This window comes from Vitis riparia, chromosome 5 (assembly GCF_004353265.1).
Source record: "Vitis riparia cultivar Riparia Gloire de Montpellier isolate 1030 chromosome 5, EGFV_Vit.rip_1.0, whole genome shotgun sequence".
NCBI lineage: Eukaryota > Viridiplantae > Streptophyta > Magnoliopsida > Vitales > Vitaceae > Vitis > Vitis riparia.
The window spans coordinates 14,989,057-15,061,145 of record NC_048435.1 but is presented as its reverse complement, the minus strand read 5'-3'; the positions used below and the strand labels follow the sequence as shown (position 1 = coordinate 15,061,145).

Here is a 72,089-nt window from a genome sequence, read left to right as displayed (position 1 = left end):
AAGTTTCACACACATATTAGTATTTACTAATTACAAACATTCCTTGGTTCTATTCCTTTAGCAATAAAAGGCATTTTGGTCATTTTACCACCTATACATGATTCGTAAACCAGAAGATCCTCTATAATGAAAGTGTCCAAATTTAACTAGTCTTTGGATCTTGTTTAGATTAATATAACCTACACTTTAGAATCTAAATGTTTAACTAGTACTAGGTGTTTTTCTTTAGTAAGATCTGGTTATTCTCATTACTTGGCAAAGTGATAATGGATTCTCACAGCTAATACATCTTATTAACCTACATAACTAACCTTACGACTGAAGCTAAGGTAAATACATTCCTATCAAATAACATTTTCTTTTGTTGAAAACCTTGTAAAATATTATAGATAGTGGGTTTAGAATCTATCCACCATAGTTTGTGAAATACACCACTATTTATTTAACAATGAAAATATGATATGTGTTTTCCTTTTCCCTTAAGTAAATCACACATTCTTTTTTCACTATCCTAAAGGGTTACAAAAGAATCACTACCCTTGAGTTTATTTTCTCATTCATTTTCTTGAACTTTCTTTATTTAGTGTTGTTGTTCATCTAACTTGGAAGTCACAAGAATGTCTAAAAAGGTTTGACTTGTGGCATATAAAGCTTATTTGAGTTATAAAAGGCTTGGTATCATTTTTGGACTTGAAATTTTTTAAAATGATTTTTCAAAAGTAGTAGGGGTCGCGCAAGCGGTTAATCTTGCTTAAGTGGAGCGCTCAAGCGATCATGACAATCCCGTCAAGTTTACAAACGTATTTTGGATGAATTTCACTCAAACTCTAATTTGAAAACTTAAGATACCAAATCCTTATGGATTTTGCCTATAAATACCTCTCTTGTATCCCTTTGAGGGTTAGAGATTAGATATTAGAAAGATCATAGAGATCTTGGAGATTGTTGAGAAACCTCTTATTCTTTAAAGAGTGACTCCTTAATAGAAAACCTTACTGTCACACTATTCCCGATCTCTCATTCAAGGATTTAGATTTTTAAATTGTTGGTTGAAGATCTTAATCCCTTCGGAAGAACCGAAAGATCTACTAAAGAGCAACATGTAGTTTTTGCGTCGTGGACATGGATCAAGTTTTAGGGATTGGAGAGTAAGTCTTTAGGGTAAAACAACCAATTAAAGTTATGTAACTTGATTCCAAATAGTGGATTTTGATTGGTAGGTCTTAGACCTCGTGGTTTTTTATCTCCAAATTTTGTGGGGGTTTTCCACATAGAAATCTTATATCTCATTGCATATCTCTTTTATTATTGCTGATATTCTGGTTGATGATATTAATTATCTTGGATTGATTGGAAAGATTTCCTTTGAGATTATTGGGTTGGTTATCTTAGTGATTGTAGTGGTTATACCTATAACAAATTATTGTTATCTCTAACTTCTCTCAAAATATCTTTTGATTGATTTGTTGGGTTATTGACATAGGATAGTTGATAATTATTATGTCATAAATCCTAACTCTAGAACACCTCTTATGTTCAGTAGAACTAAGCTTGATCTTACTGAGCTCTAGCATAGAAGACTAAGTCACATAAACTATAAGGATCTTGTGCACTTAGTGAATACTGAAAAAGTTAGAGGAACCCTAGACTTAGTGATGAACCTAAACCAATTTATGGTGAGTGCATGAAATGAAAACAAACTAAAAGTTCACATAGAAAGGTTAAGGAGATAAGGACCACTAGGCCTTTAGATTTTCTCCACATGGATCTTATGGGTTCAATGTGAATTGAAAATAGAGGTGGCAAGAGATATGTCCTTGTGGTTGTGGATGATTTTTCGAGATACTTCTTTGTGAATTTTCTTAAGGATAAATCAAAGACCACGGAACATCTGAAGTCTTTATTTAATATAATACAAGTGGAAATTGATCATCCAATTGTAAGGATTAGGAATGATAGGGGATGAGAGTTTGACAATATAGATGTTGACCTCCTTTGTGAATCAAAATGAATTAAACAGGAGATTCAACCCCTAGAACTCTTTAACAGAATGAAGTAGATTAAAAAAAGAATATAGTGTTATAGGAGATGGCTAGGGTGATGATTCACATGCATAATACCCTTGTACAATTTTGGACAGAAGCTATTAATACTGCATGTTATATTGCTAATAGAATTTTTCTTAAACCAGGAACAAAAAAGACATCTTATGAATTATAGATTGGGAAGAAAACCTAATATTAAGTATTTTAGGACTTTTGGCAATGAGTGTTATGTACTCAGGGATTGGGAGAACCTTGGAAAGTTTGATGCTAAATCTAATGAAGGTATCTTCTTAGGCTATTCTACTTTTAGTAAAGCCTATAGGATTTATAATCAAAATTTACAAGTCATCCAAGAATCTTCTAATGTGGTTATAAATGATATTAGGTATGAATAAGATATAATTGATAATCAAATTATAACCTAGGAAACTATTGGGATTAACCCTAAAGACTTGAAGACTACAAAAGATAACCCTAATGATATCCCTTGAAAAGACATTGACCCTAACAAAATTTATGAAGTTGTACCTCTAGATGACACTCTTGAAGAAATAAGGAAAAAGCATAGATCCAGACTACTTAAGAACCACCCAATCTCAAATGTTATAGGTAATGTAAATGAATGTGTGGTTACTAGGACACAAACAAGATTAAGTGAGATGGGTCTTGGATGCTATACTTCCCAATTGGAGCCAAAGAATGTGGAGGAAGTTTTAGGAGATGAATCTTGGACTATTGCACTCCAAGAAGAGTTAAATCAATTAACTAGGAATGATATGTGGTACTTAGTCCCTAAGTCTAACGATAAACATGTCATAGGTACAAAATGGATATTTAAGAACAAGCATGATGAAATGAGTCATTGTGAGAAACAAAGGTATACTAGTTGCCCAAGGTTACTCACAGATAGAGAGGTTTAATTATGAAGAGACATTTGCACATGTAGCCAGATTAGAATCAATAAGGATACTTTTGGCAATAACATGCTCCTTGAGGATTAAGTTTTACCAAATGGATGTCAAAAATGCTTTTCTAAATGGGATCCTAAGTGAAGAAGTTTATGTTGAGCAACGTAAGGGTTTTGAGGATCTTAAATTTCCCAATCATGTTTATAGGTTAAAGAAAGCCCTTTATAGATTAAAGTAAACTCCTAGAGCTTGGTATGAGAGACTCACAACCTATCTTTTAGTGAAAAAGTTTGAAAAAAGAGGAGTTGATAGAACCTTGTTTATGAATAGTTCAAATGAAGAGTTGTAAGAAGCTCAGATTTATATTGATGATATTGTTTTTGGAGCTACTTCTAGTGACCTTGCCCTTAGTTTTGTAAAAGAGATAAAGATTGAATTCGAGATGAGCATGGTAGGTGAATTAACTTTCTTCCTAGGACTGCATATTAGACAATTAAAAGATAAAATCTTTCTTTCTCAATCCAAGTATGCTAAGGAATTAGTTAAGAAATTCGGTCTAGAATCCTCTAAACAATCTAGGACACCTATGAGCACTACTACTAAGCTTTGCAAGGATGCATCTAGAAAAAATGTTGAGAAATTTTTTTATAGAAGTATGATAGGAAACTTATTTTATCACACTACGAGCCATCTTAACATATCTTTTAGTGTTGGAGCTTGTGCTAGGTATCAAGCAAACCCCTAAGAGTCACACTTAATGCATGTTAAAAGAATTATTTGTTATATAAATGGGACTCTTGATTATGGTTTGTGGTATCCTTATGATTTTTTGCTTGTGATTGTTGGATATTCTGATGCTAACTAGGCTAGAAACGTTAAGAATAGAAAAAACATATCTTAAGTTTATTTTTTTATTGGTGATCGTCTTGTGACTTAGCTCAATAAGAAACACAACTTTATATTCTTATCTATTGTCGAAACAGAGTATATTTTGTAGAGCGCTATTATACGCAACTCCTATCGATGAAGCAAATGCTTAAAGACTATAGAATTGAGCAAGAGACCATATGCATACACTATGAAAACTCAAGTGCCATAAATATCTCAAAGAATCCTATTCTTCAATCTCGTACTAAGCATATTGAAATCCATCATCATTTCATTAGGGATCTTGTTAAAGAAAAGGTTATTTATTTAGAGTTTGTCCCCACTGAACAGCAATTGAAAAATATTCTTACCAAACCCCTGTATTATCTTAAGTTTAAGTACATTAGGAAATCCCTTGCATATGCCTAAGTGATTGAACATCATAGGTATAGGCTTTAAAGGTTTTAAACTTAGTGTTTATAATCTTTTTATTTCCTTTGGTCTTATTTTGTTTTGGGCAAATGGTTTTTGTTTATTTACTTCATATATTAGCATGATTCATAATGTTTTGAGTTTGTGATTTAGAGAAATATACTATATTTACAAGATTTGATGTGAAAGGAATCATAGATATTTGTTAATCACTATTGATGTATTTAATTCTTGATAATTAAATGTCTTTGTATGTGAGAAATTTAATATTGGTTACATCTTGTACTTAATCAAGAGCCAGACTTCATAAGTTGAACTCATAAAATAGACTTTCATTGCTTTGAAAGGATCTGTTGTCATGCTCAAATCTTATTATCCAAATACCTTGTTTGACTATGATCATTATAAAGATATGTTACTCACTTGCAACATTTGGAAACACCACCAAGTGGATACAAAAACAACCATGAATGAAAACAAAAAGAAAAACCAATTGATCATGGTGTGCAATGCCTCCACTTCCAAAAGAATATATATCAAATTAAAAAAGAATCAAGTTGTGTTGTTTGTAGATTAATGAGGTTGTGTTAAATAGAAATCCAACAATATTAATTCAAATTGACTGGATGTGCTCTTTAATTTGACCAAAGGCATGATTGGATATTTTTTAAGTGATCAATTTCAAAATATAGAACTAGACAGTAAATCATATTCCCTTGAACATCAATGCTTATGTTTTTATGTTGACTCTCTTATACATTGATGGTTATGCATTAGGTTTCGAAACTAAGATTATGATTAACTCTAACCTGTGATCTTGAAACTTCATTCTTGATGGATTGATGACTTACTTAATCTATTACTGATTGAGCTAATGTTGAAAGTCTATGGACTTGAATATTTACTCATTTTAGTTTATCATTAAAATTTGTTTCAATTGGTGTCAATCCTAGTTTTTAAGCTAGTTAGTTGAGTATTTTATCCATTATTAGAATTGAAATGAGGTTTTGGTTGCTCGAGCGTTGCATCCAGGGATTAAGCCTCATCCAATAGTTCTATCACTTAAGCGTTTTAAGTTGTATCCAATGGCGTACCCATTGAGTGTCCCGTGCCAACCCTAATTTGCATCCAATAGTACGCCTAAGTATAAAATCTCTTCCAACGCATAATTTCTCATTTCAAATGTTTTTCTATTCTCTCAAGCATTCTAGGACTATGTCTCTTTGATTTTTAAGGTCAGTTTTCTTCATTTTTCGAGTTTTCAACTTCATAGTTTTGTTCTAGACATCGTTTATAATATTTACAACGGTTTAGTTTTTCTCCAAAATTTTCTCAGTTTTTGTGTCCTTTGGTATTCTCTTAGATATGTCTAAGATGATCCCATCTGGGACACCCAAACCCCTTCGAGGCTTTTTGCTTCAAGTTCTTTTTGACCTTGTGGCTCTACTAATGGAATGTTTACTCTGTCATAAGCCCCTAGTTCAATATTATTCATCTACCCATTGACATCACATTGAGTTTGTGGGTTTCTTTCCTCTTTTAACCCTACAACCTCATAAAATCATATTCTATAGAGATGGTGTTAGTGAAGGTCCACTTAGTCAAGTTTTGATGCATGAAATAGATTCTATAAGAAAGGGTTGTGTATCACTAGAGGATGAGAGTTGCTAGCTCTTTCTATGCATATACTTTAGCACCGCCCTATCCAGAGTATTTCTCATTTTCACATGTGGAAGATTTCTCTTGATCATATAATGGATACAAGTTTCAAGTTCCACTTTGTTGCCACCGAAAGTTTAGTTATTTTGTAACTTTTTATGTATTTTTGTTGATCTAGAAGTTTATTCATTACTTATCTTATGTACCCAAAGTTAGATTGATGAGATACACATATATTTATGTTGTTCATTTCTCTCTTTATCTCTTGTGTGCTTTCTTGTGTTTATATTTCTACTACTTTGTCATTTTTGTGACAAAAATTGGGGAGAAATTTAAATAGTTAACTTTCTTAAATAAAGAAAAAATGGGAGAAAATTGAATTACTTAAATAAAGATAAAAGAGGAAAACAAAATAAAGAGGAAGAACATTGAATATTTAATTCACCTAAAAATGAGAAGTTAAAAGAGTAAAGATAGAAACTCCTTAATTTAGGGGGAGTTAGTTAATTTTTTTAATACTTTGATTTCTTTAATTAAGGGGCTTTAATTGAAATATTGGAGGAAATTGAACATTAGTTACTAGAGTAAACCAAATCAACCATAGGAAGCTTGGCTTTAGAGTTTAAGAGAAATACTTGACAGGGATGCTTCATGAAAAATATTATTGTTTGAATTGTCTATATCTCTAGAACTAATCCTAGTTGCAGAAGTTTTGTCCTGTGGTTATCACTTCCTATTTTCTGGTTGGAGATAGACAACTAGGCATTATTGTGTCTTAACAAGCTTCTATTATGTTTAATTGATTTGCATACGTTCAAATTCCTCTTGAGCTTTGCTTTGTACCTTGGTGTCTTTACAAGAATATGTTCTTTATTCATGCTTTCACAAGGTATCAAGCATGAAAAAAAAAAAAATAGGTACTACTCTGGATACCACTCGAATAACCAAAAGTCCAATAGGGAACACTCAGAAGAGGGGTGAATGAGTGATTTTAAAAAATTAAATATATATTTGCGAATTATAATCATTTTTCTTATCCCAATATATTATAGGGATAACCTGGATATTCAAATAGGATTTCACTCGAATAAAAATATGATTTTAATGGTTAATTGATATCCAAATATTAACAATATATGTTGAAGTATGTTAGGGATAATAACAACCACTACCAAAATGACCAACCTAACAAACTCAACAATAAGCCTAACAAATTAATAATTGGTTATAGGTATAACCATCATAAGATAACCAATTCAACAAAATCAATAACCAATTAACTAATCAAACCAATATATTCAATATTTTCAATCAGAATATATAAAAGAATAAATATAAACCTCTTAGAATAGTCGTACAAGATATTAAATTAAAATAAAAAAGTAACATCAAATATAAAGAGATAGACAATGAAGTACAAGATTTTTACGTGGAAAACCCCACAAACTATGGAGATAAAAAACCACAAGGTTTAAGACCTATCAATCGAAATCCACTATTCGAAATTAAGTCATATAGATTTACCGACTTACTCTCCATAACCTATAACTTGATTCATATCTACGACACAACTACTACCCGTTGCTCCTTAGTAGATATTTTGGTCCCTCCAAAAGGATTATGGTCTTCAACCAACAATTCAAATGATCAAATCCTTGAATGAGAGAACAGGAATGATGTGGCAATAAGGATTTTCTCACCAATAAGGATTTTCTCACCAAAGAGTACCTCTAAAGAATGAGAGGTCTCTTAACAATTAGATCTTTGTGATCTCTAATCTCTGAGCCTAAATCTCTAACCCTCAAAGGGTTAGAAGGGAGATATAGACAAAATCCATAAGGATTTCAATATTACAAGTTTCCAAATTAGAGTTGGATTGAAATTGATTCAAAATATGTTTTTAAACTTGACAGGACTATCATGACCACTTGAGCAGACTTATGTCGCTTGAGCGCTTTAATCGCTCAAGTAAGATTAACCACTTGAGCATTCTAACCGCTTGAGCGAGATTAACCGCTTGAGCATCCCCTGCTTTTTGAAAAATTATTTTAAAAATATTTTAAACTAAAAAAATGATATTGAACCTCTTATACCTCAAAAGAGTCTTTATATGCTGCAAGTCAAATCTTTATATGTTCAATTTCTAAGAAAATAAAATAGAAATAATGGAAAAAGAAGATAAAAGAAAGAGAACAAGAATCTCCAACTTCTCCCCCATGAACTACTCTTTAAATCCTAACATAAAGCAAATATATGGTTTAACCCTAAAAGATATATATAACACCTTCTAATTGGCCACTTATTCTACAATTACATCGTAAATATCCAAAAAATATGAAAAAAAAAAAAAATCAAAGTTTCAAATGTCTATGATGCATTTCGAATTAGATAAAAGCTTTTGGAACTCATTTTAAAGTGATTTGGATGCCACAAAGTTCAAACCTTGATTTTAAATATGGGTGAGCTCGAAATACATTTCAAACTCCTAAGTGGCAAAAATGTTGAAGTTCATAAGTTTGAAAATTCTATGTTGAGTTCAAAATTGATTGGACATTCAAACTTAGCTTTTTTCCGTTTTGCATAGTTAACTTCATATAGTCTTCCTTGTTTCAGCTATGATTCATGAACCATTTGAAGTTTCGAATTTTTGACTTTTCAAGTTTCAAAACAATATATAGCTTACCTAAAAAATATCATATAAAGAGCTCCATAATTCACCTTAAAGTCAAGGTACATGTTGTTACTAGGTTTAAGTTTCAAATTCCATTTGAACTTTTTAACTCTTGCTCATGATTGCTTGCCCTCTAACGCACTTTATAACATTCATCATATATCTTTCACACCTATGACTTGTTTTGTTCTTGTTTAGACTCTTATCACGCTTCATAAGTCTCAAAGCTCTCTTAAGTCACATTTTACCCTTTACCACAGTTACAAGTATCTCTTACAATTTGCATCATTTTCATCCCTTTAACCTAAAATTAAGTGGAAGGTACGAGTTAGATCCAAAACTAGAGCCTTAGCATCAAGTCGAGTTAAACCAGATGATTCAAGTCTTTTATATTGTATAGACCATATTGTTTGTATCATTGGAACACACATTTGAGTTTCAATTAAGAAACAATGAAAATAAAAATACAAACAAGTCAAATAGTTTTATGTTTGAATGAGTAAAGACATTGTTTTCACATTTCACATCTAAATAAACAATTAGGAGACCAACTCCAACAAGAGATGCTAATATAATACTAGAAAACTCAATGGTGTGTCCATGTAGTTAATTATCAATAACTTTCAAGGGTATTCATGTAATTTCTGTTACAATCTAAATCAGATCCATTGTGCATATCTAGGAGACTACAAGATTTAAAGCACATTCCATTGTCTAAGTTGTCTATACTTGCTTATGTAATATAATGACATTAATTTATTTGGGCATTAACTTGTGTTACAAGTATTCAGAAAGATGGGGGCAAAAAGGTTGAAGTGAGACAAAAGGAAAAAAAAGATAAGTGAATGCCAATCCATTCACAATATTCGTCCAGAGCATTCTAAAATGAGAAAAATGATACCAAGTCATGCAAGAAGCTACTTAGACAATTCACGCCAGGATTTGCGGCCTTAAAGTCAGAATTGATTAGGTAATCACAACCCCATAAAGAATGTGATGTGATGTTATGTTTGAACATGCCTCTTTCTCCTCCACTGTATTTTTATATAAAGAGCGTATGACATTTCTTTTATTTTTCTTATAAAAATAAATTCCGTACAAAAAAAGAAATTAAGTATTTGTTTGGATGCAATTTTTTCGATTCCCTTTCTAAAAATGAAAAGCTTCCTATATAAATATAATTCCCTATAAAAAAAAACGATTATTCATAGAAATGTCAAAATTTAAGGTGATAAAAATTTCTACTTTTATTATTTTTTCAAATGGTTTTAAAATAATTACTTTTTCAATGTAAATCTCTAAAAAAGTGAGAGAAGCGCAAATTTAAAATAAAAATAAAATCTTATAGGTAAATTTTTGTCCCAATTGGGACTTGAACTTGTTAACTTCCTATAAACCATTCCCATACCTTTACCACTTGAGCCCAATCGGGTCACAAATTTAAAATTTATGAGGCACTTGTATATAATAGACAACAATAGTGCCCGAACCTTCCAACTTTGCTTTGTGGTTGTGCTAAATAAATGTATCTTAACAAATTCCTTTGAACTCATTTCACCTATTCTATTTCTCGATATCTCCTCACCTTACACCTTCCCTCTCCTTGGGACCCTCACCCCATAATCCCTTTCCCATGTCGTGGAATAAAAACCTGATCTACGACCACTTCATAATTATGACTAAAAGAAAGGGAAAATAATGGGGGAATTCGGATAAAGGATTTAAAATTGATATATCAAAAGATAGTGGTAGATGGATGAAAGTTATGTTTTAACAATTTTGAAGAATTTTGACCAAAACAAACTAAATAAACTAGAAATGAAGCTTCAAAATTGTTAAATTAAAATGGTAGTTACATTAGTCAAAAATATGTTTAATATAGAAGGTGGGGGCAGAATGGATAATTTTGATGATAGTCTAATGACTCCAAATCAACTTCGCACATCGTGTTGACCATCAGAGTCAGAATAAACAAAGCAGATGGTCATCTTCACGGGCGTGGGGGATCTGATCACAATTCAATTAATTAATAAAAGGGCTTAATCACTGATAAGTGAGAAAAGAAAACCATGAAACCATGTCCATATCTTGAAACCAGGCGTGTCCCAAGGCAACTTGGATCTCAACTACTTTGAATGCCAACTAAGATGAATGATTTTGACTTTGGAATTTCATATTTTCAATTTTTTTAATTCAGTCGTACATAACCCATGTGTTTTTGTATTTCTCTTTTTGTTTCATTTGTTGAGAAGATATGTTAATGTCCACTTGAAATGGGTGGTATCTTAGTTTTCCCTGTGCCAATTGGAGGATTTTGAAGACCAAGTTTTTAAAAAGAAAAGAAAAGAAAAAAAAGCGCAAAATGTGTAGCACATTCAGTAAATTTTTTTATTTGGCTAGAGTTGAACCCAATTTGATAAAATGGGTATTTGTTTTTTTACCTTTTTATCGAAAGCAATTTGCTTTTAAATTTTATGTTTTATTTTTTTTTTTCATGACTCATTATATATTTTTTACTGAATAAAAAAATCAAAATATTTAATTTTTTTAAATAAAAAAAATAATATGTTGATTTTTATTTATTTATTAACATTTAATAGAAATAAAATATTATAAAACAAATATCGTAATATTTAATACTATTAAGTACTATTTAATTTTAAATTTTATTTAGAATTAAGTAAAAAGAAAAACTATCATAATTAATATTAAATTATTTTATTAACATATTTAATATACTTAATAATTTGAATTAAATTATTAAATTATTTTAAATAACTTATCTCATGTGATTATTGCAAAGGTATTGGAAGAAATATAAGTAAATATTTAATCAAATCATCTTCTAACTGCTTATTCACGTATTGATAGTTCTTTTCAATAATTAAGAGCCCAAATAAAATTTAGGGGAATAATAAAATGTAGATGTTTAATTTATATGTAAGAATCTCCATTGTATGTTACATGAAAATGATAAAATTGGGAAAATAAAATTTCAAATTATGTAAGAAATTTGTGATAGAGCTTATTTTTAGACTATCTTTAGTTTATTATATGGGAAATTCCAACTACAAACCAACTAGGTGACCAACATGATGAGCCAAAATAGAAAAAGAAATCAATCTTCGTTCATAATTTTGATAGGTTTTGTTTGATTCTTGCAAATATTAAGAAAAAAATTTATTGAAAAAAAAATAATTGTTTGAAGGTTATAAAAAGAAATGATAAAAATTTTACTAAAGAAAATAATAGAAAAAAAATACTAAAAAACTTTGGGCTTGTTTGGTCATGTTTTCTAAAACTTTTTTTAAAACTTTTTTTATTTTTTAACTTAAAAATAATTTTTAAAAACAAGTTTAAAAAATTATGGTCAAACGGGTTTACGTTTTCTTTTTGTTTTTTAAAAACTAATGAAAACAACTTATATTTGTTTTCTAAAAATTGTTGTCTATTTCACTTTATTTTTAAAAATTATTTCTACATAAAAACAGTCAAACAATGTTAAAAATTTTTAAAAACAATTTTTTATTTTTAAAAACATAAAACTGTTTTTAAATCACACAGTCAACCAAACGGGCTCTTTATTCCCTAATTTTTTAATAATCTTTTTTAGTCAACTAAATATAAGAAAAGATTTTATTTTTTATTTTTTTGTTACAAAATTTTGTGATGTCACTATTTATCATATTAAACTTTCATAATTATAAGAAAAAAATATTTATTATAGTCATTATAATTGTAACTCTATAAATGGGGCTAAGGTTAGTGAAAATTAATAATTCCATAGGTTGCTTTCTCTTAATCTCTTCTATTAATTCTTTGTTCTCTTCTATTACAATTTTTCCTTTTTTTTTTTTTTATCTCATACGCAAAATCTGAATTATGTTGTATTTTCTCATAACTAGCAACTATGAAAAATAAAATATTAATTTAATGAACTCGTATAATATAAACTATACGGAGAATATTTCATAACCAAAAATTATGTAAACCATGATGAAATAATCAAGTCAGAAACTTATAATAATTGATAATTTAATTTTATATAGTTAGAAGCTATACAAAGAATTCTTCATTGCAACAAACTATGCAAGTCATATTTCATATGATCAAATAAGATGCTTATAATCATTAATATTATAAATTTGTATAGCCAGAAGTTATAATTTCTAAAATCATATATAGCCCAAAGGTATGTTATTGTGTCCCAAGTGTTCATAGCCAAAAGGTATGAAACCAAAAAGAAGAAAATTAGTATTAATAAAAAGTTATTACCCTAAATTTTCTCATAATCAAAAGCTATGTAAAATTAGTATTAACTTCTTGCTTATGTTTTTAGAAATATTGAACTTTTTATATTTTATTTATTAGTCATATTTATGTCACAATTTTTTATTTTATTAATATTTAGAATAAAATGCAATGAATATTATGAAAATAGGATAAATTCAATTATACAATAATTTATTTAAGTTATTTATACATGATTTTGATTGAATTATGTAATATATAATTATTATATAGTGTTTCATCTTACCAAACTTGGGTTTGTTACCTTTGATATTTTGGGTAATTATCTTGAATTCTTGACGCTAAAATTCATCTAGATGCAATGAACCTTCAAATGACTATTAGGAAAGAAATGGTGTATCTTTTTAGGATCGTACAAAGGCATTAATATTTATTTGTCATTATATTGATGAGGGTTTAAAAGGTAAATACCTCATGGTAAAAAAAAAAAAACTCTTTCACTCTCTAAAAAAGTTTAAAAAGACGATATAATTACCAAAAAACCTCGATACCGTCTTAAACTTGTTATGAGTCATGACTAGATGCACATAAGGCCAAAAGATTTCAAATTTATAAGCAAATTAATATAACTTTGTTTTTACAAGAAGACATATTAAAGAAAACATTTATTGACTTTCACACCTATGCTCCTTTAGTAGCCAAAGATGAAAATATTGATTTTTATAAATATATTGATAATTTGATTTTTATAAATTATATATATATATATATATATATATATATATATATATATATATATATATATATATATATAATTTGTGACATCCAATAATAATATTTAGAATTTAAAAATACATTTTATAGAAATTTATCTATGTTGGATATATTCAAAGATATAAAAGAAATGATGCATAATTATTTTTTATTTTAAAATATTAATAATTTTATTTATAAATTTATATTTAATTATTATACAAAATATATAATAATTAAAATTAATTAATTTAGAATAAATATACAAAAAATATATGTTAATTATGCATATATAATTTATAATATGTATTTATATTATAAATATTAGGATATTTGCATTTATGAATTTTATATATAATCTTTGTTTATAATTTAAATATTTATAAATATATGTCCACTTTCATTACAAAGAGTCAACATAAAAAATTGATATATATTCATGTCCACTTGTACTTAATTATTTTTCTTTGCTCCTACTCGAAGATATATAAATCTTACTTGAATTTATCATTAGTCAAAGTCAATGAGGCTCTATAGTCCCTATTTAAGGTTAAGGTTAAGGTTAATGTTAATGTTGTCAAAGAAGACATAATTGTACTTAATCTTATACTTAGGAATACTTCCCTCTCAATTTTCTTTACTTTCACAACATTTTTCCATATCTTAGTTTTCTCAAACTTTCCGAGAATCCATGGCATGGCGGTTGATTCCTGGCTTCATTCTTGACATCCTATGATAAGCAATATAATAATAGTTTATGGTTCTGGGAAACAAGCATGGAACAGGCGTGAGAGAGCATTGGAGAGCATCCCAAAAGTGAATACATACAAAGGTCACACCACCAATGAAGCTCGGGCAGGAGAGAAAAATACTTACAAGAGACGTGGCTGAGGGACAAGAGGGTTTTGTCGGCAATTTTGTCAATTAACTTGGAGGAGGGAGTAACATTGACGCTATGGTTTAAAAGTAGAGACTAAAAGTCGAGTATAGTACTGATTATAATATATAGAAGACTGAAAGATTGAAATGTTGATGTTTGCGATTCGGCATATGGCTATGACCCACATGTAGTTGTAGACAGCCCTACCCACGTTCATTCATGAGGGCATCTCTAAAAGCAAATTATGATCCACTTGCAATCCCAAAAGCAAAGAGGAGGACGAAGAAAAAATAATAATAAATGGCCAAACAAACTTCCAATAATTGAATAAAGAAAAGCAAAAAGAAGAATCTTGATGTCATCATTCTCTTTCCAATCACAACTCTTTCATTTCAAATCAAACGGCTGATCTGCAGTCTTTACTTGCAGACCCACCATACCACCTGTGTTACACTTAACACATTATTACAACCCTTCATAGATCTACACTTCTCTTTTCCTCCAGTTTTTTTTTTTTTTTTTTTTTTTAAAATTTGTTCTCCATTTATCTTTTATATAACATCTGTACCTATACTACAAACAAGAAGGGGCAGCATCGACCGATTGATCGGATACAGCATGCCAGCATGGACCACAGCAATAACTTACCAACAGAATCACCCAAAAAATAGCAAAAAAAGGAAAAAGAAATTGAAGAAAGGAAAAAAGAAGAGGCGTGTGATGGAAGATGATCAATCGGATTCCTCGAGTTGGTCGCTCCTTTTGAGCGTTTCCTTCTTTACCCTCGTCTGAATTCCATAATAACTAACGTACCACTTCACGAACCGCCTCAGCCCGGTGGCCAAATCGGTGCTGGGCTTGTATCCAAAGTCTCTGTATGCCAGGCTCACATTGGCGTGTGTGTATGGAACGTCGCCGTTTCGTGGCATCTTGATGACGTGCTTCTTGGCCTTCACGTTCAACAGCCCTTCCAGAATACCCACTAGCCTCCCTACTGGTACAGGCGACGTGTTCCCCAGGTTGTAAATTCTCAGCTGGGCCGGACCCCTCTTTTTTCCGCCACTGCCGGTGCTCTTCTCCGCTGTGTCCAGCGCTCCAAGGCACCCCTTCACCACGTCATCAATGTACGTGAAGTCACGCGCCACCTCCTTGTCGTCCTGAGTCTGGTATATGGTTATGGGCTTTCCTTGGAGTATGTCCTTGGTGAAGAAGAAGTATGCCATGTCGGGTCTCCCCCAAGGTCCGTACACGGTGAAGAACCTCAGGCCGGTGAGTGAGAGACCGTAGATGTGGTTATATGTGTGGGCGATTTCTTCGCCGGCTTTCTTGGTGGCGGCGTAAAGGCTTGCTGGCTGGTCTGTTCGGTGGAGCTCTGAAAATGGGTTCTCTGTGTTGAGGCCATAGACAGAGCTGGATGACGCCCAGACGATGGCAGGCTGAGGATCGGCGGCCTTGGCGATCTCGAGGAGGTTGACGAAGCCAGCAATGTTGGACCTCACGTAGGACTGAGGGTTCTGCATTGCATAGCGCACACCGGCCTGAGCAGCCAGATGGAGTATATGGGTGAAAGGCACCATGTCGAAGAGCTTTGAGAGCAAAGGAGCGTCGTTGAGGTCACCTTCAACTATGAAGATTTGGTGTTTGGACAACATAGCTTGACGCGCTCGTTTTAGAGATGGGTCGTAGTAGTCGTTGAAGTTATCGAGGCCGAGGACCCCATCGCCCCGCTTTTTGAGAGCGAGGGAGCAGTGGGTGCCAACGAAGCCGCCGGCCCCAGTGACGAGGACGGAAAAACCGTTGGGGCGGCGAGGAGTGGAGGAGTGGCGGACTTGTTTCTCCCAGGAGGCGCCGGAACCGTAGAAGGCGGAGGAGAGGAAGTTTGGGTGGGTGTGGACGTGGTGGGGGTTATCGGAAAGCGGAGGGTAATTGAGGGTGAAGAAGAAGATGAGGACCAACGCCACCAAAAGGGTTGCTCTAAATAGCAGCTTGGAGGAGGCAGCCATGAGTTTTGTGCTATTTACTCGGCGGATGTAGCTGTTATAGCGCTCTAGCTTTGTGGTTTTGCTTGTGTCGGGCGGAGACGCCATTGCTATTGCAATTGCTCTTGGTTTGCTGATTTGCTTGTTTGCTGTTACGGAATTCTAAAGGGAATGAAAAAGACGTGGCGAGGAGAGAAGAGAGAAGAGAGCTCGGAATTGAGGTTGAGCCCTGAAATGTGAGGAGTGTAGCTAGATGGATTATAAAGGATGGGAGATGGTGGTGGACCTATTTTGGATTGGCGTTGGTTGGAGACCACTTTCTTTCTTTAAACTCTCTTCACTCTCTCATTACAAAGCACCCCCTCATTCTCTTCTAAATTACTCAACCTGCCCTCCCCACATGATCAATTTAATTTCAATTAACCGCCCAGCCATACTGGTAGACCGGTAATCTGGTAGTGTAGAACAGTAGAAATACTGAGAGAGAGAGAGAGAAGCACGTGACACGCACGTGTTGAGATTGCCAAATTCCTTCCAAGTATTCCCAACTTAAATGCTGATCAAAGGCAGTAACTGGGGGCGTCCCTGTATGAAATCCCATATAAGTCATCCATGAAAATTGAGGAAATCACATGGGCCGATTTCACCTTCATATTTTTTTGGTCAAAGAGGGACTGAACGTGTTGATTTCCTTATTATAATAGCTTCATATCAAGGCTTTGTGTTGTTGCCAGACTGTTAGTCACCGACACCAGTATTTTAGGTGAAGTGGATTCCATTTTTACGGCATTTACGACACGGTTAGATTGTCGTCAGGTTAAAAGTCCGTTTTCTTCCCGGAAGCTGCTTTCCATAAATCATATAGCCGCCATCTATGCCACCAATCATGCCCTTCAACGGCTTAATTTTGGCCGACGTCTTCACCTTTGTTTTTGGTATTTACCCACCGTATTTAAGCCTCTCTACTACCACAGCCATTAATTTCCATGCCAGGTACCTTTTAATCATCATCCAATCTCTTTAATGTATTTGTCTAGTATTATATATATTTTGCTTTTTTAATATAAGATTGGAATTAACATTTTGTTATTCATAAAATGTTACATAAAAAAGTTCAGATATTTTATATTTTTATCTAATTAAAAGTGAAAATTCAATTTATTAATAATAAATTTATTTTAACGGGTTATATTTTAGTTTATAGTTATAAATTTAATAATTATTTTTAAAAATAAAAATAATAATAAAGTTTAAAATTTGGAAGGCCTTAGAGGCGATAGCGTGAGCCGACCCCGAAAAAATATGATGGTCTCTACGGAAACAACAAAATGGCATTAGGTTAGACCAAAATTTGGAAGAATGAAGGCATGGATCTTTTGTTTATTTATTTGAATTTTTATTGGGAAGACCAAGTCTATGCACATGAATTCTCCATATTTAAAGACGGTGGCCCATATATGAACCTTCCTTGAAATTCAGGCACCAATGATGGAATTAAAAAAGGTTGTGAATTACTAAAATGCCATCGGGAGGCTTTGCATCTGTCCTCCCTCTACAGTGTAGTACGTGCAATAAGTACGGTGACACCGCGTGGGGTTGAGAACGGCAGCTGGCAGGGGTACCATTGTAGTTTGTGAGAAGCGGGTGGGCAATCTTCCATCTTGGCTTCCTTCACATATAAATTACATTTGGGGTAAGATTAGAGTGCAGGAATAAGTGATGTAATAGTAGATAATATGAGAAAATGAAGATAAGATGATATCAAGTATCAAGGGAGTGGGACAAGTGTGTCGTGTTCCGTCGGTGAAATTGACTGCCCCGAAGAATTGGAGGGGGTTGGAGCTGGGGGTCTCCTCCCATCCTCGGCTCACACGTTGCCTCCTTCCTAGTACCATAATTTCAAGCAGCTTTCAATACTTGGAGTTGGGAACAATGTTATTTTCTTTGGCACATCTATTTATTTAAAATAAATATGTTTATATTTTGATGTTTAGGAGATTGAATTTTTCCGATTAGAATGATTTTTTTTAAAATGAGAAAATGAAATATAAGTATTAATGTATCATGTTTGTTAGTCGTTCTAGGACGAACTTATATCGTAATTATAGGTTTAATGCAATGATCATTTTTCTAATTATTTCGAGATATCTTAATTAATACTATATTTTTGGTCAAATAAATTTTTAATGAATGTATTTTCAAATGAATTTTAAATTTTAAAATCTTTTGATTATGATATTTTCATATTTGATTTTCGTCCATTAACAAAGATGTGAAGTACCTTTATTTTTAAGGTAAATATTGATTACAAATATTGGGTGATGATAGCACATACTTCTCTCATGGGAGAATTGATTAATTACTTTTGAAATTTAGGAAATAATATTAGAATTTAAAAAAATAACTTGTATTCAAAAATCACTTATAATATTTTCTAGATAAGTATTTCATAAGTGATTTTTCTAAAAACAATTCTCGGGAAAATACTCTCACTAAAAACAATTCAAATAAAAACATTACAAATGCATTCTAAATATCTTGTCATTTTTAAGATTTAGTATTCTAAATAAAATATTAAAGTCCTTCAATCCTAAATTGTGAGTTTTTTTTTAAAAAAAAAATCAAAATACTATGCATTTGCTTTGAGAAACTAACAACAATTAAAAGTAATTTGTATTATGGTAGGTGTCACACTACCAAATTTTAAGGACATGTTTAGGTATTATTTTTTAGAACAGATTTGTGTTTTAAAAAGAAAACACATAAAACACCGTTTAACAACTTTTTTTTTTTGGTTAATTCTTAAGAAAAATATAAAGTATTTTCAAATAATATCATTTAAATGTTTTGATAATTTTTACTTGTTTTTTGAAGATTATTTTAATAAATAATTATACATACACTTAGAATTTTCGAAAAGACTCAACCTAAATTAACAAGTTTTTTTTTCTTGTGATTTATTTTATTCGACATGGTTCAGGTGGTAAGGAGATGAGAGATGATAATTTTCCTTGCAACTATAAATTACTATCGCACAAATCGAGGAGGAATTAATGTTAAGGATATACACAAATATGAATGAAATTGCCCACACTAATTAAATTGGATGGTACTTGCCAACCACTACGAACCTCCATTTAATTGGGTTTCGTAAATTTAAACTTTAATGAGTCCCTTTACCAAAATCCCTTGCTTTATCTCCCTGCAAATACTTTCCAAAGTCATGAAATTAGAAATTATACTTGTTCACTATACGTCAATACTGAAGCTCCAAGGGCAACACCTTCACAACTGGATAAGACATCTCCACCAACGTTGCAATCTCATTTTTGTGACACCTTAATGACTGTACTTGATTTGCCTCTTCAGGAAGGTACTTTCGAGTTTGGACCTACTCAATCTATGACTCAAAATAAATTCAAAGCTAAATAATATCTTACAATTTTTCAAATTTACTACGAATAGAAGTAAAATTAGGGGAGAGGAATGAAAGAATAAGATGGTTAAAATTTTCATTTGATAAAAAATTATTAGTCAATTCAAATGTGGCCCTCGTCCCAATCCTATTTATTTAAAATAATTTTCATTTTTATTCTATTTTAAAAATTAAATTAGACAAATTAAGTATGCAAATTTTCTATACTTGTCCCGATGTTTTTTTTTTGTAATTTTTTTAATTATGTTAAAATAAATATATTTTATAAATAATTAAAATATTATAATTTTTTTATAATTTATTTTATTAAAAAATATTTATAACTATTAAATTAAATTAAATTAGATATATAATCGATAAGGTAAGATGAAACAAAACAACACTTAAACCCACTTTAATTTAGGTTTTTCTAAAAATCTCAAACCTACCTTACACTTATTTATTTAAATTTCAAATTTAGATGAAACGCGCATGAAAAAACTTATTCATTATCATCCTTAATTTTGAGAATTTATTAAAGTAATCTAATATGAGATTGGGTCCCACCACCATTTTTTTTTTCATTTTTATTAAATTCCTGTAAAAAACAACAAGATACAGTGAATGAGAGGGAAGAATGATGCAGGGCATGGTGAGTGAGTGAAGTGGTGAGCATCGTGGGAGCAGAGAGGGTTCACATACCCTGGGTAGTAGGATAAGCATTCCTAGCACACAAAGAGTGGGCACAGCTTGCATGAGGACTTGGATCACCCTTGTTGCTTTCCGTTTCAAGAAAGAAGACGCCATGTGGAGCCACGTTTTGACTTTGCCTTTCCCATTCCACCTTCATACTGCTTTCATCACTATCACCTCCCCTTCCTCCATTCTCCCTCCTCTACACCAAATAAAGACGCTTCATGCCATGACAACCTTATCTTATAAAATTTCCATGGGATTGAATTATTATACGGAGGAAGTTGGACCCATAACGTTAGTTATTGGAATTTAATTCTTGCAAAGTATGAATTTCTTGGTAACAACTTCTGGCACCAGATGCCTAAAAAGTAAATAACGACCATAAAGATTGAAACAACATATAATTGGGAAAAGCTAATTATTAATTACATACTATTTATAAATACCGATCAACTTGGCAAGTAAAAGAGTGTAGCAACCGCAATACAGAGGTGCGGGAAAGCCGTGTGCCACCGGTGTCAAGGTCGTTTTCCCTGGTTTAATGATTGAAAGAGAAAGGAGCTCGGGAAAAGGGCAAAATGGAAATAAATAAAATATTAAAAGCAAAAGAAAAAAGAAAAGAGAGAAAAATCCAAAAGCATGAAACGACAAGTGTGAAGCCTCTGCAAGCTAGTCATCCTCTTTCTCTCTCTAAATTGTCGGCAGGCTGCGGCTTAGAAACTTCCATGCTTTTATCATGGGGTTTAAAAACATGTCAAGGGTGTTTGTGTAAATTCACAATATACAAAAAAACAACGATGAGGTAAAATAATTGATGGCATTTCGATAATCCTACTCCCACGCGCCTCCTCTGTTTGAAAACCACGCTCCGTTTTAGATTTTTTTTAATATTATATAATAATATAAAATTTTGGATTACTGAATTAAAATGAATGAAAATATCTCAAATTTGTAAAATTAACTTCACCAATTTTTTTAATTCAAAGAGTAACTTATTTTTAACATAAATATCCTCTAATATTTTTGTTATTTACATTTTTATTTTAAAAGAAAATATTATTTTTGTAAGAAAAAGTGAGGACATTTTTATCCAAAATAGGTATTTTTTTAGTGTAAAAAAATGGGAGGCTAGATTTGTAATTTCATATTTATTTTGTCACTTTTAATCGGCTATCCTAAATTTTTTAGTACCGCTTTATATACCTTCATTGTTTTTCTATGTTAAAGATAAAAATATTAGTGATTTTTAAATAAAAGTATGATTTTCTCTTATTTTTAAGAAATTATGCTTAAACTTTTTAAAATTTGCGATAATAACAAATTTTTAATGCCTTATTTTTTTTAATGGATATCTTGATTTATCTTTTTCTCATGTGTTTTATTTATGCCTTAAATAATATTTTCAAATTAAGTCTCATGCATTTGATAAAAATATTAATAATAGAAAATTATAAAGTAAAGTATTTTATAACACAATTTTCAAACTATTAAAACATTGAGAAAAAAAAACACTTGAGTAATTACTTAATCCAAAATGGGATCCATGAATTATAGATTTTTATAATTTGTGATATATATATATATATATATATATATATATATATATATATATATATATATATATATATATATATATGTAGATTTCAAATTTGAATTTATGACAAGATAATGATGTAATAAAAAAAATATATTTTAATTATAATTAAGTTTGAAAGACAAATTATTAGGGTTATAATTTTAGCGTCTTGAGGTAGTGAAACTTGTTATTAATATGTTAAACTATGTTAAACCCAACCTAAGCTCCAATTAAGAATTTTTTATCGACGTCAAACTTATGTGCAATTCAGATTCTTATGGGTTATCACGAGTTTCTGCGAGTAACTAAAAAAAAGTTATTTTGAGCCTATAAAATATAAATAATATTATAAAAATAAGATATTGAAGTTAAAGACTTCAAGATTATAAAATAAATATTAGTTATTAATTTTAACATAAATAGTTATTCATAATCTTAAATATCAACTAACAAAGATGTTTTAATAATTAAAGAAAAATGATAAACTCATAGTCTAATAGTTAAAAACTAAATAATGTTAGAGTTTTTTTTTTTTCTTTTAATCATTTTTTATGTTTTTCATATTTGAACAAAATAATATATATAACATAATAAAATAAATAAATAAAAAATATTTGGGTTCCTATCTGAAAATTTGAAATTTTGGAAAAAGATCTTTTAGGGATATTTTGAAAAAAGGAAACCGGATGCTCTTAATATTTTTCCAAGAATCTTTCTATATAAAAATATGCTTATTAAAAACATACTTCCAAAAAATTGAGGGCGTAACTATTTTTTAAAATAATTTTGAAAAATAGTTTTTGAAAACTATTCTCTAATTTTTGTAGGATAAAAGTTTATTTGGAAATTTAAAATATTTTTAACCTATTTTTAATAGTTTTAAAAATAATTTTTATATTTCATGTTTTAATTTTAATTGTTTTACATGTTTATATAATTATTTCTCATTAGAAAACAAGTGAAATCAATAAAAAATAACTCAAAAGATGTTATCAATTATAAAAAATAGTTCCTAAACAACCCTTACTTTCCATAAGAGAACCTAAAATTACCTTAGAATTATTTTAACTACATTAATCATTTCGAAAATATCTAAACATGCATAAATAGAGAAATAATCATCAATATGGAAAAATTATAATCTTTCCCATGACTTTAAGGATCCTACTATATATTTTGTAAGTCCAAATATTGGATTTTTATCCAATTTTATCAAAATACCCTTGCAACACAAATTAGGGTTGAATATACCAAAAACCCTAAAATACCCCTAAAACCCTAAAATCTCCTCCTTTGTTGCTTGTGCTATTGGATGTAGTGCTTGAGTTTAGGAAGTGCATTCACGTGCTTATGGTCGCTTGAGCCTGCTAAAACTCTGGGATTGAAAATGGTTTTCTTTTTTCTCCAATCGCCTCTCCATCGAATAACTTACCTTTTTCCGTTGGATTCTCCACCATGGATGTGTTATGAAGGTCTGAATGGCTCCCATGCATCTTAAGATAGATGAATAAAATTTGAACTTTTACATCAAGAACAAAAAGTCCTATACTCCTTCAAACCAAAGTGTACAATCCATTTATGAAAAATAAAACCATATTTTTACATTCAACAAAAATCTTATACCTCGTATAGGGTATACTGTTTGGATTGAGCCATAAAAAGTATGACATGATGTAATAGATTAAGTTTCATTTATAAATTCATTTATCCATATTTCTTGGTTTCCCATTTATCATCCCATATGCATTAATTGGTTATTTGACCATATATGACCACATCACTTGAATTATACATAACTTGAATGCATTAGGAGTTGGAAATAAGATTTAAGTTATGAGTTCCTCGTAGAGTAATGAGTAGTCCATAGTTGATTCATGGATTTGAGCAATCCATTTGAGACTATAGTATACTACTTCCTAATTGGAGGAATGACTTGTCTTAGTCATCAGAATAATTCATAAGTGTGTATAAGAGCGTTTTAGTAAAAATCAAGATTGCACTAAATCTTATAAATTGTCTTTCTAGTATGGGTTTATTAATTAATTGAAGTCTATTAAGGCTAATTAATTAATTATGACTTAGTTGTGATAGATTAGGTAACCCAAACCCATTTTTTGCTCAAGTCACTAAAGCTTGAAGAGAGCCTTATAAATGCCATTGTTAGGGGTTAGGGCTTCAGTTTCTACTTGTCATCTTCAAAAGAGAGCCTCCAGAGAGAAACCCCAGTCATCCTCTAAAGAAAAAAGCTTGCACTTTTCTTGTGCCTAGTTACGTTTGAGGAGAGATTGGGTGGAAGACTAATGAGCTGACAAGATCTTCAACGACTTCGGATTTGATCTTTATAGCACAAATTTGATCTGGGAACATCCAAATCTAGGTATGATTTCTACTTCTCTAGATTATTATTCTATATGGTTCTTATTGCCATTATTTTAGCCAAAATATTTTTTAGAGAAGCTTAGGGTAGTTTGCATGCTCTCTATACAATCCAAGGCCAATGAATGGAGTAATATGAGATTCCCAACATGTACAAAATATATATGAGAATGAAAAAGCAAACACATTTAATCATAAACAATCCCATCATATTAATAACACATCCACATACTCATTCATTCAACCCTTGGGGCCATGGGATGAATAACATGACCTTATAAAAGAGAGTTAAAATATCCTAGAAAGGATTCTAGCATGCTTAAAGCTTGACCTAGGGCTTGGTACTAGTTGTAGGAAATATGGATACTTCTTTCCTATCCCTAGAAGAGTTAGGGTGCATGTAAATCTCCTTAAGTTTCTCTGTGTTGAATTAAAATTTAGCTAATCTCGGTTTTGATGATAACAAAATAAAGATTGGAACTAATGTTTTATACTAAGCGTGTTTAGGAAAAATATTTTCAAAGTGGCAATCATAAAGACAAATCAGGTCAAAGAAAATCAAGAAGAAAGGGAAGACCTCAAAGAGAAGAGCCTTCAAGATATTTCATAGGATCTCTTTGTAAGTTTGTTGATTTACTATGTTTTTTCATGCTTTTTATTTTTGCACCAAAAAATCCTCCTTGTGCTAATTTGTTTTAAATATTTTTATAATTAGACGATTTCTTATTTTCATTTAAAACCTTAAGCTAAATGCTTTCTAAACTTTGTAAAAAGTTTTGAAAGAGGTTACATAAGTTGTTGAAGGTTCTAAGCCTAAAATTGGAATATTTAAGCACTTCACAGTGCAATCAGTTGAGGATCTGGGGAATCCAGTAGAGGGTGTTTTTAAACTCACTTTTCTAGTAGCTTAATGTTGCTAACATAGGCTTTGCCTTTCTCATTCGAGGCTTTGCCTTTCTCGATTGAAGCTTTGAACTCCAAAGATCACCTATTAGAAACATTAATTGCTAATGACTAGTGAATTGGTTGAACTGATACTCAATCGAAAGACCACAAACTATGCTTAACGGCTAGTTTGAGGTTTTTACTCCTTTAAAAAGGCTTCAAACTTCATTGTTTTGTAAGTTTAACATTCCAAAGTCTTTCTATAGTATATTTTAGCCTTGGGGGAGTGTTTTTGAGTGCACATTATTTCAAAACTTCCATATAATTAATTCATTACTCAATCCTAGCTTATTTAGTATCATTTGAGCCTAAATTTTATACTAGAATTTTGTGAGAATATTTTCTATCATTTCTTATAAACCTTTGAGAGAGAAAATTCTAAGTGTGTGGTATCACTTAAGGATTCTCAAGTATGGGGTATCATTTGAGGGATTGTTCAATAGTGAGGTATCTCTTATGGATTGTAAAGGGTGCTTGAAGCCAAAAATTCAAAATAGTTGATTGAAATCATAATCCATTTGTACTACTTGTAGGCTTGGATTGGAAGCCTCTTTACTCAGTTAGGAGTTTAAGGAGAGTGGATGTAGGTTGGATTGCACCTAACTACTATAAAAATAATGCATTTGCATTCTTTTTTTTCTAATCTCTTTAATTTGTATGCAATTACTTTTCATTGTATTTTTTTCTATAATTTAAATTAACAAAAAAGGCCATCATCTTATTCACCTATCTTCTAGGGTGATTACCTTAGGTTGATCTAGCTAATATCCTAACATTCTAGATCCTAACACAATGGAAAAACATAGTATAAAAAATCCTCCTAGTTTAGAGATTAATGATTTACCTCAAATTTGGATGTTCCCGAATTAAACCTTATTGGTGAAAAAATGTGTCAAGAGTGTGGTAGTCTTTCATAGATCTCACAAACCTATCGATCTTCCATTGTGATGTCTATTTCCTTGAATCTTAACATTAGAGGGGTAAAATCCTCTCTAGGATTGGCGATTAGAGCATTTTTTCTCTCTCTAGATTTGAATAGAATCTGAGAGTGAAGCCTTAACCCTAAATGGGGTAATTATAGGCTTCTAATGGGCTTAAGTGACTTGAACCCATCATGGGCTTGAGTCACTTCAACTATTATACTTGAGTTCTAATTAATTATTTAGTCATGTTGAGCTTCAATTAATCAATTAGTCCAATATAAAAGACCATTCACAAAATCCTATGCAATTTTGTATATTTACTAGAATGACTTTACACACACATGTGAATAGAGAATTCAACTAACCTTAATAAATTGTGTCATCAATGAATATAAGCTTAAGTAGGGACCATTAGGACCCATAAAAAAAATATTAACTCCCTCAAAATCTAATTTTGAAGTTGACTTAATATCCCACTATAGAGAGTCAACTATACTCTAATATCATATGCATATTACAATGAGATATAAGTACTCGGGTTTATGACCTACTATCCACTATATGGAGGCTCCCCATGAAATGGTGTCTATAATCAAGGTGAATGTTATCAATCTCTCAAGATTACCTCTACAATCCTTGAATTTCAAATCCTCCTATTATGTGGTCAACTAATATACTCTAACTCACAAAAAACATATATCAAGTTTTAGTTAATGAATTATTACAACTACAGATTTATTGAATACACTTCTTTAAAATTACCTAATGGGACACATTGTCTCAATTTTATAACATATTATGGTGTCTCTATTAAGAATACCTATTGTTATCAACCTCCTATAATAACTTAATGCATAGGGAATATACAACTACCTTAAGATTTCACTAATAGGTCAAAGTTATTGCAAATTTTGGCATAAGCTCAATATCCTTCTAAGGTTGAGGGACCATACTCTATAATAGCTTGGTGAGGTCATGACTATTTGATAGCCAAAAGTAATGATTTACTATAAGTTTCGTCTAATGTGTAACTATACACATTAGTGCACTCACCATGAGAATCTCATCCTAATGAACAAGATCAACATCCCTCCAAGTAGAAAGTAGTGTACTTATGATCTAAAATGGATTGTCCAAATCCATGAATTGGTTGTGAACTAGTCATCTACTTACAAAGAACCCATAACTTGGATCTTGCATGTAACTCCTGATGTGCCCAAGTCATGTACTGTCCAAAAATTCTCACAAGGTATAATGCATAAAATAAATGGACAGATGGAATGGAAAACATGAATATTTATTAAATAAATAATAAATCCATGAAATGTTACATTATACTTTTAAGGACTCTATAAGCATATCAATTCTATAGTAAAGTACAAAATAGATAGTAGAAAAAGAATTACAACAATATATCGTACATAGCTTGCATTCTACAATTTGAATTTGTGCATAAGCTAAACATGTCAAAGCTACATGGTGTTGACATCCCACTTACATTGATCCCATGAAATAATTAATTTGGTTCAAAAACTAAATCATCTTCCATTTCCTACAAATGGATTTCATTAACAATGTAAGGCTTAATACAAACATTGGTATACCTAGCCTCCCTTGCATCCATATAATGAACATGTTAATAAGAAATATGTCCTAAGAATTATTGTAGGTCTATGAATAAGATAGAAATTAAGCTTATTTGAACTCATTATGGGAAAAAAAAATGGGTTGATGTCTAAATGTATCAACCATTCCAGTTTCCAAACTCCTTATCATCTAACAACAATAACAACAATACAATCAACCTTAATAATTTTACTTATGCTTATTGATCCCTTTGCTTTAATGCATAAAATCAACATTCAGATTATTAATGTCCTATTTGATATCTTAGAAAATATAGGAAAATAAAAGAAGACAAAAGAATCTAAAGACAATTTTTATTATCATTATTTAGCTCAACACAACACAACAAATCTCTTATTTAAGTTGGGTTTTCCCAAATTTTTTTTTTTTTTTTGCAATGAACCCACTTGGCAGCTTTTGCAAGCCTTGTCCTCTACCCAACTCTTAGTGAGAAACTGAGCCAAGAGGTTGAAGTTACACTGGCTTTCCCAAGCTATTATTGACAACATGGAGAGTTGCGGTTGCCAGTGGTGGTGCCTTGCTTTGTGAAGCTGAGAACCTAAGAATTACTTGTATGAGTTTATTAGACTTTAGGTAAACTTGGGCCATGATATCTATGCTGGACCATTAGGCCAGTCCATGGGAATGGTGGCATGTAGCGGGACTTTGGGATGGGCCTAGCCTGACCATACACTAATTCAAATCTGAGAACTCGAACGCCTCTTGGTGGCAAAACAATCCTGAAGCTCCCTACACGATAAAGCCACAAAACCCACCCTTGACCTCGCCTTTCATTTGTGATTGGGCCTTCCCAATCCTTCCCCAAACCGCCAGACATCCTCACCACATTCAAAAATTCCCTCCACTGGTCAACTTTACTAATGGAAACCAGAGACCATCCTTCTTCTTCATCTCCATCTCCATCTCCATCTCCATCCATCTTCTCCGTGCCAGAATGGGATTGGGACCAACCAATGACACAACAGCAACTCGAAGAACTGGACGCCATTGAATCTGCATTTCGCTCTCAAACTTCCTCCTCAACCCCAACTTCCCAAGAGGCCGACGATCGCCGGAAAATCCGCCGCCGCTTGCCCAATTCTATTGGCTCTAACCGATGTCCCAGCGCGTTCAAGGGCAGAGATTTAAATTCGTTTTCACTGTCTCCTTGCCCCACAAACCGATTCTTGAATCTACTTCATTCTCCTTGTCAAGGTAAATGTTTCCTAGCTTTAGTTTTCTTTGTTTGGTTGGTCAGAAACAGAGGAAAGTGACACGAAACCGTTCAACCGATTGTTGAATTTGGTACTGAAAAAGCACTCAAAATTTCTACTTGTTAATAAAAATAGGGCAAATTGTAACTTCCATTCAATATTCAGCATTGAGTCATTTACCAAACAGCTCAGTAATTTCATTGTTTCTGGGTAACTAAAGCAAGAGAATGCCGGCCTTGACCAAAGCAAATTCCATATGATTCTATTTTAAGTTGTGATTTGAGTTGGTTGAAGTATTATTTGAATACATGTGAACAGATAAAACCATTTTTTCTGTAGCTCACATCTTTGAGCTGTTGCTTTAGATTAAAAAAGCCTCTTTTCCTGCATTCTGTTTTTGCAAGGGTGGGTTCATATTTCATAATCATCTTTTTCAGTGGATTGGATCCTAATGCTCCCTCTCTCTCTCTTTTTTTTTTTTCCCTTTCAAAAAAGTCAAGGTGTTAGTGCAATATGTTATAGATTCTAAGATTTGATTGGTCTCTATAGAAACTTTCTTATTTGTGTTGCATCTTATTGACAATTTCAAACTTAAGTAATGTAATAGGGCAACTTGTTTATCCTCCAGCAATTAGCTTTTGAAGCTTTTTGGAAATTTGTTTGAAATGGCTTTCTGGTTTAAAACTTAACTTGTACAAGAGTGAGTTGGCTCCAATTTGTCTTTATTTGGAGAGCTATCAAGGAATCATAGATGTGGTAATCTGAGAACCTTGGATATTTTGCAATGACCTTGTTGTTTATGACAATTTGAAATCTCTGTATCCATGGTACAGTGGGTGGAGGAACTTAAAGAATATCCTTAGGAAGAGAATGGAAGAAACATTTAATTTAAATGATAGCTGGTGGAACAGAAATTGGTATGTCCTCCGAGGGTTGGGCTTATGGTCTGTAATGGACCACACTTTTTTTCACAGAAATGGTTACTGAGGTTTTTTTAATTTAATGTGAAGGCTTTTGTGTAGTAGTGCTTTGGAAATCTGGTTAATGGAAGAAGATTGGTTGACTGAGATGTGATGATCTCATGGTGTAGATGTTTGCAGCTATATGGGGCTGTGGGTAGGTTTTTGATTGGATTAGGTTTATCAATAGGAGAATGGACAAGGATTAGTATTTGGAAGGACATAGGGTGTGAGACTTGGAATTCAAACTTCAAGAAGGCTTGGGTTTGGGGTCATGTGGGATGAGGAAGAGTGGGAAAGTCGAACTTATTAGGTGCACACTTGATTGGGTGAAGGAGCATCAGGGCCTTCTTTTTTACAGAAAATAAAACTGAAATTAGTGGAAGAGGATACATTAGTTTGGATGGGAAATGAGACTGATTTATTTTCAGTGTGGTTTTATATTGACAGGATGACTGCTTTGGAAGAGAGCAGTTTCCTGTTCAAAAACTTATGAACACTGTTATGTTTGAAGGTGTCTTTCCTATGTTACTTGGTGGTTTAGGATAAGTCCTGTATGATGGATCATGTGACTAGAAGGGATTGGTCATCCTAGGATAGATGTGTTAGTGTGAGAGGGAAGTGGAATTGATATACCAAATTCTATTCTTTTGGCTTTCATTTATTGGTGATTGCAAAGTTGTTTCCTTTTGGGTTTTTATATTATTTAGATGAGGTGGGTGTTGCAGTTTAGTATACAGTTATTCAAGTGATGCAATATATTGGCAATGAAAAGAGGGTATATAAGCTGATTTGGTCCATTTGGAGGAAAAATATAGGGGTACGTTGAAAGGAAGAGCTTAATATGGATTTTGCAATTAAAGCCCACAAAGTATATTTTTCTCTGAAGTGGATCGACTGAGTATAGGAGGGGCTATGCCTTTTTACGCTTTACAAAACTCCTAATTTGTAATTTGTGTTTCCTTCTTTTACTAAATATGTGGTCTGTTTGTATGTGCATATGTGGGCTTCAACCTCTTTCTCGCACTGCCCAAATAAATACATTATTATGAAAATAATATGAAAAAAATCTTGGCTTGTAAAGAATTTATTTCTTTACAAATTCATTTATGAAAAACCAGGTTTGTTTTTTCCAATTTGAAAAATTGAAAATGATAAAAAATGATTACAGCATTTCTCCAATCCATTTGGAAGAATTCTTCTTCAAACAAAGAGCACAACTTTTCTCAAAATTCTGAGGACAAAGTTGTACTTTTTCAAAATTCGAGGAAAAAAGACTTGGTCTATATTTCATCATATATAATTAGTGTTTAAGTGTCATATTAATTGATAAAGGTTAGAATAGTCTCTTTGCAGTTTATTTGCTTTAAAGAGTAAAATGGGCATTTTAAGAAAAAACTGGTCTGTGGTCAGCAGATCTATTAAGCTTCCAATGGTTTGACTAAAGCAAAGGAGATATATATTGAAAAATGAAACCTCAGTAATGTTACATTTCAAAAGTAGGAGGAGATCTAAGTTTGTTAAACTTAAGTGGTGGTAATTGAGTAAATTTAAGTGGTTCTGTTTAGTTTATTACTATTGCATCAAAGTACACATTATGCATCTTATTGATTCTCGGGTGACTACAAAATGCCTTTTAGATATACATGTAGTTGATCTTTATGGTGACATTTTCCAGTGTAGTGTTGAACAAGATATCGTATCTCCCTATATTGAGTTTTACATTTAGTCTGAGAAGTCTTCCCATTAAATTAGATCACTTTGGAGCTAGTTTTATTTGATTCTTTTAGATTGTGTAATAAAACAAAACCAGTGACAATTTTTTATTGTTTTTTGACCTGAGATGTGGTTAATTTCTAATAATGACCATCTCATTGTGTTCCCTGTGTCAGAAAACTTTAAGATGAGATTGCCAAAAATGAATTTTGGAGGCCACATTGTATATTCCAGAACTGTTACTGAAGTAGAGAAAGCAACAGCGGAGCTTTTAAAGATTGTTGAAACTAAGAAGAAGGAAATGGGGCAAGCCATTCTTGGATTTGACATTGAGTGGAGACCCACCTTTAGAAAAGGTTGGTTCAGAAATATGATATGTCTTAGTGTCTTTTTGGCATGATTGAGTTCCTTTCTTGGGTCTAATCTTAATAAGTTGCTAGAGTATTTTTCTTTAAAATTCTAATTTGTTTTTATGTGTTACTTAAAGAATTTCTTTTACCTTTAGGGCTGTCCTGCATGGTGAAGTCATAGATTTTATGGGACTTTGCCTGGTAATTTTTTTTGGAAACTACATTATCAATTTTTAAAGAATCATGCAGTTTTGTCTATCTAAAAAAATTTACACCTCATTTATAGTGACCTTGTTTTCATTTTTTACCTTTTTATGAAACTGTGATTTGTTATAGTTCTAACTTTGCCATTTTTTTTTAATATCAAATTATGAATCTTTGCAGTATACACACAACACACACACACACACACATTTCACGACCGTTACCACTGGCATAGATACTCCTATAATGACTGCCATGCCCATCTTGAATGCCAACCATCATATTGATTGGAGAGATTAAGACTTATCCCATTGACATAGTGTTTTAGATTAGAGTTTTACTCTTTTCATATCTAATGTGTTGTAGATATTTTATTACCTAAGGAGAAAAAAAGCAATGCAAGTTTTTCGATCTATGACCATCAATAGCTAATTAATATGGCCTTTGGGATGCATTACAGTCCTCTGGCAATCTGATTTTATGTAAGAAGCATGGTGAGAATTTGATAAAGGACAACCCTAAGGTGGATCCATTTTGCAAGGACGACTTGCCCTTCATGCTCTTTTTGGGCATGAACCAATGAATTTTGTTGTTTCTGATTAGAAAAATAAAATATGTCAAGGAATTTAGAAAACAAGAAGGAAAGATTAAAAGAAAAAACCCTTGATGTCTCCTTAATACTTTTTAGAAGTCTCACCCAGAAGAAAAAATAGTAGGCTTGCTATTAAAGGATGCAAACATTATTTTCCTTTTAATTAAATGTCCTTATTTATGGGCTTCAGGAATTGTAAAATCCCAATGAAAATGTAAAGGAAACCCTACCTAGGTAGTAAACTATTAGCACACTAATTATTTTCCTAGAATTTCTAAATCTAAATGAAAAATGCTTTCTTGATACCTGGAAGTACTTAGGGATAGCGGGTGAGGTTGAATAGGTTGTCCAAAATTCTTAAGCCTAACATTTAATTCTTTCTGATCATTGTTAGATCCAATTATATGTAATTTGAAATGTGAAGCAATGAATAATAACCAATGATCAAACCATAATAATTAGGATACATGATATATGTGGTAACCATCTAAGAAACCTTCATAGGTGTTAAACCATGGGTCTAGACTGTCTAGTCAACTGCATATTAAAATCCACTAAATATAAAAGCAAGTATATAGTTTTACCTAACCTGGCCACAACCTTCACTTAAGGGACTTTGGTTAGCACCTAAACTTTGCTTTCATGTCCTAAACGCAGTGCCTCATACTCCTTAATGAATCACCTCAAATATATATCAAAGCACGTGAATTGGCACACCTACTCATCTTTTCACCAAAAGGACTTTCAAGATCAATCTTGAACAGTTTTTAAGAATTTCAGATTTAGAGCAGAATAATGGCATTATTTTTTTGATAAATGAGCAATCATATATATTAGAAAAGGCAAAAAAGCCACATGTATACAGGGAGTATACTTACTAGCCCCAAACAAAGCTGGAAAAACAAGAAAAAAGGTGGAAAAACCTCACCCCCCCTCAAGTGGTCCCAAGCCACTCCAAAAAGCCTAACAGAGTGCGAGTTTCCTCACCAATGTACACCCTAGCCCAACTCCACAAATTACATACAAAAGAATTCTTAAATTTCTGAATATCTAAGGACCCTCCCCTGAATACTATCCTATTCCTCTCTTTCCAAACCGTCCAAAATATACACAACGGAATGGAATTCCATATCTTTTTTCTTTTTTTCCCCACAAAAGAACCCCTCCAACTACGTAACACCTCTATAACTGACTCTGGGAATACCCATTGAACTCCAAAAATGGCAAGGGATATCTCCCAAATAGCTTTAACCACTATACAATGTAAGAGAATATGATTTGCATTTTCCTCTTCGCATCCGCATAAGTAGCACCGATTAGGGAACTGCCATCCCCTTCTTTGAAGCTTGTCCAAGGTGAGGATCTTCCCCCATGATGCCTCCCAAGCAAAGAAGGACACCTTTGTTGGAACTTTATCCAACCAAATGCGTCTATTTGGAAAAGCACCGGCTGAGGGGCCACTCAAACTTTTGTAGGCCCTTTAGCCCCAAACACACCGTTGCCTTCTTTCTTCCAACTCACAGAGTCCTCTTCAGGAGCTATCCTGAAGTCCTTCAGAAGATACAACAAGCCACCTATCTGCTCCATCTCCCAATCATTGAGATCTCTAGCCAATCTGAGATTCCAACCTCCTTGGCCCATACTAGAATCCCACACTTCACAAACTTTGGCATTCTTCTGACCCGCCAAGGTAAATAACTGAGGATAGGTTTGAGAGAACGCCTCATTGCCACACCACTTATCCGTCCAAAACAAAACTCTATTCCCTTTCCCACCTTAAAAGCCATGCTCTCCCAACACCAATCCGCCTCCTTCATAATCTCCTTCCATAACCCCACCCCATAAGGCCCACTAACTTCCTTAGTCCTCCACCCACTTCCCTCTTGACCATATTTCACCCCTATCACCGTTTTCCAAAGATTATCCTTTTCATAGGCATATCTCCAAACCCATTTGCCCAAAAGTGCTTTGTTCCATACATCTATCTTTCGGATGCCTAAACCCCCTTCCTCCTTAGGGCTACATGCCACCTTCCAATTAATCAAGTGAGCTTTCCCCTCTAATCTTCCTCCCCCCCACAAAAAATCTCTTTGGATTTTTTCAATCCTTCTTGCCACAACCTTAGGAATGCGAATAAGGGAAAGGAGGTAGATGGGTATGTTGGCCAAAGTGCTCTTAATGAGAGTAATTCTTCCCCCCTTCGAGATATATTGCCTTTTCCACTGGGCTAGTCTTCTTCTCATTCTCTCCTCCACCCCATCCCAGGAAAGGGAATTTTTATGACGGGCTCCAAGGGGCAGCCCTAGGTACACAGTGGGTAAAGCCCCCAAACTGCAACCTAGCTCAGCCGCCAGCTCCTCCGCCTCATCCACTTCCCCCACCGGAAATAGAGCACTCTTAGCCAGGTTAATTCTAAGGCCCGAGGCAGCCTCAAACCAAGCCAAAATCCAACTCAGATTGGTCAATTGCTCTCTCTCAGCTTTGCAGAAAATGAGAGTGTCGTCAGCAAAGAGGAGATGACTAACAGTCAGCTCATCCCCCCCTCTCCCCCGCAACCTACAGCCTGAAATAAAACCCCCCTCACCCGCCCGTCTAATCAAGTTACTGAGCACTTCCATACCCAAGACGAAAAGGTATGGAGAGAGGGGGTCTCCTTGCCTCAACCCCTTTGAATTTGAAAAGAACCCAGCTGGAACCCCGTTGATTAAAATAGAGAATTTGGCCGTAGAGATACACCACCACATCCATTCCATCCACCGAGCCCCAAACCCCATCTTCTGAAGAACCTTCATAAGAAATTTCCAATTGATGCTATCATAGGCTTTTTCTATGTCCAACTTGCATAAGAATCCTTTCTCTTTTCTCTTATACCAATAGTCAATCACCTCATTAGCTACTAGAGAAGCATCCAAAATCTGTCTCCCTCTCACAAAAGCATTTTGGTCGACTGAAACCACCTTATCCAGCACTTTTTTTAGCCTATTAGCTAGGACTTTGGCTAGAAGTTTATACAGGCCCCCAAGCAAGCTGATTGGCCTAAAATCCCCCAAGTCTTCAGCTCCTCCTTTCTTAGGGATAAGGACCAAAAAGGTAGTATTGAGAGATTTGGCGAATGACCCATGCTCAAAGAATTCCTTAAACATTTCCACCACCTCCTCCTTCACAAAATCCCAACAAACTTGCCAGAAGGCCACTGTAAAGCCATCCGGGCCTGGAGCTTTGTCTCCCCTCATCTCCATCAAAGCAAATTTGATTTCCTCCTCAGTGAAAGGCACCTCCAAGTCATCAGCTTCCCGGGGATTCAGCTGATTAAACTGCAGCCCCTCAATATCCGCTCTCCACCCCGGCTCTTCTGAGAGTAATTTCTGGAATGCATTCACTATCCCATCCCTCACCTCTTGGTCCTCAACCAGCAGCTCCCCATTGATTACAATCCTGTCCAGCGAATTATTCCTACGGTGGGCATTGGCCATACGGTGAAAAAACCCGGTATTCCTATCCCCTTCCTTGAGCCATAACTCCCTAGACTTCTGCCTCCAATGAACTTCTTCCATTAGCACCCATTTATAGAAGGCATCCTTGGCTTCTTTTTTTTGCTCCGTTTCAGCTATAGTCAGGCTTCTCTCACTTTCCACTCCATCCCAGTATTCCAGCTATTGAAGGGCAGAGTTTTTATTAACTTCCAGCCTTCCAAACACCTCCTTATTCCAAATTTTAATATTATGCTTCAGAACCTTCATCTTATAGGCCAATCTGAAACTAGCCCTTCCTCTTACCTCTATCCCTTGCCACCACCCCCGGAGAAGACCCTTAAAGTCGTCCACTTTCAACCACATATTCTCGAATCTAAACGGAGTGGGGCCCCTCCTTATCCCCCCACCCATCAGCAATATAGGAAAATGATCGGATGTGGGTCTTTGCAATCTGCATTGGGTTACCCCACTGAACATGTCTAGCCACTGCTGAGTCACCAAAAACCTGTCTAGCCTCGCCCAGGATTGGTTATTCCTTCCCCCACTCCACGTGGCATTACCCCCTTGCATTGGCAGATCAGTGAGTTCTAAATCCTCTACAGTTTGGGCAAAACTTCTCATAGCTCCAGATAACCTACCCAGACTACTCCTTTCTTGCTGCGACAAGATGACGTTGAAGTCTCCCCATAAGCACCATGGATCTTCCCATAACCCTCTAATCGCCCCTAGTTCTTCCCACAAACACACTCTGTCTTCTCTGGAGAAAGGTCCATACACCCCAGTAAAAATCCAGGTCATCCCATTTTCCACATTCCTAATTCTACAGGAAACAGAAAAGTTTCCCACCTCCGTCTCCATCACCTCCAGAGACCTTCTGTCCCAACACACCAGAATCCCTCCCGCAGTGCCCAATGCGTCTAGAGCCACCCAATTAGACCACCTACCCGAACCCAGACTTCTCACTAATCCCTCCGACAAAGCCTGAATTTTGGTCTCCTGGAGACAAAAAAGATCCACCCTCTGCCTTCTGATCATTGCCTTAATAACCCTTCTTTTGGCGCTGTCATTGGCCCCCCGAACATTCCAACTTAAGATTCGTAGCTTCATTTAAACTCCGTAATTTGGCACCCCCTTATTTGTCCACCATCAGTTTGCTTCTTCCCCCCTTCATAGTTAATGGAACACTCCAATCTTTTTAATTCTCTCTCAAATTTGGATTTCTCCAGACTGTTCTTACTGTGAACTCTTTCCCTTCTCTTCCGAATTTTGATCAGAAACTCCATAATGTCCTTCTCCAACCCTTCTGTCGAGAAACCCAAGAACTTACTAAACCTGGCGAAGTCACTCTTTTCCCAATTAAGCTCCCCCCTGCCTTATTTACTCGAGGCACTATCTGGTCAGAGCCCAAATCCTTTCCATTATCCTCATTTCTGCTTTTGTTGATCTCCACCAAATCCCAGCATTCAACAGTCTCTGACGAAGGGGGTTCCAATCCCATGATCATTTGAAGAGGATAGTCGTCCTCGCCCCTCTTCTTTTCAGACCCAGAAAGGTCGCAATACTCCCCCACGGGAGTCCGACCAAAACAAAGAGAAGGAGGAGAAGGAGGCACCGTGACCAAGGAATCGGACTGTACATACCTCGTCGCTTCCTCAATAAGCGCGTTATCAGTCTTCGATCGCCCTATGAGGAGGAGTTCTGCCTCTCTCTGCCTGTGCAGCCCATCCTTCTCTCCAAATAAAGAGAATTCAGAGAATGGGCTTCCCGGGCTTCCTCCGCACCTCTGGGCTTCAACAGGCTGGTCGCTTGGCTCCCTCACTGGGCTCTGAACATCCTCCATGTGCTTCCGGGCCTTAGTCCAACTCTCCCTTGGTCCAACAGCCACCTCAGCGGAAGAGGATGGGCTACTGCCCACAACCCCACTGGGTTTCACCATAAAGCCCATCGCAGGAGGCCCATTTTGGTTAAGCCCCACTCCCTTGGGCCTTAGTTGCAGCTCCCCAGGCCCACAAGCCCCCTCTATGGGTCGCCCTGACCCAACGGTCAGCTGTCGCATCCCATCCTCAGTCTGACGCTGCGTCTCGAGTATCGAGCCCCCTTCAGCCTCCCTCACGCGCTTGCCCTCGCGTGATTTGGCCTCACCCTCAACCTCTCTATCTTTTACGAGTTGCCTTTCTTCCTCGCCGGACGACACCACTCGCAGCGTCGGCCTCGTCTCCCACCACAGAGTGATGGAATAGCATGAATTTTCAACCCAGATTTCCACCATGTTAGGATTTTTCCCCGCTTTTCTCCTTACCCGAATTCTAGCCCACTGTAGTTCTTCCTTCCTCTTCGTCTTGACATCTATCTTTAACAGACCCCCGCATCCTTCTCCTATCTTGCTCAGAATGTCCCGATTCCATAACGAGATGGGAAGACCCACTATCCTTACCCAGGCCTCCCTTTCTTTCTCTTCCTCCATCAAGCATCCCGTCCTCTGGCTCCATTTTTCCAAGCGCAAGACAAGGCCATCGACCACTACTTCCCCAACAACTAGGGCTTTCTCGGCTTCTTTTATCAACTCAAACTCCAAAAGTGCCTTACCATCTTCCAATTTGGCTAAGCCTAAATTGCCCTTAAGCCCCCACCATTTTGACATTTGGGTCCCCCATTTTCTTAAATCTTCCCCCGCACCTTGTGTTCGCTTCCAGCAACCTACAAGGCAATGGTCCAGCTTCTCCAGATTCGCATTTACATCGTTGTTATCCACTTTCACCCTCACCACCCCTTCTCCGGTGCTGCATTTTTGCTTGACCACCTCCGCGAAGGATTTTCCCACCAAGGGTATCCAAGGTTTGTCCCTGTTCTCCTGTCTCATTTGCCCGTCTGGACTGGATTCTATCTCTCGCAGCGCCTCCACCAAAAGGATCCAGCCCCCTTTTGCTCCTCTACCTCTGGGAACGAAGATGCTAAATCTCTTCTTTTCCCGATCTGCGACCCCCAGGCGCAGGAAGCAACCCCCTTTGTTTTCCCCTCGCGCTAAGGAGAAAAATCTCCCATTCTCTTGCCATCGTTTCTCCCAATGGCCCGTTCTTATGTCCTTTAAACAATAAACCAGACCTTCAATGAGCGGCCCTAAACTTGCTGGCCCCAACTTGATCCAAGAAGTAACCCCTCCTTTTCTCTCCACTATAAAGATTTGCGTCCTCCCCTTTTTCTTCTCTGTCTCAACCTCAAAAGTTTTGGACTCAATCCCAAAACTCCTTTTCCGACCCCCTGACCTGAAATGTCCCTCTGAGACCCCTCTCGCACCTTGAGGCCAGTACTCGTCTCCGTCTCTCTCGCTCACTCTCTCTCTAGGTCTTTCTCTCTCCTCCATCACTAAATACTTGGTTATTATTCCTATTCCAATCCCCAAAATGAAGTTTACATAAACAAATGAACAAAGTAGGTGGAAGAAGATATAACATTATAATGGCATTATATTTCAATAACATGCATGTTCGCACAAAGAATTAACCTTAGATATTTGAAAGTGAACCCTAGGTGTTCAAGTTAGGTTATAATAGGAAAGTGATTAGTAATTAAAATGGAAATTCCTCTAAGAGAACATGTGAAAGTCTCTTGCACGGCATTGGAATGCTCTAGTGTTCATGGTTTGAACACCTCATTGTTTATGATTTGAACTCTCTGTTATTCATGGTTAGAATGTTCTAATAGTCATGGTTAGAATGTGCTATTCTTCATGATTTGAACGTTCATTTTCACTTTCCCCTTTTTGTTTTGCTCTTTCTCAACTTGAATTGGATACTTATATTGCTATCACTTTGACCAAATTTGAAGCACATACTTACCTCATCATATACCTTCATCTTTAGATGTCTTCAACTTACTTCAAATTTAACAAGTCCATTTGGAAGTAAGCAATGCCAAATCAGTGTATAATTTTTTATGAGAAACAAAAGATGTATTAATTATGATAAAAAGTACATGAGAAGCATGAGGGGTCCTCCCTATAATAACAAGAAACTAATCATAGTATTAATAAACTCTTCCACCGTACAAGGAAAACCATACAAAAAGGTTTAGTTTACTTAAGGATATACATAGGTGATGATACCTTCTCAATTCTAAACTAAGCTTCCCTCAATGTTGTCTAACCCTTTTGATTTACAAATTGAATATGTCAATTAAGTTGAATAACATTAGTTGGAATGCCTTCAAAGTTGTTGGTACAAGAGGCCCAAAAGGAGGAATAGAAGTGAAGTAGATCCCATAATATCTTTGTTGTCCTCCACTTCTCCTCAAAGATCCTAACATTTTTCTCTCACCACACAATCCAAGGCACTATGAGATAAACAATTTTCCATAAGGTCTTACCTTTGATGCAAATTCTCAAATTTCTATATGAAGTGGTCATCATGTTGCATATAATCTTGGGTGGACCTCAACCTATTGTGGTGAGATTGAATAGTTTGTGCCATAGTCCTAATGTTATTGGGCAATGTAGAAATAGATGATCGATCAATTCTCCACTCTCTATGCAGAAGATGTATCAATCAGGACTATAGGATTTGTAAAGTCTTCTCAACTATAACATGTCATTGGTATTTAACTTCTTGTGTGCCACTAACAAAGCCAAGGCCTGATCTTAGACGAAACTTCTGATTTCGTAAAAATTTGGTAGGAGAGAAAAGAATTGGATTTGATAAATCGAACTTGACCAAAAAGAATGATTTTTACTGAGAATAAATCTAAAGAGGATAAAGACCAATCTCTTGTATTTGTGATGGATGAACAAAAGTGTAGAAGAGTGAGTGTGGACATAACTCTTTTGAGATTCTCAATCTCCAATCAGTGAGGTTGTGATGGAAGTTAAGGTTCCAAGAAAGAGAAGTAAAGTTATCAAGGATAGTTGATATGGTGAGACTTTTTTTTACTGTGATAACACAGTAAATACCTGAAAATTGTGAACACAATGGTTGATTTTCCCACCACAATTCTTCCTAAAAGAGACTTCTTGTACAATGGCCTTACAAGGACATCGATGTGACCATATAACCATAATTTTGGTGTCCCATCCATTAGAATGTTGTCTATAAATACTTGAAATAACCTAATGTCAAAGGGCAAAACTCTCCCAAAGGAACCTTGAGAGTCACTTCCCTAAGAGAACATGATTTCTTAGAGAATTCTCCCCAATTAACCCCCACACTGCTTTGGCCTATACACTATGTCCCAATTGTTAATACAATCCTCTTTACCTTCCCTAACCCTTGACCAAAGAAAATCCCTTTACAATTTCTCAATCATTAAAGCTACTAATGTTGGAATTTTGAAAAGAGATAAGAAATACTTAGGGATGTGAGACAAACAACTTAGTGTATATTTGAGCAAAATTGTAAACTTAATCTAGTTACACTAACACATTCACATAAAATTTTTATTTAGAAGACTATAAACTTTTCAAAAGTTAGAAACTTCTAGAACATAGAAATATTTTACTAAATAGAGGCATTTAGTAAATATATTAGAAATTATAAAGGCATTTTTAGGAAATAAGACCTTATAGAAAATCTGAACTTTTTTTTTAATAAAATATAAGATTTTACAAAATGAAAAATAAAAAAGTATAAAAACTTATTACAGTAAAAAATTTCTAGTGAAAAATTCTTTTAAATTTTAGATAAGAGAAAATAATTAGCTACTTATAATTTTCACCTTTAAATACCCTAAATCAACAAAAATTACCAAAATATCCTTTTCTTCATTCTCATTAATGAACCTAAGGGGCTTTTCCCCACTAATTTCTCCTAGCTTGGGAGGAACTTGAACTCAAGTTTTTATGAGTCTATTTTTTTGATAAGTAAACACACAGAGAAAATATATATTAGAAAAAAGGGCACCTTAAGGCTACCCCAAAAGCATACAGGGGGTATACCGTATACAAGAGGAGCCAAAAAGCAAGAACAAAAAGAAGAGGGGATACAAACCAACCCTCAACTAGAACCCAACCAATAAAAAAAACTGATTAAAGGAAGAGGTCCTTCATTTACAACCGACTTAGTCCAAAACCAAAGATTACATACAAAAGAATTTTTCAACCTATAAATTGAAAGCTCCTCATTTTCAAATGCAATCCTATTTCTTTCCTTCCAAACCGCCCAAAAAAGACACAAAGGGGCTGCCATCCACACCTTACTACCCTTCTTGCCCATGTTAATACCACGCCAACCAAGAAGTGTATCTCTAACTGAATAAGGAAGGACCCAAATAACGCCAAAAAGAGCAAACAATAACTCTCATAAAACTCTTGCCTTGGTGCAATGAATTAGAATATGATCAATAGACTCTTCTTCCGCACAACAAAGGAAGCATCTATTAGCTAAAGTCCACCCTCTCTTTTTAAGTTGATCCAAAGTTAACACCTTACCCCAAGAGGCTTGCCAAGCAAAAAAAACCCACTTTAGTAGGAACACAGGGGCTCCAAATGATGCTATTAGGAAACTAAACAACACTTCTTGAAACTAGAGCACTATAAAGAGATTTGACAGATAAAATCCCGTCCTTAGTCTCTTTCCACAACACTCTATCTTCCAGATTAGGATTAAGCTTCCTTCCTTGGATTGTCAAAAGTAATCTCTCCACCTCCTCCACCTCCTCCACCTCCCAATCATTGAAGGGCCTAGAGAACCTAGGGCTCCAAACCCCTTCCTCTCCTGAAGAGTCCCACTACTCCACTAACCAAGCCTCTTTAAAAGCTGCAAAGGCATACAAAGAGGGGAAAGAATTACAAAGAGCGAAGCTCCCACACCATTTATCTTTCCAAAATTTCACTTTTCTACTGTTCCCCACAGAAAATACAACTTTGTTTTGCATAAGAGACCCTTCCTTCCTAATTTCCTTCCAAAAACCTACTCCAAAACCCTCCCTCACTTCCCTAGTATACCAACTCCCTTCTTCCTCCCCAAACTTCCTACTAATAACATGCTTCCAAAGAGTCTTTTATGAGTCTATGATTTATTGAAATACGCAAAATTCTTTTAAGCCTTCTTCAGTGTTTAATGCGAATAAATTGATTACACATAAGTAGTAATTCTCTTAAGATGAATTTTGCGTAAGAATCACAATTAGGGAGTTGGCCCTTTCAATCTACCATATGAGCAAGTGTATTTCGGAGCATCAACCAACACTTTGATTTGTTGTTATGGGATAGCTTCGACCTAGAGTGGATGATCCATCATCTTCACAACAAAAACTTATAAGATAAAAGAATAAAGAGAGATAGAAAAGATGGAAACTTTTTGAAGATTTCTCAAAAAATAACAATAATAACAATAATCCCTCCATTGTTATAATCAACATATATATAAGCAATTCAAGATACCAATCCTAAAGGAAATGCACTTCTAAATTCTAGTTAAATTATGAAGCTAAGGTAATACAGATTAGAACTAAATTAAAACCAAATTTTAATAAGATAATTTTTAGGCAAATATAGATCCTTCTCATTCTCTACATCTATGTTTATAATGAAATTGAAATGAGTGGTTTTGTTCCTCGCCAATTCTATCTGGTATAATTTTGGGCATGGTACTGCTCAAGAAGATTGGGATTAAGCTGGCACAACTCTTCTTCTGTAATCTAAGTTGCATTAAAGACTGGTTGACCCTAGCATTTGACAAGATAATGACGATAATCATCATGAGAAGATCTACTAACTTCATTATCTGGCACATGCTCAATCTACTCCATGTGTGGTCGTATGAAGGTGGAGGATTGGGAATTCTTAAAGTTATAGCTAAACTTGTATACTAATTAACACAACAAGAGACTAAAAAATGTCTCGATGAGGAAACCTATCCTTCACATTGAAAATTGGATTAATATTCATATCATTTGGTAAGCCAATATGTGTTAGGCCCAAGTTTGTGAATAATAAGAAAAGGTCCACTTGCTTGAGCAAAAAACTTCTTGAAGGAATGTTTGAGGAATCCCTCAGAGTGAATACAGATTATGGCACTCCATTAAATTCTTGATTTCTACTATGCGCATCGATGGCAAGTTTATAATTACATTGAATATTAGCATGGAAATCATGACCTCCCAGAGGAACAAAAAGCATGGAGATCTTGAATGTGTTGAACAAAGGATTCAACAAGTTAAAAAAGTCTAGATTTAGAAGATAAAGGGATGAGATCAATAGGATGACAAGGAAAACGACCATAACCAATTTTAAATGATGATTTAACAGTTCACAAAATGTTATAGGCAAACTCTGCTATTGATTCAAATTCGAATTACCTTGTTTTATTCTAAAAAGATTCCTAAGCAAATCTCCTAGATTGCGATTAGTAACCTTTTTTTGATGATTAATTCGAGGATGGAAAGCTGAGGAGAGTTTCATATTGGTGTCACTCCAAAGTTTCCTTAAAAGATAATTAACAAATTTCACATCCCCATCAAACATTTTTGAAGTGGGTAATCTGTGAAGCTTAACTATTTCCTTAAAAAGAATAACTTGGCTACATCTGAGGTTTCAGTTTTTTTGCAATGGGTGATAAAATGTGTCATCTTAGAAAATCTGTCTACCACAACAAAACTAGAATCATGTCCTCAAGTTATTTTTGATAACCCAAGAACAAAATCCATATTAAGGTCTTTACCAAGGGTGTGGTGTGCAGGTAAAGGTGTAAACAAACCATGTTTTTTCTTCTTTTCCTTAGGTAATTGACAAGTTCAGTACTGTGACACAATTTTGGCAATATTGTTTTCAAGGAATGCAAATTAGACCTATCCTCCATCAAAGCAATAGTTTTATCCCTACTAAAGTGACCAACTAGACCTGTACTGTGCAACTCCCTGATTAACAAATCTTGAATTGAAGTGTGAGGAATGCATAGTTTAAATCCCCTAAACAAGTGGCCATCATGAGTAACAAAATCAACATGATCTTAATGATGACTATATTAAATTTCTTAATAAATTACAAGAAAATCAGGGCAATTAAGATGCTTACCCTCATCCTCCGAAATCCAGCCACATTATACTCATAGCCTATAAAACAACCACTACTCGACTAAGGACATTGACAATTTACTCTCATTTCCTACATGATGATGGAGAACAAAAACCTATTCTTAAAAAAATTCTATCCACCTAGTGTATTTGATGCTTAACTTTCTTTGAGAACCAAGGTAACTTGGTGCTTGATGGTTGAAGTATAACAAAAACTGTTGAGATAATATATAATACCTCTAAGAATGAAGGGTTTGGACAACAGCATAGAACTGTTACCATAAATGGCATACGTTTGTTTAGACTCATTCCCATCAAAGTATGCTAGGCGCCCTTCTTCACTTAAGACACCAACTATGCTAACACTTCATTCATTGCATGCCACCTCAAAGACTTCTGAAGAATTAGGATGGCTTAAGGTAGATGCTACCTTAATTATTTTGTATTTTGTCTCCTTAAGTGCCTTTCTTGCTACTTCATTCCAATGGAACTCCCTTTCATGCAATTAATAATGGGAGTCATTCTAGTACTAAATCCCTTAGGGAATCGCCTATAAAAAGTGACTAATCCATGAAACTATGAACATCACAATTGTCCTAGGCTTAGGCTACTCTCTAGTTTTTCTGATAGGTAAAACTTAGGCTACTCTCTAATAGCTCTTAACTTGTTGATGATAAACTTTTATACCCTTTAAGGAGATTATAAATCGTAAAGTGATCACTTAGGATTGAAGGAAATAACTGTAGGGAATTAAACCGGATTCCCAACCCGTGAGAAACAAAATTAAAGAAAACACACGCCAAAGAAAAGATAATCACACGCACAAGACAGTATTTACGTGGTTCGGCAATTTGCCTACGTCCATGGAGTTGCAGGGATATCACTATTATCAGGGAAGAATACAGAGTACAACCTGGCGGCTACAATATTCTCTCTATATATATAACACGGCAACCCCACCACACTAAAAAACCCTAATTACAAAAGGTGGTTCCACAATGGGCTAAACGGGCCCAACAGGCCTCAATAAATCTCCCATTAAAAAGCCATGCAATATTATTCGGGTCGGGTTGTCAAACCGGATCAAACAAAACTAGGCTCCACAAAGCCCAACAAATCTCCCACTTGGAGACTAGTTCAATCACCAACATCAAACCGCTATCCTCCAAGAAACAATCCCTCATCCCTGCAACTCATCCTCCTGTCCTCAAGCTAGAAGACCAATTGAAGTTGCGCACAACTTCAACTTCTCAATAGTGACACCCTTAGTCAACATGTCTACTGGGTTCTTAGATCCACAAATCTTCTCAAGTATTACCAGTTTATCTTCAACAAGGTAACGGATAAAGTGGTATTTTGTTTGTATATACTTCGACTTTGAATGAAAAGCCGAATTTTTGGCAAGAAAAATTGCACTATGACTGTCACTGTGTAAAATGCCCATCTCTTGCTTCTTACCCAATTCATCTAAGAAACCATGTAGCCAAATCATCTCCTTTTCAGCTTCAGTTACTGCAACATACTCAGCTTCTGTAGTAGACAAAGTAACAATCTTCTGTAGATTTGAAACCCATGATATAGCTGTACCACCTGGAGTAAAAACAAACCCAGTAGTACTCTTTCTACTATCAATATCACCAGCAAAATCAGCATCTACATAACCCTGCAATTTCAAACTTGCACCTGTGAAGCAAAGACATATATCTAATGAACCCTTCAGATATCTTAGAATCCACTTGACTGCCTTCCAATGCTGCTTTTCAGGCCTACTCATGAATCTGCTCACAACTCCCACTGCATGTGCAATGTCTGGCCTTGTACACACCATAACATACATCAAGCTGCCAATAGCTGAGGCATAGGGCACCTTGCTCATATGGTCCCTTTCTTCTTCTGTCTTCGGTGACTGTTCTTTGCTTAGTTTGAAATGGCTCCCCAAGGGTGTGCTCACTGGTTTAGCTTCATTCATGTTGAACCTGCTGAGAACTTTCTTCACATACTCTGACTGTGAAAGCTTCAATGTACCATTAGCCTTGTCTCTAATGATTCTCATACCAAGGATTTGCTTTGCAGCTCCCAAATCCTTCATTGCAAATTGTTTGGACAATTGCTTTTTCAGATTATTAATCTTCTCAATGTCAGACCCTGCAATAAGCATATCATCCACATACAACAGTTATATGATGTAAGAATTGTCAAAAGACTTAACATAGCAACAGCGATCAACTTCACATCTCTTGAACCCAATTCTATGCATAAAACTGTCAAACTTCTTGTACCACTGTCTAGGAGCTTGTTTAAGGCCATACAAGCTCTTTCTCAGTTTGTAGACTAGACTCTCTTATCCTTGAACAATGAACCCTTCTGGCTGAATCATGTAAAGGTCTTCCTCCAAGTCACCATGAAGGAATGCTGTCTTCACATTTAACTGTTCAAGATGTAAGTTTTCTGCAGCCACCATTCCAAGTACAAGTCTAATTGTTGACATCTTCACAACTGGAGAAAATATCTCTGTGTAGTCAATGCCTTCCTTCTGCTGGAACCCTTTAACAATTAATCTGACCTTATAACGTTTGCTACCATCATGCTCATTCTTTATTCTGTATACCCACTTGTTGTGCAAAGCCTTCTTTCCTACTGGCAATTCAGTTAGTTCCCATGTCTGATTCCCCAACAGGGAATCCATCTCATCCTTCATGGCTAACTCCCACTTGCTTGAATTCTCATCTTGCAAGGCTTCATCATAACACTCTGGCTCACCACCATCAGTCAACAGGAGATAATTTAAAACAGGTGAATAACGCTGCGGAGGTCTAATGTTCCTGGAAGATCTGCGAACTTCAGCTACAGGTGTACTCAAATCTACCTGTGAATTTACATTCTCCTTATCTTCTTCACCCCCTTTTTGGATAGTACTTTCAGTCAATTCATCTAAGTTGACAAACTTAGATTTCTTTTGATCTATTTCTGTAACATCTGACACTACAGTTGACCTGTCCTTGTACATAACCTGTTCATTAAATATCACATTTCTACTTTTGATGATTTTCCTGTTTTGTTCAACCCAAAACCTATAACCAAATTTTTCATCACCATAGCCAATGAAAAAACATATTTTTGACTTTGCATCAAGTTTACTACGAGCATCAGAATCAATATGAACATAAGAAACACAACAAAAAACTTTAAATGTGAAAACTTCACCTCTTTACCGCTCCAAACCTCCTCAGGAAGTCTGAACTCCATGGGAATTGATGGTCCTCGGTTTATCAGGTAAGCTGCAGTGCTAACAGCATCAGCCCAAAAAGTTTTTGGTAGTCCAGCATGCAACCTCATACTTCTAGCACGCTCATTGAGAGTTCTGTTCATGCGCTCAACCACACCATTCTGCTGTGGTGTCCCAGGAATGGTCTTCTCCATCCTAATTCCCTGTGCAGCACAATACTCACTGAACCTTCCATCTATGTACTCTCCTCCATTATCTGACCTCAAACATTTTACTTTCAAACCTGTTTCTGTTTCAACCATGGCCTTCCACTTCTTAAAAGTTTCAAATACATCAGATTTATTTTTCAGAAAATAAACCCATACCTTTCTACTTGAGTCATCAATAAAAGTGATGTAGTACCTTGAACCTCCTAGGGATGCAACCGGAGAAGGCCCCCACAAATCAATGTGTACTAGTTCCAATTTTTCAGCCTTCGGTGTCCTGCCAAATTTCAAGAAGCTCACATTTTTTTGCTTTCCTAAGATGCAACTTTCACACATGTCAAAATCAATGGACTTCAATTCTGGTAGTTTTCCTTTTGACAACAACATCTTCATCCCTTTCTCACTCATATGACCAAGTCTACGGTGCCATAGGCTTGTATCAATACTTGCATCAGCAACTGCAATTGTGTTTCTTGGACATGAGGTCATATACAGAGTGCCAGTCTTCTTTCCACGAGCCAATACCCTAGCTCCCTTTGTAACCTTCCAAGTACCACCAACAAATAGTATTGCACGTCCTTCATCATCAAGTTGTCCAACAGAAATCAGATTCCTCCTCAGGTCAGGAATATGTCGAACCTTCTCCAGTAACCAAACAAACCCATTGGGCAACGATATTCGGACGTCTCCCAGACCCACAACATCCAAGGCTGAACCATCAGCCAAATACACCTTACCAAAATCACCTGCAACATAATTCTGTATGATTTCTCGGTGTGGAGTGGTATGAAACGAAACTCCTGAATCCAAAACCCAATCATCAAGTGGACTGTCTACTGCAAGAAGTAATGCATCCTGTACCTCTCCTGTTACAGCATTAGCAGAATCATCTTCATTCTTCTTCTTAGGGCTTCTGCATTGCCTTTTAAAGTGACCTATTTTCCCACAATTCCAGCATTGTACTTGTTGGCCTGATCTAGATTTGCTTCTGTTCCGATTAGAATTTCTGGAATTTGATTTACCCTGATTTGAATTTCTGTTATTACCTTTACCTCTTGTCTCAAGGTTTAGGGCAGAACCAGATCTTGAGGTTTCACCTGCATCTCTTCGGCGAATCTCCTTAACCAGAATTAAATCTCGTATATCATTGTACTTGAGCTTTTCCTTTCCCGTAGAATTGCTTACTGCCATCCTCATTGCCTCCCAACTGTTTGACAAAGAAGCCAAGACGATCAGAGCACGAATCTCATCATCAAAATCAATTTCTACAGACGACAATTGATTTGTGATTGTATTAAATTCATTCAGATGTTGTGCTACTGATGCATTCTCTGCCATCTCAAATTAAACAATTTCTTCATCAGATGCACCTTATTGTTTGCGGACGACTTTTCATACATACCGGACAAAGCCTTCATCAAATCTGTTGTGGTCTTCTCCTTTACAACATTATGTGCAACAGACCTAGACAGAGTTAACCTAATAACTCCTAGAACTTGTCTGTCAAGAAGCGCCCATTCCTCAGCCTTCATACTCTCAGGTTTTGTCCCCAAAAGAGGCAGATGCAATTTCCTCCCATAGAGATAATCTTCAATCTGCATCCTCCAATACGTAAAGTTTGTGCCATCAAACTTTTCTATTCCAGACGCCTTTCCTGCTTCCTCTGCCATTGCTCCCACTCAAACCTAACCCTAGGCTCTGATACCAGTTGTAGGGAATTAAACCGAATTCCCAACCCGTGAGAAACAAAAATTAGAGAAAACACACGCCAAAGAAAAGATAATCACACGCACAAGACAGTATTTACGTGGTTCGGCAATTTGCCTACGTCTACGGAGTTGCAGGGATATCACTATTATCAGGGAAGAATACAGAGTACAACCTGGCGGCTACAATATTCTCTCTATATATATAACACGGCAACCCCACCACACTAAAAAACCCTAATTACAAAAGGTGGTTCCACAATGGGCTAAACGGGCCCAACAGGCCTCAATAAATCTCCCATTAAAAAGCCATGCAATATTATTCGGGTCGGGTTGTCAAACCGGATCAAACAAAACTAGGCTCCACAAAGCCCAACAATAACATTTCTTAAGATTAACATAAGGTTTCTTCGCTCAGTGAAGCTGCAAATACCTTCCTAAGATGATCTAAATGCTCCTCTTTAGACCAACTATGGATCAAGATGTCATCAAAATGGACCACATGAACTTCCCTATGAAAGGAAGTAAACCCTGTGTCATAACCCTCTTAAATGTACTACATGCATTAGATGACCCAAATAGCATGATTAACACATAAAGTCCATCTTGGGTCTTAAATGGAGTTTTCCACTCATCTCCTAATATAATATATATTTGGTGTAATCTCTACATAAATCAATCTTGAAGATTCTGCCATCAAGTCTAACATGTCATCTAACCTATGTATGGGAAAACTATACTTGATGGTTATTTTGTTGATGGTTCAACATTCTCCAAGAACCATCCTTCCTAGGGATAAGTAAGACAGGGAGAGCACAAGGGTTAAGGCTATGTTGAATAACACCTTTTTAAATTGTTTATCTACGTGCCTATTTATTTCAACTCTCCTTAGAATTTAGTCTATAGTATTGGGGCTTAGGTAGTTGAGACCTTGGAACTAGATCAATGACATCTTGAATGTTGGTCAGGGGTGGTAACTCTCTAGGGAGGTCTATAGAGGTTATATCTTGAAACTCGACCAACAATTCGTTGACTTGAGTTGGGAACGTAATATCAAATCCTAATTTTAAGGCAAATAGGAATCTTTCTCAATCTCTTCACCAACATCAAGAATAAGCTTGAAATGAATGTTTTTGATCCCCATCACTCCACTTTCAGAACTTCTCTTTTTGTACCTTTGGTCCAATTGGGATCATAGAATTGCTAGCACTTACCCACACTCTGAAGAATACCAAAATAAACTACTCTCTTTATGGGAGCCATTTAATTAATTCTTTTTAATCAGAAGGGCCTATCTTATAAAAGAAAAGAAATATGAAGCGGCAAACATGTATATTTATCATAATTTTATCTTGTATGGTATGCATAGCATAAAATGCATATCAATGTTACATATTATTTTCTACATAAACATAAAATTGATATCATTGTTAGATATTGTTTTCCACATATACTGTATCTTAACATCCATGCTACACTGCATCCTGAGTTCTTTCAAAGAAATATGAATATCTGTGATATTTTTGAATGAGAAAAATCAGAAATATGAGAGTTTTAATTTATCAAGGGAAGATAGACTTAAAATGTTGGATTAGTATTACAAGAAAGCCTTCTTGACAGGTGTGTCACAAGGGAAGGCGGCAGTTATGCAGATATGTGGGGGTAATAGTCATTGTTACGTCATGCATATTATTCATTCTGGAATCCCGCAAAACCTGCAATCTCTACTTGAGGATCCTACATCCATAAAGGTTTGCTAAACGCTTTAAAATTGAGGCATTTGCTAAATGAAGTACCTGAGGGTGCATTCAAATGAGGGGTTTGGAGAAAGGACTCTGAGGAAACAAGGAATTTGGGAATTCCCTTTTACATGACCTTGTTTGGGTTGCTTAAGATGGGATTTATTTCCTTGAAGAGGGCTTAAAATGTTATAACCTAAGGATTTCAAAATAACATGTGGATTTGGCATGCCAAATCCTTAGACATGCTCATCTGCACTCCAACAGTCACCTCACTGGCACTACTCATTCCCTAACACCAAAACCATGCCACCTTCACCACCACACTGACCCATGTCACAACCACAACCAAAGCATGCTGTTTTCAGCACCAACATTATCACTACTGCCATGCGACCACACTAGTGCCAGAATTGTCCCAACCTGCATCCCTGCAGCAGCACTGGTGTGGCCATTGCCTACAACACAGTTTCATTGCTATTGTTGGCACCAACACTATTACCACCACTGTGCCAACCTAATGCTGCCACCACGATGTCACCACCACTATTGCCTCATCATAATCATTGTCTGTGGCGATTGCTACAATCACCATCACCATAGTTGTTGCCATCACAACCAGCCTATCTACTCCAAAAATAAATTGGAACTTAATTTACTTTTTCCTCCGATGAACTCTTCATGTTAGTCTATTTTTAAATCCTTCATTTCAAAATCTTCTCAGTATTTGAAGATGATATAAATACATTCTAATTGTTTATTTTGATTCTATGAGTTCTGGGTTTTAGTATGCTTCTTTACACATGCATAGGTTGGAGTTGGCATTGCCAATGATGCTGTTAAGGTTTTCAAAGATCATAGTGTATCTGTTAAAGATTTGGAAGATCTATCCTATCTTGCTAATCAAAAGCTTGGTGGAGATGCAAAGAAGTGGGGTCTTGGATCTCTAACGGAAATGCTTATTTCCAAACAGGTTAATTCTATGTACCTCTTTGGGGAGAGTTTTCTTTGCCATCTTAATTCTCTATGTTCTTCTCTGAGGATATTTTTCTCTGCCATCTTCGAACAGGTTAATTCTACCTACCTCTTTGTGAATAGTTTTCTTTGCCATGTTATATCACTATTTCTTTTTTATTCTTCTCTTTTCACAATCTAATAGATCACTCTCTATGTGAGGTTTGCCTATATTTCCCTTCAAAACTAATCTCTTTTCCAATTTATACAATTAAATAGAACTAGTTCCTGTTGTAAGTAGAATGCATGCAAGTTCTAGTTTCTTATTATCACTCTTTGCACCCATTTGAGTAGATATCTATCTCATGCATCATACCTACATTTGATTTGTTAAATTTCTGTTGGCTTGGGCGGTATTCTCTGATATGTAGTTACTTAATACATTATGAGTTATCTGGAATTTTGTGCCAAAAGATGTTTTATTTCTAATGTGAAACAATCATTTATATGTTTTCAGGACTTATATTATTTTTAGCAGTCTAATTGCAGAAGGTTTTAAAAAGATAAGATTTTAGCTTGCTAAGAAATACCTCAATGGGTCGACCAAGAGTGCACATGGATTGACTGAAGGACTATGCCTGTGGATGGGCATATGATTGTGTGTGTTGGTAGCAAAGATCCAAAAGAGCAATTCTTTATGATTGAAGCATCAATATCATGGATCCATTGAAGAATGATGTTCTCAACTTCCTTATTCATTTTCTACAAACAAACTTCTTAAGCACCAAAATCCTTTCCAAAAGCTTTTAAAGATTATTTTAATTTTACCAAAAATTGATCTATGTATTTAGGTCAGTTGCCCATCTTAAGGTAGTTTGGGTTGATGACTCTTGAATGTCCAGCACAACTGCAGTAACTAGTCTTCTTCTGAGCTTGAAATGAAATGAATTGACTTGATGAAGTGACTCTAAATATAGATGCCATTTACAAACTCTTTTTGGAAGATGAATGGCTAAAACTAAATTTGGACATTCAAACTCCTAGAAGACTGTGCTTCTTTGGTTTTCTCTGGTTATGGCAGGATTTTCAAAAATTAAATGAAAATAACTAGTGATGTTATGAGTTTTGTGTGGCACGTGAATTATTGGAGGTATATAATCAAACTTTTTAGTGAGCACACAATAATTCAATAGCTTGTTCTTGTTCAACTACATTAGTGAAGCTAACTGAGTAATTACTGGAATTCAAGCTCAGTATTTACTATCACAGATATATGCCTTACATATTAGTAGCTTCCGTGGTTACTTGGACTGCAGGTTATTTTCTGTAGGCAACATAAACCCTAATTTACTTGACAACTTAGGCTTAGCCTGTTACAAAGATTTGAAACCAATACAAATTAAAGGCCATAAACACGACCTAGTTTAAGAGAGAAAATAACTAATAGATCAAATCTCAAATAAGCTAAAATAAATTGCTAAAAATTGTAATAAGCTAAAGTGCAAGTCAATGAGCCTCTTACGTTTTCATTCGATAGCTCAGCTGTGAGCCTGTTGCATCCAAAACCATACATCAATCTTGATCACACCATTTATGGGATTATGCATGATTTGAACTAAGCTGGGCATGGACCAATTATTGCTTCAAACTTTGGCGTCAAACTATTTTTCCTCAGTTCCTCCCCTACAGTATTGTCACTTAAGAGTTTAACCACCAAGTTCAGGATGGATTGGTGTGGTTCCTCTACGCCTAGGACACCAGAATATTGAACCATGAACGAAGAGAGGCATGAGAGAAAAGCATATTGGCTAGTGATTGTGAGGACCCAATTCTTGACTGGAAGGGACACCAAAGGCCTCTACCCTTCCATCCGATAGAGAGGGGGCAGAGCTTTTGGTTTTTTCAGTTAATATTAATTCTAATGTCCTTGTCCAGTTGCTGTATCGCAAGGGATTTTTGCTGTCACATTTAGTTTGCTTGTGTAAATTTACAAATACACTCAGTTTCTCTGCCAATTCCTTCTTGACCATCCTTTTCCTTATTATGTTCTCTGTCTTTCATGTTAGTTTTAGAGCTTATTTCTGATCTGACAAGTAATGGTTTCTCTACATGGAACTTTAAATAATTGGATACTCTGGTGCATTGACACTTTCTTGGTCATTGTATCTAAATACTCTGCCATTTTTGCTTATTCACTTACCTCTAAAGCTAGTGTATACTGTGCAAATTGAAGCATAGTATTTTCACTTGGAGATGTAATTGACCATTCTGTCAAATTGCAGCTTCTTAAGCCCAACAAAATAAGATTGGGAAACTGGGAGGCTGATGTTTTATCAAAGGCCCAACTAGAGTATGCTGCTACAGATGCTTTTGCCTCATGGTACCTATATGAGGTAAATAACAATGATCTATCATGTTCTGGGATTAAGCAAAATCTTCCATGACTTGCTGTTATGTTATTGTTGTACAGGTACTAAAGAGCTTCCCAGATACAGCCGAAAACAAAATTGAGGAACTGGAAGGTGTGTCACCAGAATGACTTTTGCTGTTGTTGTCAGTCTTTTCCCATAAGTAGTTGGATTAGCACAATCATGAAAATGTGTTTGTAGGAAAAGGCCTCAACCCCACTATTGTCATCACACCATAGTGGTGCGAGTTTGTCACTGGGAACCATTGCTCTATTGCCTCAGATTCAGGGACTGCAAGCTAATTTAATGTTTGAGCACAGGGCTGGAGTTGTGCTTTATACTCCCTATTTTTTAGGGTATTATTTTCAAAGAGACTTTCATTTTTTTGCCTGAATCCATTTATCTTTTCCAGAACATTGGAAAATTGTATTTCTTTGTTTCCTGTGATTTAATAGCACTACAGCAGTAAGCTAAGCAGTTATTGGACATTGAAAGTCAACATGTATCTGCTTCAATTGCCAGTGAAAGTCTGCAATTACTTACCCTGCAAATATAATTGTATTTCAGTTTATGAATATGCAAGCCAAGTTTTTGGCTCAGAAGTTTTGTATATTAATACAGCTTTTGCATATAACTATGAAGATAATTCAAGTTTATCAGTGAACATGCACGAATACACTTACTCTTGCCTGAATTTTATGCAGGTTTTAGTGCAGCATGGTTTTACTTGGTTTTTGAGGTATCTAGTGTAGTTCGATTTGTTTATATAATCTCTCTGAAGCTAATGTTTGCTCATCAGGGGATCTAAAATGTGAGACAAGTGTGCTATTGATGGGTTGCTTGAGAGAGAGGGATTTACAGTCGGTGCCGGTCGCGGAGGGAGGGAGGGAGGTGGGGTTTACAGCGGGTGCCGCCGAGGAAGGGCTTCACAACATTGTAAGAGGGTGGGGTGGGGGCGTTTCAGTGGTAGCTCCGCGCCGGTTGAACCGGTCTGATTCTGGTTTAACCTTTTTCCGGGCTAATTGATTGGACCAGACCGAAACCGTGATTGGTCGGCAATCAGACCAGTCGGTCCGATCCTGTTTTTAAAACCATGGTTTTGATATTAAAAATTCAAGTACGTGTTTATCAATTAGGCATAAAAAAAGGTAGGTCCAAAGTTAATTGACCATTAAAGTATGTGTTTATCAATTGAACAACCAAGGAATGCACAAACTACACTTACATCACCGGTAAGAGCTTAATATGCTTTCATATGAAATATATCACTCATGTCTTCAACTTTAACAATTTCTTCAAACGATTATTCTTTTGTATTATTTTGAAGGTTACTTCTATCAAGAGCCACAAAATTGAATCCATTCCAACTCTAATTGACCTTAATTCTTCACTTACAATGTTGATATATTTTGTTTTTTTGCTTTTTCATTTCTTTACTTGATGTTGGTACATAAATGGATGCATCTATAGATAAGAAAGTTGTTTTAGTTGTTGCTTCATTTTCAACAAAAGTAAATGTTTTAGCTTTAATTCCATGTTGTGACGATTCTAAAGGAATTGCATCATCATCGAAATTTTGTTCCTAGGCTAATGATGTTGTATTTCTTTTGCACGCATAACAAGACTTCTTATTGCTCAATCTTTTCCAACGTGAATGGACAACTTATCATATTTTCTAATAGGCTTATATTTGAGTTGAGATGCTCCCGAATGTGCCTATTAACATTATAAAAAACAAATATTAACAAAAACCCAAATTCAATTATGGTAATGTCTACTAGAAATTTATAGCTCTACATTATATGCAAAATTTTTATTTCCAATAACTCAAGACTCAACAAAAATAGATGAAAGAAAAAAATAATTATTAACTCGCTTTAGTGCAAATATTTTATACTTCTATGGTAGCTTCAATCATTTAAGTTTATTTATTGAAACTAAATCCACTACCACTTTGTAAACTTCTTGAGCAACATAAAAGTTTTTATTATTCTTTTTATTATTTATTTTAAGTTTTCATTCTATTTTTTCTGTGCTCAAAGTTACAACTCAATTCAAAATTTTCCTTAATTTCTTGAGCTACTATTGCATAAGTTGTCTTGGTAAAAATTCCTCCTATCTTTTGCCATTTATGAATATTCTCCATCAATTGATCACCAAAAAGTTGTCGATGTCATCAACCCAAGTCAAGTTTCTTTTTTTGTTTACATTTTGTGTAATTCAAAGCCTTCATTCTATTCCATCTTAAATAATAAACAAAAATAAAATATGTTTAAAAAGTAATGTCAAGAGGAGGAGAAAAAAAAAAAAAAAACTTGACTGTAACACATTTAAAGTGCAATTTCATCATTTGTGAATAGAAAACAATCAATGTTGTCTTATTCTTCAATACTTTTAACTGTTAGTGTCATACTTCTAAGTTCAATCATCATATTTAATATTAAACATGGAAAACTATACAAGAATAGAGCCATATACTAAAAGGACCCAACAATGATTTCTATTATAATATTTTCACATAGTCATGCTATTTTCTCTCTTAAGATTTCTCTTTCCTTGTATTTTTCAACTAAACTCAAGACCATTGATTCAAACTCTACTTCTTCATTGAAAAGTTCTTTGTTGACCTATGCTGTTAGTCTTTTGTCTAGATCAATACCCATGAGATAATTATGAAGGCTACAACATGCTAGTATAATATTAGCTAATGTGTCAATAAGGTAATGGCCTCCGATCCACTAGCTATCATTGGAAACTTTTTCTTCAAAACACCAAATGCTCTTTCAATTGCATTTCTCAAGGATGAGTGTCGAAGGTTGAAAACCTTTCGAGCATTCTTTGGTTGATGAACACTACACTTTTTTAAGTGGTAGCAAGTACTTCTATATAAGGTAATAAATCCAGCTTTTAGTTGAAATTCCGTATTAGCCAAATAATATTTACCTAAGAAAAATAAACAAAGGACCTTCGTTATTAGCAATGTTTTTAGAATTGGACCGGTCATTGAATTGGAAAAGTTACCAGTTCATGGTTCAACGGTTGGATTGATGGTTGAATTACGGTCGAATTAGTGATGTCATAAATATAAAAAAAAATATAATTAATGTTTTTAATAATATTTTATTTTTTAAATTTGATATTCCAAATTAAATTATAAAGATAAATATGAATATATTAATATATTGAATAAAACATGTAAATATTTAAATATGAAGATATATTTAAGATGAAAAGGTTAGAATATTTAATTTTTCTATGTATTTTATTATTTTAAAATTTGAAACTTATTATATTAATTAATTATAGTATTTTCATACTTATTATACAAATAAAGTTGAATATAAATAACTAAATATTTATATTTTTTTTAAATATTTTATGTGATAAAATTTTAAAAAGAGAGTTAATATACAAAATTCCAACATTATATATCAAAAGAGTTACCTGCCATAGTGGCTTATTGCCCTTTTTGTGAATGACAAGTCCTTGGTTCGAGCCCATCCAAGGACTTTGTTTATTTTCATTATTTGATAGAATCCCACATTGGAGACTTATGGTTTATAGCTGCAATATATATACAGGTACATGTAGTCTTCAAGTCAACCAAATGGTGATAATGGGCCTGGGCAGTCAAGCCAACTCTGGGCTTGGGAAAACATCTAAATCCCACTCAATTTTGGCCAAAATGATAGTTGATCAGTTCAATGAAAACTGGATGGTTCATCCAGTTCTTGGACCGCCGATTCGACAACGGCCCAAACAAAAAACAGGTTAATTACCTCAAACAGAAAGGCCTCTGACCGATAGTCCGAAAAGTTGGACCAGCCGGTCCAGTTTTTAAAACAATGGTTATTAGTAATAGCCATTTAAAATAATAAATTATATTATTATCTAATCATCAATAATCACCTTGTGGAACAATCAATCGATTAAATTCTCTCTTTAATGCACTATCTAGGATCTTGAGTATGATGTAGATCCTTCCCAACCAAGTAACACATTTGTGAACTTTAGGTCAAAGGAACATGCTGCTAAAACATTTTCTGTTAGATAGTGTGTTCGCCCTCGATACCTTTGTACACATCATTTGACACTTTTATGTGAAAATGAGACTCATTAATCGCCCCTATACAATCCTATTAAAGAAACAAAACCATTAGTTTATTTTGAGATATAAATAATATTCCAATGATGTTTATTAACGAAGGAAGTTAACCTTAAAATAGGATAAAAATTTGTTATTATAATTGATTTCTTGAGAACACTTTGATCCATTGGGTTGTTTTAAGAAGATATCATCTAAAGATATCAAAGTTCTAAAAACTTGATGAAAATGATGACTAACAGTCTCACAAGAACACTTAAATAAAATTTCATAGTTTTATTCCTTAAATTATGACTAACAATGTGAAGGAATTTAGCAACTTGTTTTCCTATATTACTTTGTGCACTATTTTTGAGATGACTTGTTCATCGAAGAATGTTTAATAGTCTTGCAAATGTAACATTTCCATGCATAGTTGGTTATGACAATCTTTATTGTTTATTATTGTAAGTATTTCCATTAATGCATGTTGTTTTATAGACCCTCTATTTTATCCCCATAACATATGATTTTGATCATATTTGGTGCCTCTCGATTCATTCTCTTGAATAGTATGCACATAGGATCATTTTTGACTTTTCTGTTCTTCGTGCTCCTTAGTGGTCCACCCGTTACTCGATTTCGGCATTAATGCTTGAGCCATTGTTGGAGATCTTTTGAAGGGATTTTTGGATCCATCGAGTGATTTTAGTAGCACCCTATGTTGTTTTTTTTTTTTTCTTTCTTTTCTTTTCTTGGGGGTTCATTTAGCTCAGTTTAGGAGTGTTTTTATGAACCTTAACCTTGGATTATTGCATTTTGGGAGTTTGAGTTTGGTTTAATGGGGTTTTGAAAAGAATTGGGTTTTGGAGGAGATGAGGACAAGTATCCAAATCTCCACCATTTCTTACTCTATAAAAAAAGAGGTATTGGAGGGCTTATTTAGGAAAGATTTTTTGGCATTTTGGGAAGAGAAACTCTGTTGGATTTTTAGGAGAATAAGAACTTTGAAGATTGGAAGAAATTTTTGGCTTGGAAAAGAATGAAAGCTTACTTGAAGAATAGTTTTGGTCACTTGTGAGGAGAAACTTTGTAAATATGGTCTAATTTCATTTTTTTTTAATTTTTCATTTACAGTTCATTCTTCTTCTCTTTTGATTATTTGAGGATATTTATTTGTTAGGTGTGGATAATGGAGGCCACACATTGGATTGTTGATTATATTATTCTTCATATTTGGCTTTCTTGTTCTTAGATTCGTTTTTTTATTCTTGTTCATCAAATAAATTGTTTAACCTTTGGATTGATTGGTTATACGATAGTTTTTTAGGATTATTCAATTTGGTTTTAGTTTCCTTTGGGTATTTTTACCCATATCTCCAAGCCCATTGATCAAATTTGATGTTAGTTTTTGAGGTATTTTTTATTGATTTTAAAATCAAATTTGAAAGCCATAAAGTGTTTGTTTATTTGCCAAAGAGATTTTCCATAGAAATGACTTTTTGAAACTTCTTTTGTCCCTTTTTTATTTTTCTTTCAAATCTGGTTGGAAAACCTATTTTTAAACCCTCTTTGGCTTAGATTTCAAGTATTTTTAATGGTCAATTTCATGGCTCAACGTCAAGCCTCCTTCCATAGGCTTTGGTTTTACTTTTATGCTTGAGAAAATTGATAGTTGCTCTCACGATTTTTAAGAGTTTTTTTTAAAGGATTTTGAAATTGATTTTAGATGACCATTTCAACCCATTTGAGCCCTTATTCATGGTTATTTAAGGCTTAAATTTATGGTCATTTTAATTTTAACAAATGGATGCCATATTTTTTGGTATATAATGCATGATTTCACATTAGAATATCATCATCTATGGGTGTTTATTTTGTAATTTATGCATTTTCACGTGTCAATGCTAATTTGACCATTTATGCCTAGGATTGGCAACGGGGCAGGTTTGGGCCAGGCCACCCCTACCCCATTCCCGTCCCAATCATATAAATCTTTTTCCCATCCCCGTCCCAAACCCGGGGCAGGGTGGGTTAATGTCTCCCGTTCCCGTTTACAAAAGAGTTGATAATCCCATCCCCGTACCAAATGTGTTTTCAAGGCAGGGCGGGTTCGGGTTCAGGGTCAGGGTTGGGTATGGGTATTGCAACTATTTGATTAGATGCAATATTTACTGACTTATTGATATATCTAGAGAGCTCATTATTGTATCCAATGAAGTACACCTATAATTGAATACTATGGCTACTGCACAAACAAATTCATACCCAAAAAATATAGTTGAAAGACCATGTTGTTTTGTGGACATCATTAGTTTAATAGAATTTTATTTAGCACCAAGAAATCTAAAATTCAGTTTCAAAGCTTGAAAAATAAGACTTTCTGAAATAAACAGAAGCTACTACTACAATTGCATAACATGCTTCACAACTAATCTCTGTTTGTGTTTCTTAGAAGCATTTTAACGTAGAAAAGCTTCAATAACACTTGCTCCCCCAGCATCTTTTGTTGCTTCAAGAACATGGTCGGTTACCATGGAAGTGATACTTGACACATAAGGTGGAATAAATCCCTGCAATACATAAATTCATGATATGACATGATGCTTGGATCGGATTTTATACTCGTCCTTCTTTTGGGAATTAGATTCTGCTTAGATCATATAGTCAACCTACAAATAAAATAAAATAAAAAGTAAGGGAATAATCTTACAAAAAAAACAACTTTGCAAATAAAATCAAGATTATGATATACATACAGATTCATAAAAAGTATGGATTTAGTGAGACTCAAAATTTGCAATAGTTGATGGAAGGCCTGATAGTAATTTAGATATAAATGGTTTATTTTCACCAACCTGAAAATAACATAATTTTCTCATCAAATAAACAATAAAAGAAGAAAATAAACAAAGATAGGATGTAATGATTTTACCATTCACACTATAACTGTTTTTGCTATCTGGGGAGTTGCAAGTTATTTTCGAAAAAGAGGATTTGAGGCTTAAGACCGAGCTAGGATGTTAACCAGAAAGTCCATTTCCCATTTCATTATTGTTGCTATTACCACTAAGCTCTTCCATTCCTTCAGATACCTGGAACTATAAGTAAATTTGAGAATGTTTAGAATTGTGTAACCAAATCTCATAAGAAATTATGGAAGATTCAAACAAGAATCAGTATAACATGGCTTTTATGAATTAAAAAAGTGAAATGCATTTTCAAATATTGGAAAAGAATAATTTGGTCATACTCAGATTTTTTTTTTTAAATCCAAATTACTACATATGTGAGCATGGATTGGTGATCTCTGTCTACTGCTAAAATCCCCCTTGCAATGATTGCCTAGCTAGCATTAGCCCCAAAATCCCATGACATAAGGATGCAACCTCTTAACTTGTATTGGGTTTTTTCCAATTTGGAAAATTCTGTGACATGGGTTCCATGGTTATTTTCCTGTCTTATCCAACATGGCATACTTTTAGCATTCCATGTGTGTATTTAGTCATCTACACTAAACACCACCCAAATAACAAACAGGGCATGCTATTCTAAGGGAATATACATTGCAAATCCTAAAAGCATCAACAATCAACACTCTCTTCATGTACTATTCAACATTCATTCAATGTGGCAAAACATAAATTTATTTTCAATAAGTATACAATCTTTTGTCAGTTGAATATTTAGGATACCATTTCATGAATCTGTTTTTCTGTTGCAACAAACACACCTAACTAGCAAAATGAATGACAATGAATCATGTAAAATCATAGTACAACTATTAGGGAACTAACCATCAAAAGATATTGACCTGCACTTAATAGAAAATATGCAAACAATATTTTGCTGGCAGTAGGGCTGCCTTATGTATCCACTCTCTCAAGCTTCACATGATCTTCCTAAATAGTCAATATTTCACTGTCATTTTAGTATCCCAATGAGTAACATAACAAATTATTTTTGCTTGAAAATGGTAATTAAATATTATAATATTTTAAATTATACAAGAATTTGAAAATTTTTATACTAAACATCTGATAACTTTCCAGATTGACAACTGATTACAATGCTGCAACTATTTCATTTAGTGTGGGTTAGGATTAGAATGAACAGGGCATAGAAAATAATAATAATATTGCTGTCATTGAAGTGAAAATGATTACAAGTTCTTACCTTAGGTGCCCGGAAGCCCTTGGTTCCAACATAAGGGCCCTCTCTCTTTTGCTTTCCATCTCCTGGGAACAAATTAAATATGATTGGCCTTAGAAGAAAAGATAGATTCATCAACCTAATCCAAGTTATTTAGGCAGTATACCTTTGTTCTTTAATAATCCAGCACCAGCAATAGCAATTCCGGCTGCATTGAGAGGCATTTGATAAATATAAACAAATTTCTTGTCCACTTTTTCCTCTTTTCCAGGAGGGGCAACAACCTTTTTTCTCTTAGAAGCTAAACCTCTTGATGATTCATGATTTGGATTCTGCATTGCTTCCTGTGCCAAGCTGATCAACTCTTTCCTTCCTTGGCATGGCAGGTCCCTTAGCTTTTATGACAAAGAAGTTCTAGATTTAACTTGGAGCCTTTCATTGGGTACTAACTGTTTGTCTCCAAAGATTTAGTACTCTGAATCTTCCTTCTTTTGGTAGGAGGTACAGATTTAGGGTGAGTCACTGTCACCTGATTGAAGCTTAAGCTATGTCTCTCCTTTGGTTTGCCTATAAAATATACAAAGTAGTTTATTAATTCACTCTTTTTACTCAAATGAATTAAAACCACAAAAAAATGATAAATGATAAAAAAAATCACAATGATTAGCACATACAACTCATAATGTTTTAATGAATTAATAAGATGATGACATGGAAGTCGATTTCTGCACTTGTGGAGAAGTTATTAGGAGTTAGTTTGTTAATGTGTGTTTTTTTAAAAAAGAAACTGATAGAAGTGCAGTAGAGTTTTTTGATTTAGAGTTTCTAATTACAGTTAGAGAGATGGGTGTTGATTCAGAGTTCTTTTACAACCATAACTAGAAAAGGAGAAATAATAAAATAAAATAGCAGTGTATGACACTTTTTACACTCCCTTATTTTCACTGTAAGTTCCTCCAACTGTTTACTTTGTCTATTGGGATCTTTAATCTTATCCAACTTCTGGAAGCTATTTTTGAGCACAATTAGATATGGATATTAAGAACCAAACTCATTCAAATTCTGAAAATCAAATGATAAGCATTTAGTAAGCTATACCTCCAAGTTATATTAATCTGTAGCCCCAACAAGTAGCCCCAACGTCTTCCTTTACTGCAATTAGGTTAGCACTAATGCCTTCTTTGCCAAAAAATACAGCTTTGATGCTTAATACCATGGATATAACAATATAAAATATAACATTAAGATAAAAAAAAAAAATAAACATCACAACTACAGCGTATAAAAATAGAAAATCTCCATGGATATGACAACATTAAAAAAAAAGCATTAAACATAAAGTCTTCCCAACATATTCATACATATAACCACATTAAGATTAAAAAAGAGCATTAAAAAAAAGTGTATCTTGGGTCCCAAAATATATCTCCAATACCAACTTCATCTCAAGAAAAGAACCTACAACAAGATCGATTTATCATCTTCATCCATGATTGTGAGTTTGACCACTGGGTTAACAAGCAAATAATCACCCAATAAAAGTAAGAATAACAAGAAACAACTTCATTAAAAAATTCAACATAGTTGTTTCATAATATTGAAAATATTTTATATTAACTACCTTTCATTTCATTTCATTTCCCAACCAACTTTGAGCACACATTAAGGTCTCCAAAGTATTTGGATAGAGTCTACTACGATGTTTTGATACCATCTTACCACCCGTATTGAAGGCTGACTTTGATGCAACTGTAGATATCGGAATGACATAGATATCTCGAACAATCATCTGTAAAGTCGAATACTTAATACCATTTGTTTTCCACCAACTCAAAACATCAAAATCCGAAATCCTTAGCAAAACAGGTTCTTTTAAGTAGTAGTCTAACTCCAACTTCGCATGAGCTTCTTCATTGGTACTATGAACAAATAAGGCAAACTTCGAAAGAAGATCTTGTTTGTCATAGGTCAACTCAAAGAGATTTGAAACTGATGAAGCACCATGAGATGAAGTTTGTTGACCCATATTAGACTTTGATTGGTACTTAGAAAGCAAATCATAACATAGTTGACAAATTTTTCCAATCTCACTTGAAGCTTCAGACCCATACATTATTGGAAAATAAAATTCTAAAATCTTCATCTTGAATCTTGGGTCCAATACAACTGCTATTGCCATTACAATATGACATCCACTCCAATACTTGTCAATTTTTTCTAACATACTTGATGCCATTGTGCTTACAACTTCATTTGACCAAATCAACCAATCATACAATGCTTCTTTAATCTCACACACTTTGATGAAAAGAAGTATTCGCAGTAGGATAATTTCTCTTGCTAAATTCCATTTTTCTTCTGATGGCACTGTGGTGAGAGATTTTCACGTTGCTTCAAATACAGGAACACATCTTTATAAGTTATAGCTGTTGATAGCTTCTACAATCAAGGCATAGCTTCTTATTGCATGGAAGACTTAATTGATGAGCTGCATCTTCAAACTTTTCCACTCTTGATGGTGTTGCTAACCAATATGCAATACTCACAAATTTTTTCAATTTCTACTTTGATGACATCTAGACCTTCCTTCACAATCAAGTTCAAGACATGTGTTGCACATCGCATATGAAATATTTTTTCATTTAATAAAAGTGAACCACTTGAAGATGATTTCTCTAAGAGGATATCAATCATGCCATCATTACTTGAGAAATTATCCACAGTGATTGTAGATAGTTTCCTATCCATATTCCAATCCAATAAAAAATCTAATAACACATAAAAAAAGAACTTCTTTTGTATGTGGAGGAGACATATAAACAAACCTACATTAAACAATATATAAAAACATATTATCAATATAAGTGATATCATTAAATGATAATAAAATAAAATAAAAATTGAAAACTGGAACAAATAACATATCTAATCTTACAATATGATGTTGTAGTAACCAAGACTCATCAATGTAATGCACAGTGATAGCCATGTAACCTTTCTTTTGATTAGATGTCCACATATCAGTTGTGATAGCCATTCTAGTTTCAAGCTTTTCCAAGTAGCTACTCATTTTCCTTTCTCAAACTTAAAAATCTTCATTATGTCATCCTTAATTATATTGTGGGAAACCATCTTAAACAAAGGTTGAAGGCTACTAGCAAAATCTCTAAAGCCTGCATAGTCAACAATTAAAAGAGAGTACTCATGCAATATAATTGCACGTGCAAGCTTCTCTCTTGAGATATCTTAATCAAATGTGAAACCACCAATTTGCACTTTTCCATAGTTTTTTCTCTCTACTGCTAATAATTGTTGCTTAATATCAACATTTCTCCATCTGATGCACCTATCTAAATGTACATGCAAATGTTTAGTCTCATTCTTACTATCGACCTTGAGTTTTGATTTACAATGCTTACAAATAGCATAATGTTGTCCATCTACTATGACTTTCTCAAAATCATTCCAAACAATCAAAGTCAACTTTCTTTTTTTACATGTCAATGATCCATCAATAATTGAAGTACTACCTGTAGCTGGATTAGAACCACTACTTGGCATGGAAATTTTTTCCTCTCCTTCTGATGTCATTTTGCTGAATCCTTAGGATATTCAGAAATAGTTTGAAACCAATTTAGCCACAATAAAATTCTATTTGTATGTTTCCAAAAGCATGAATAATATGTTTTCAGAAGCTGTTTAAAAAAAAAAAGGTTTTCATCTATGAAAAAACAATATGAAATTAGATCGTTCTCTTATAACAACTTGTTTATGCAAAAACATGAATACCAAAATTGAACCTTAAAATAATGAAATTATAACAACTTGTTTATGCAAAAATGTGAATACCAAAATTGAACCCTAAAATAATGAAAATCCCATAAATCATCATTCTTATTCTTATAACCCCAAAAGTCAATTTATATGTGGATGAAATTGACTTAGACATGGTAAAAATTAATGTCAGAAACATGAACAATAAGAACCAAAGACGAAAATTGATTCAACTGATATTTATGATAAATTGCATATAAGACAAAGATCAAGAATGCATATAAATTATAAATCTACTGATAAACAATTGAAAAAACTAAAACCCATAAACTAAAACCAAAAAAATTTGAAAAACAAGCCAAATTTTTAACAAAGCTTCAAAAGTTAGGGTTTTTTTTTACCTGGAAGGAAGAGATCCACAAGAACTCCAATAATTTGTTGTCTACGAGACTGTAAATCTTGTTTTTAGAGCAAAATATTTTGCTTTTAGGGCCGTTCGAACTGAAAAAACGAAGCCTTTCTTTCAAGAGAAAAAAAAAACCCTAAAAATCTAGGAAGAATAAATTATATATAGGGAGGAGATTTAGGGTATTTTGTCATATTTAAGGGTAAATTAGTAATTATATATCCGAGGCGAGGCGGGTAACTACAAACCCATACCCGATTAATTTTTCCCATACCCGTCCCAATAGGGGCGGGGTGGGTTACTCGATTGACCCACGAAATTTCCATTCCTATTTATGCTTTTATTTTAGCTCAATTTCATTCTCATACGAGGATTTAAAAGGATTAAATGCCTTATGAATTGTTCCATGCCTCTTTTCTTTGGCCTATATCACTAATTTTTCAAATTTCTAATTTTAAGATTTTGATTTTTGAAACATGGAAAAATTTCACAAATCTCAATTTAATAAGATCATCTCCATCCTCATAAACTTCTTTCCATGATCATTTAAGGGTTGAGTTTGTGGATTAATCCATGAAAATTAATTTGGTATTGGTAAGACTCACATTATTTGATTTTCAAAATTTGATTGTTTGCTACCTAGTTTTTGACTTCTAAATTTTTTTTTTTCTAAATCTGCACTTTTTGACTTATCCTAAAATATTTTTGATACATGGATTATGTTTTATGCTTTTTAAATGTATCAATTTTTTTCAGTTGAAAAATCCTTCTCTAAACTCATTGAATAAATTGATTTTTTTCAAGTATGGATGACAATTTCATGGGTAAATCGGGTCATCTGCCTTGCCTCGCCCATATTGGGATGAGTATAGGAATATACTAATTGGGTATGGATAGTTTTTCAAAACCCAAATTGGTTTTGAGGCGAGCATAGGTTTTGTAGTTGCCCGCCTTACCTTGCCTTGTCCTAGATAAATAATTACCAATTTACCTTTAAAGTATTACAAAATACCTAAAAACTCCTTATATTGTTCCTTCCTAAATTTTTAGGGTTTTTTTCGCTCGTAAGAAAGCTTTTGTTTTCACTCTTTTTTTTTCTCTAAAAACAAAACCTTTTGCTCTAAAAAACTAGAGTCGTAGTCTCATAAACAACAAATTATTATGGTTTCTATGGTTCATTCCATGTAACAAAACCCTAAATTTTGAGGCTTTGTTAAAAATATGTAATATGACTTATTTTTCATATATATATATATATTGTTTTAGTTCATAGGCTTAAGTCTTTTTGGGTTGTTTATCTATAGATTTGTCTCTTGCAAGCATTTTTGGTTTTCATCTTATATGCATTTTATCATAAATATCAATTGAATTTATTTTAGTCTTTAGCTTTATTATTGCTTCATGTTTTTGACATCGATTTTCACCCTCTTCAAATCAATTTCATTTGCATACAAATCGATTTGTGGGATTTATAAGAATAAGAATGATGATTTATAGGGTTTTCATTATTTTAGGGTTTAATTTTGGTATTCATGGTTTTATAGAAACAAGTTGTTATAAAAGGATGACCTAATTTCATGTTGTTTTATCCATAGATCACATAGCAAGATCCTTGTATTTGAAGCTTGCAAAATTTGATTCTATTACTGAAGAGAGAGTTTAAATTACATGGAGTGTTGTTAAGCCTCATTCATTACTTTCTGTATCTATTTTTAAAGTTATTATTCATTTTTAATGTCCATTTTCTCTTTATTATATTTAAAAGATTTTATCCAACATTTTCAAATATTAAGCGCTCTACATGGTAGGATTTCCTATTTCAAGTTTGCCAGTTGACTTGCTTTGATTTGAGAGGTAGTGAGAATTCTTTATTTCTTTAGCGAATCTTTGTGAGAATGAAACCTATATAAGGAACGATTACCTCACAAGTAATATGACCTAGATACTGTCCTTGAAGCCAAAACCTGGCCTCTCTCTATGGTTTTTGTCAAGTCCTTTATTGGTTTTTTCATAGATAAAAACCTTAAAAAAACACTTTTTTTTTCTAAACAACTTTTGGAAACATATTATTTAGCTTGCTTTCCATGTCATTTTTTTTTCTTATTTTTTGAATACTAAAAATAGTTTTTATTTTTACTAGCAAACACATTTACACTGATCTTAATCTTCTATGTTTTCTAATATTTTTTTAAATACCTTTTCTCTATCATTCTACCTCTATTTAGGACCGAGCATCTTATTTAAATTGTAATCATCATATAAAACTAGGGATGTTTAACTAGTGCTATAATGCTTTGTATTTGTTTATAGACAAAGTTTTGTTATTAATGTTGAGAAAAGTGCAGTTTGAACTTCAAAAACTTGTTGATAGCTAAGCTATGTAGTGTGGATTGTTATGCAATCAACTTTAAACACTATTATTTTAGAATTTTGTCTTTTACTTCAACTTAATAATTACTTATTTTTTGTACTTCAATGATCTTATATTTTCTAAACAATTACAAATCCGTCAAAGTTTCTTCTCATTGAACTTTAGACAATAGAGGTTTGTCTATATGACTCTTTTATTTTTTTTAAGCACGTCATAATCATAAATTTTCTCTTAAGTCTCAATTGGATGCCATGATAATCATGTCCCATATCTTGTTATTCAACCTGGTTTATATTTGGTATTCTTGTATTATTAAAGCTTTTGATTTTCTATTCTCATGTGCATACTATTGTACTATATATATTATCTTTGTCACAATTTCTAATTTGTGGTGGTTTTACTTGCACATATAATACAAATTAGTGGTTATGAGTTTAAGCATCAATGGAAAATAGAATTTTACTGTAATTAAATTGGTTTCAAACTATTTTAGAATATTCTAAGGATTCATCAAAATGACATCAGAAGAAGAGCAAATTTCCGTATACTAAGTATTGGTTATAATCCAGCTACAAGTAATACTTTAACTACCGATGGAACATTAATATCTAGAAAAAGAAAGCTGACATCAATTGTTTGAAATAATTTTGCAAAAGTCATAGTAAATGGTCAATATTATGATATTTGTAAGCATTATAAATCATAGCTCAAGGTGGATATAAGAATAGGACTAAACATTTGCATGTACATATAGATAGGTGCATCAAATGGAGAAATGTTGATATTAAGCAAAAATTATTAGCAGTCGAGAGAAAAGCCTATGGAAAAATGCAAATTAGTGGTTTCACATTTGAAAAATATCTCAAGAAAGAAGCTTGCTTATGCAATTATATTGCATGAGTACCCTCTCTCAATTGTTGATCATGTGGCCTTTAGAGATTTTGCTAATAGTCTCAAACCTTTGTTAAGATGGTCTTCCTTTATACAATAAAGGATGACATAATAAAGATTTATGAGGTTGAGAAAGGGAAAATGAGTAACTACTAGGAAAAACTTGAAACTAGAATTGCTATCACAACTAATAAGTGGACATCCAACCAAAAGAAAGGTTACATGGCTATCATTGTGCATTAATTGCATTGATAAGTCTTAGTTAGTGCAACATCATTTTTCAAATTTTTATTATTTTATAATTGTTTAATGATATCACTTATAATGTTTTTTATGTATATTTTTTAATGTGGCTTTGTGTATGTCCCTCTTCTACATATAAAAGTTCTTTTTGATATGTTATTGGATTGAAATTTGGATAGGAAAATATCTACAATCATCGTGGATAATTATTGAAGTAATAATGACATGATTGATATCATTTTAAAGAAATTATCTTCAAGTGGTTCACTTTTATTGAATGGAAAAATCTTTCATATGTGATTTGCAATAAATGTTTTAAACTTAATTATGAAGGAAGGTCTAGATGTCATTGGAGTAGAAATTGAAAAAATCTACAAGTCTTGCATATTGGTCAGCAATACCATCAAGAGTAGAAAAGT

The 72,089-nt window shown here is 34.1% G+C and overlaps 2 protein-coding genes across 2 annotated transcripts; one reads left to right on the top strand and one right to left on the bottom strand.

The window, feature by feature from the left end:
* Positions 1-14,765: 14,765 nt before the first annotated feature.
* LOC117914613 (UDP-glucuronate 4-epimerase 6) lies at positions 14,766-16,690 on the bottom strand. Its single transcript, XM_034830011.1, has one exon. The coding sequence runs from the start codon at positions 16,551-16,553 to the stop codon at positions 15,198-15,200; it is 1,356 nt and encodes a 451-aa protein (XP_034685902.1). The 5' UTR covers positions 16,554-16,690; the 3' UTR covers positions 14,766-15,197.
* Positions 16,691-28,783: 12,093 nt separating this feature from the next.
* Positions 28,784-56,413, top strand: LOC117914800 (Werner Syndrome-like exonuclease). Its single transcript, XM_034830272.1, has 7 exons — positions 28,784-29,217; positions 32,068-32,247; positions 52,269-52,399; positions 53,199-53,456; positions 55,624-55,734; positions 55,812-55,863; positions 55,951-56,413. The coding sequence occupies exons 1-7, from the start codon at positions 28,884-28,886 to the stop codon at positions 55,986-55,988; spliced, it is 1,104 nt and encodes a 367-aa protein (XP_034686163.1). The 5' UTR covers positions 28,784-28,883; the 3' UTR covers positions 55,989-56,413.
* Positions 56,414-72,089: the final 15,676 nt, after the last annotated feature.

Excerpts from the sequence above, each read along its gene's own strand:
- LOC117914800 (XM_034830272.1), top strand. The coding sequence starts at position 28,884 with ATGGAAACCAGAGACCATCCTTCTTCTTCATCTCCATCTCCATCTCCA. Across the intron at positions 32,248-52,268 it reads GAGACCCACCTTTAGAAAAG|GTGTGTCACAAGGGAAGGCG; the intron begins GTTGGTTCAGAA and ends CCTTCTTGACAG. Across the intron at positions 55,864-55,950 it reads CAAAATTGAGGAACTGGAAG|GAAAAGGCCTCAACCCCACT; the intron begins GTGTGTCACCAG and ends ATGTGTTTGTAG.
- LOC117914613 (XM_034830011.1), bottom strand. The coding sequence starts at position 16,553 with ATGGCGTCTCCGCCCGACACAAGCAAAACCACAAAGCTAGAGCGCTAT.